This window comes from Pristiophorus japonicus, unplaced genomic scaffold (assembly GCF_044704955.1).
Source record: "Pristiophorus japonicus isolate sPriJap1 unplaced genomic scaffold, sPriJap1.hap1 HAP1_SCAFFOLD_565, whole genome shotgun sequence".
Classification (NCBI taxonomy): Eukaryota; Metazoa; Chordata; class Chondrichthyes; family Pristiophoridae; genus Pristiophorus; species Pristiophorus japonicus.
The window spans coordinates 155282-216229 of record NW_027254473.1 but is presented as its reverse complement, the minus strand read 5'-3'; the positions used below and the strand labels follow the sequence as shown (position 1 = coordinate 216229).

Genomic DNA, 60948 nt, shown 5'->3' with positions numbered 1-60948 from the left:
TCCGAAACTAGGATCCTAAATCTAATCAAAGGAAACGACGAAGGCATGGGGAATAAATTGGCTATGAGAGATTGGGAAGATTCATTAAAAGGCATGACGGTGGATAGGCAATGGCTAATGTTTAAGGAACGAATGCATGAATTGCAACAGTTATACATTCTTTTCTGGTGTAAAAACACAAAAGGAAAAATGGTCCAACCATGGCTTTCAAAATAAATTAAGGATAGTGTTAGATCCAAAGTTGCCAAAAAAAGGTAGCAAGCCTGAGGATTGGGAGCAGTTTAGAATTCAGCAAAAAAGGACCAAGAGATTGATTAAGAGGGGAAAAATAGAGTATGAGAGTAAACTTGCAAGGAACATAAAAACCGACTGCAAAAGTTTCTACAAGTACGTAAAAAGAAAAAGATTAGTGAAGACAAATGTAGGTCCTTTACAGACAGAAACGGGAGAATTTGTCATGGGGAACAAGGAAATGGCAGAACAATTAAATAAATACTTTTGTTCTGTCTTCACGGAAGAGGACACAAATAACATCCCAGAAATGCCAGGAAACCAAAGGTCTAGTAAGCAAGAGGAATTAAAGGAAATGATTATTAGTAAGAAAATAGTGCTGGAGAAACTAATGGGACTGAAGGCCGATAAATCCCCAGGGCCTGATGATCTGCAACCCAGAGTACTAAAAGAGGTAGCCATGGAAATAGTGGATGCATTGGTTGTCATCTTACAAATTTCTATATAGATTATGGAATAGTTCCTGCAGATTGGAGGGTGGCAATTGTAACCTCACTATTTAAAAAAGGAGGGAGAGAGAAAACAAGGAACTACAGACCGGTTAGCCTAACATCAGTAGGAGGGAAAATGCGAGAGTCTATTATAAAGGATGTGATAACAGCACATTTCGATAATATCATTGGGATTAAACAAAGTCAACATGGATTTATGAAAGGAAAGTAATGTTTGACAAATTGATTGGAGTTTTTTGAGGATGTAACTGATAGAATAGATAAGGGAGAACCAGTGGATGTAGTGTATTTGGATTTTCGGAAGGCCTTTGATAAAGTCCCACGTAAGAGGTTAGTATGCAAAATTAAAGCACATAGGATTGGAGGTAATGTATTGGCATGGATTGAAAATTGATTAACTGACAGGAAAGAGAGAGTAGGAATAAACGGGTCTTTTTCAGGCTGGCGGGCAGTGACTAGTGGGGTACCACAGGGATCAGGATTGATGTATGAGGAGAGATTGGGTTGACTAGGCCTGTATTCACTAGAGTTTAGAAGAAGGAGAGGGAATCTTATTGAAACGTATAGAATTCTGACTAGATGTGGGGAGGATGCTTCCTCCTAGCTGGGAAGTCTAGAACAAGGGGTCACAGTCTCAGGACACGGGGTAGGAAATTTAGGACCGAGATGAGGAGAAATGTTTTCACTCCGAGGATGGTGAACCTGTGGAATTCTCTACCACAGAAGACTATGGAGGCCAAGTTACTGAACATATTTAAGAGGGAGATAGATAGATTTCAAGACACAAAAGGCATTAAAGGGTATGGGGGGAAAGCAGAAATATGGTGTTGAGTTAGAGGGTCAGCCATGATCATATTGAATGGCGGAGCAGACTCGAAGGGCTGAATGGCCAACTACTGCTCCTATTTTCTATGTTTCTCGAAACATGTGCCCTTAAAGAAAAAGGGTGGGAGTAACAATTCTAGAGCCCCCTGGATGTAACTTACAGGGGAGGATTAAGAAAACAAGAGAAGCTTATGTCATATACCGACGGCTAAATACTGTAGAATCTTTGGAGGAATTTAGAAAGTTAAGAGGCTAAATTTAAAAAGATATTGGGAATGTTAAGAGAGAGCATGAAAAATTCTTGGCTAGTAAAATTAAGGAAAACCAAAAGATGTTCTATAAATATATTAAGAGCAAGAAGATAACCAAAGAAAGGGTAGGGCCTATTAGAGACCACGGGGGGAATCTTTGTGTGGAGGCGGAAGATGTTGGGAGGGTTCTTAATGAATACTTTGTGTCTGTTTTCACAAAGTAAAGGGGCAATGCAGCTACTGCTATCGAGGAGGAGTGTGATATTCTGGATGAAATAAACATAGTGAGAGAGGAAGTATTAAGGGGTTTAGCAGCTTTGAAAGTGGATAAGTCCCCAGGCCCAGATGAAATGCACCCCAGGCTGTTGAGCAAAATAAAAGAGGAAATAGCAGAGGCCTTGACCATCATTTTCCAATCCTCTTTGGATTTGGCATGGTGCCGGAGGACTGCTAATGTGGTACCCTTGTTTAAGGTATCACAGGGATCAGAACTGTCGTATGAGGCCAAGTAATTCATCCTCATCATAGGCAGTTCCTCGGAATCGAGGAAGACTTGCTTCCACTCCTGAAGTGAGTTCTTTGGTGGCTGAACAGTCCAATACCAGAGCCACAGTCCCCTGTCACAGGTGGGACAGACAGACGTTGAGGGGAGGGGAGGGTGGAACTGGTTTGCCACACGCTCCTTCCGGTGCCTGCGCTTGGTTTCTGCACGCTCTCGGCGTTGAGGCGCGAGGTGTTCAGCGGCCTCTCGGATGCACTTAGGGCGGTCTTGGGCCAAGGATTCCCAGGTGTCAGTGGGTATGTCGCACCTTATCAGGGAGGCTTTGAGGGTGTCCTTGTAACGTTTCCGCTGCCCACCTTTGGCTCGGTGCCATGAAGGAATTCCGAGTAGAGCGCTTGCTTTGGGAGTCTCGTGTCTGGCATGTGGACTATGTGGCCTGCCCAGCGGAGCTGATCAAGTGTGGTCAGTGCTTCAATGCTGGGGATGTTAGCCTGAATGAGGATGCTGGTGTTGGTGCGCCTGTCCTCCCAGGGGATTTGTAGGATCTTGTGGAGACATCATTGGTGATATTTACAGGCCTGTCAGCCTAACCTCAGTGGTGGGAAAATTATTGGAAACAATCCTGAAAGACAGGATAAATCTACATTTGGAAAGGCAAGGATTAATCAAGGACAGTCAACACGGGTTTGTTCAGGGAAGATCGTGTTTGACTAACCTGATTGAATTTTTTGAGGAGGTAACCAAGAGGGTCGATGAGGGTAGTGCATACGATGCAGTATATATGGACTTTAGCAAGGCTTTTGATTAGATCCCACATGGTAGACTGGTCATGAAGGTTAAAGCCCATGGGATCCAGGCCAAAGTGGGTAGTTGGATCCAAAATTGGCTCAGAGGTCGGAAGCAAAGGATAATGCTTGATGGATGTTTTAGTGACTGGAAGGATGTTTCCAGTGGGGTTCCGCAGGGCTCAGTACTGGGTCCCTTGCTTTTGGTGGTATATATCAATGATTTAGATTTGAATATCGGGGATGTGATTAAAACGTTTGCAGGTGACACGAAAATTGGCTGTGTGGTTTTTAATGAAGAGGAAAGTCATGGGCTGCAGGAGGATATTAATCTACTGGTCAGGTGGGCAGAGCAGTGGCAAATGGAACTTAATTTGGAAAAGTGTGAGGTAATGCACTTTTAGAAACATAGAAAATAGGTGCAGGAGTGGGCCATTCGGCCCTTCGAGCCTGCACCTCCATTCAATAACATCATGGCTGATCATTCACCTCATTACCCCTTTCCTGCTTTCTCTCCATACCCCTTGATCCCTTTAGCAGTAAGGGCCACATCTAACTCCCTTTTGAATATATCTAATGAACTGGCATCAACAACTCTCTGTGGTAGGGAATTCCACAGGTTAACAACTCTCTGAGTGAAGAAGTTTCTCCTCATCCCAGTCCTAAATGGCTTACCCCTTATCCTTAGGCTGTGTCCTCTGGTTCTGGACTTCCCCAACATCGGGAACATTCTTCCTGCATCTAACCTGTCCAGTCCCGTCAGAATTTTATATGTTTCTATGAGATCCCCTCTCATCCTTCTAAACTCCAGTGAATAAAGACCCAGTTGATCCAGTCTCTCCTCATATGTCAGTCCTGCCATCCCGGAAATCAGTCTGGTGAACCTTCGCTGCACTCCCTCAATAGCAAGAACGTCCTTCCTCAGATTAGGAGACCAAAACTGAACACAATATTCCAGGTGAGGCCTCACTAAGGCCCTGTACAACTGCAGTAAGACCTCCCTGCTCTTATACTCAAATCCCCTCGCTATGAAGGCCAACATACCATTTGCCTTCTTCACCACCTGCTGTACCTGCATGCCAACTTTCAATGGCTGATGTACCATGACACCCAGGTCTCATTGCACCTCCCCTTTTCCCAACCTGCTGCTATTCAGATAATATTCTGCCTTCGTGTTTTTGCCCCCAAAGTGGATAACCTCACATTTATCCACATTATACTGCACCTGCCATGCATTTGCCCACTCACCTAACCTGTCCAAGTCACCCTGCAGCCTCTTAGCGTCTTCCTCACAGCTCACACTGCCACCCAGCTTAGTGTCATCTGCAAACTTGGAGATATTACACTCAATTCCTTCATCTAAATCATTGATGTACAGTGTAAATAGCTGGGGTCCCAGCACGAAGCCCTGTGGCACCCCACTAGTCACTGCCTGCCATTCTAAAAAGGACCCGTTTATCGCGACTCTCTGCTTCCTGTCTGCCAACCAGTTCTCTATCCACGTCAGTACATTACCCCCAATACCATGTGCTTTAATGTTTATCTGTAGCCTTCAGGGCTGCTGACCGAGGGCCATGTGGCTCTTTGTCGGCCGGCGCGGACATGATGGGCTGAAATGGCCTCCTTCTGCGCTGTAAATTCTGTTTCTACGTTTGTATTTACCCCCCCGCACTATTCCGTACCTGCCCTGGGAGTGTTTGATAGGACAGTGTAGAGAGAGCTTTACTCTGTAACTAACCCCCTGTACCTGCCCTGGGAGTGTGTGATGGGACAGTGTAGAGGGAGCTTTACTCTGTATCTAACCCCGTGTACCTGCCCTGGGAGTGTTTGATGGGACAGTGTCGAGGGAGCTTTACTCTGTATCTAACCCTCTGTACCTGCCCTGGGAGTGTTTGATGGGACAGTGTCGAGGGAGCTTTACTCTGTATCTAACCCCCTGTACCTGCCCTGGGAGTGTTTGATGGGACAGTGTAGAGGGAGCTTTACTCTGTAACTAACCCCGTGCTGTACCTGCCCTGCGAGTGTTTGATTGGACGATGTGCAGGGTCCTGTGGCGATGAGTGTTTATGGGCTGTGACCCTCTCTGATGAGTGCAGTGTTGTGAAGGGTCTCTATGGAGACCCAGTGGAACAGAGGGAGAGGCTTCTGAGTGAGGTCAGACAATGAGGCTGGTCCAGGGAGCAGGGTCAGAGCCAGGCACCGGGAGGCGGACGGACTCTCCAACCTTTCCATAGCGCTGACCACTGGCTCTGGAGCGGGAGCCTGGCCCCTTGGTGAGCGTGTGAGTGATGGCCGTGAGTGTGTGTGAATGCTCATCAAATCAGGGAAACGTAGAGCACAAGAAGAGGCCATTCATCCCGTCCAGCCTGTACTGGCTCTTTAACAGAGCAGATATGTTGAATCTCACAACCCTGCCTTATAGAGGGAGCTTTACTCTGTATCCAGCCTCATGTCTGTAACCCTGTAAATTTCTCATCCTCCATATCCTCACCCACTCCCTCCCCGCCTGCTCCCTCACACCGGCTCCCACCGCCCGCTATTCCTCCTCCCGCTCTCCCTCCGCCCACTATCCCTCCCCTCCCGCTCTCCCTCCCCTCCCGCTATCCCTCCCCTCCCGCTATCCCTCCCCTCCCGCTCTCCCTCCCCTCCCGCTCTCCCTCCCCGCTCGCTCTCCCTCCCCTCCCGCTATCCCTCCCCTCCCGCTATTCCTCCTCCCGCTCTCCCTCCGCCCACTATCCCTCCCCTCCCGCTATCCCTCCCCTCCCGCTATCCCTCCCCTCCCGCTCTCCCTCCCCTCCCGCTATCCCTCCTCCCGCTCTCCCTCCCCTCCCGCTCTCCCTCCGCCCACTATCTCTCCCCTCCCGCTATCCCTCCCCTCCCGCTCTCCCTCCCCTCCCGCTCTCCCTCCGCCCGCTCTCCCTCCCCTCCCGCTCTCCCTCCGCTCACTCTCCCTCCCCTCCCGCTATCCCTCCCCTCCCGCTCTCCCTCCCCTCCCGCTCTCCCTCCCCGCTCGCTCTCCCTCCCCTCCCGCTCTCCCTCCGCCCACTATCTCTCCCCTCCCGCTATCCCTCCCCTCCCACTCTCCCTCCCCTCCCGCTCTCCCTCCGCCCGCTATCCCTCCGCCCACTATCCCTCCCCTCCCGCTCTCCCTCCCCTCCCGCTCTCCCTCCCCTCCCGCTCTCCCTCCCCTCCCGCTCTCCCTCCCCTCCCGCTCTCCCCCCCCTCCCACTCTCCCTCCCCTCCCGCTCTCCCTCCACCCGCTCTCCCTCCCCTCCCGCTCTCCCTCCCCTCCCGCTCTCCCCCCCCTCCCGCTATCCCTCCCCTCCCGCTCTCCCTCCACCCGCTCTCCCTCCCCTCCCGCTCTCCCTCCCCTCCCGCTCTCCCTCCACCCGCTCTCCCTCCCCTCCCACTATCCCTCCCCTCCCGCTCTCCCTCCGCCCACTATCCCTCCCCTCCCGCTCTCCCTCCCCTCCCGCTCTCCCTCCCCTCCCGCTCTCCCTCCCCTCCCGCTCTCCCTCCCCTCCCGCTCTCCCTATCCCTCCCCTCCCACTCTCCCTCCGCCCGCTCTCCCTCCCCTCCCGCTCTCCCTCCCCTCCCGCTCTCCCTCCCCTCCCGCTCTCCCTCCCCTCCCGCTATCCCTTCCCACCCGCTCTCCCTCCGTAAATCTGTGGAATTCTCTGCCCCAGAGAGCTGTGGAGGCCGGGACATTGAATATATTTAAGGTGGGGATAGACAGATTTTTGGGCGATAAGGGAGTGAAGGGTTATGGGGAGCGGGCGGGGAAGTGGAGCTGGGTCCATGATCGGATCAGCCCAGGGTGGTATTAAATGGTGGAGCAGGCTCGAGGGGCCGAATGGCCGACTCCTGCTCCTATTTCTTATGTTCTTATGTTCTAACCTCATTGGTGGGAAAGTTATTGGAGAAAATTCTGAAGGACAGGATAAATCTTCATTTTGAAGACACTGATTAATCACGGGCAATCAGCATGAGTATGTTAAGGGAAGGTTGTGTCTGACTAACTTGATTGAATTTTTTGAGGAGGTAACCAGAGGGTCGATGAGGGCAGTGTGTATGATGTAGTGTATATGGATTTTAACAAAGCTTTTGACAGACTGGTCACGAACATAAAAGCCCATGGGATCCAGGGCAAAATGGCAAGTTGGATTCAAAATTGGCTCAGAGACAGGAAGCAAAGAGTAATGGTTGATGGGTGTTTTTGGTACTGGAGCGGGGGGGGGGGGTTCCGCAGGGCTCAGTGCTGGGTCCCTTGCTTTTTGTGGTATATATCAACGATTTAGACTTGAAGGTCGAGGGTCTGGTTAAGAAGTTTGCAGATGATACAAAAATCGGCCGTGTGGCTGACAATGAAGAAGAAACCTGCGGACTGCAGGAACATACCGATGTACTGGTCAGGTGGGCAGAGCAGTGGCAAATGGAATTCAATCCGGAGACGTGTGAGGCAATGCATTTGGGGAGGGCTAACAAGGCAAGGGAATACATATTAAATGGTAGGACACTGAGAAGTGTAGAGGAACAGAGGGATCTTGGAGTGCAGGTCCACAGATCCCTGAAGCTAGCAGGCCAGGTGGATAAGAACATAAGAAATAGGAACAGGAATAGGCCATATGGCCCCTCGAGCCTGCTCCGCCATTTAATACGATCATGACTGATCCGATCATGGACTCAGGTCCACTTCCCTGCCCGCTCCCCATAACCCTTTAGCCCCTTATCATTTAAGAAACTCTCTATTTCTGTCTTAATATATTCAATGTCCCAGCTTTCACAGCTCTCTGAGGCAACGAATTCCACAGATCCACAACCCTCAGAGAAGAAATTCCTCCTCATCTCAAGTTTTAAATGGGCGGCTCCTTATTCTAAGATTATGTCCCCTAGTTCTAGTCTCCCCCATCAGTAGAAACATCCTCTCTGCATCCACCTTGTCAAGCCCCCTCATAATCTGATACGTTTCGATAAGATCACCTCTCATTCTTCTGAACTCCAATGTGTAGAGGCCCAACCTCCTCCACCTTTCCTCATAAGTCAACCCCCTCATCCCCGGGATCAATCGAGTGAACCTTCTCTGAACAGCCTCCAATGCAAGTATATCCTTCCTTAAATACGGAGACCAAAACTGCACGCAGTATTCCAGGTGTGGCCTCACCAATACCCTGTATAGTTGTAGCAGGACTTCCCTGATTTTATACTCTATCCCCCGTGTAATAAATGCCAACATTCCATTTGCCTTCCTGATCACTTGCTGTACCTGCATACTAACTTTTTGTGTTTCATGCACAAGGATCCCCCGAGCCTGGTAGATCCAATCATGGATTCAACTCCACTTCCCTGCCACTCCCCCCTTATCGGTTAAGAAACTGTCTACCTCTGTCTTAAATATATTCAATGTCCCAGCCTCCACAGCTCTCTGAGGCAGAGAATTCCACAGATTTACAACCCTCTGAGAAAATAAATTCCTCTTCATCTCAGTTTTAAATGGGCGGCCCCTTATTCTAAGATCATGACCCTAGTTCTAGTCTCCCCCATCAGTGGAAACATCCTCTCTGCATCCACCTTGTCGAGCCCCCTCATAATCTTACACTTTTCGATAAGATCACCTCTCAGTCTTCTGAATTCCAATGTGTAGAGGCCCAACCTACTCAACCTTTCCTCATAAGTCAACCCCCTCATCTCCGGAATCAACTGAATGAACCTTCTCTGAACTGCCTCCAAAGCAAGTATATCCTTTCGTAAATATGGAAACCAAAACTGCACGCAGTATTCCAGGTGTGGCCTCACCAATACCCTGCATAACTGTAGCAAGACTTCCCTGCTTTTATACTCCATCCCCTTTGCAATAAAGGCCAGCATTCCATTGAGCAACAAAATGAAAAAGAGCAGGAAAGCAGTCCCATTGGGGAGGTCATTGATGGAGCAGCTGAAGATGGCTGGGCCTAGGACACTGCCCTGAGGAACTCCTGCAGCGATGTCCGGGGCTGAAACGGTTGGCCTCCGAAAAACACAAACATCTTCCTTTGTGCTGGGTCTGACTCCAGCCAGTGGAGAGATTTCCCCCTGATCCCCATTGACTTCAGTTTTACCGGGCCTCCTTGATGCCACACTCAGTCAAATGCTGCCCTGATGTCCAGGGCAGTCACCCTCACCTCACCTCTGGAAATCAGTTTGTTTCTCCATGTTTTTAGACCAAGGCTGTGGTGAGGTCTGCAGCCAACTGGTCCTGGTGGAACCGAAGCTGGTCAGTTTATTGGTGAGTAAGTGCTGCGAGATAGCACTGTCGGCAACACCTTCCCTCACTTTGCTGATGATTAAGAGGAAGCTGATGGGGCAATTGGTTATATTGGATTTCACAGAATCATAGAAGTTTACAGCGCGGAAAGAGGCCATTCTGTCCCATCGTGTCCGCTCCGGCCGACCAAGACCTCTCCCGGCCTAATCCCACTTTCCCGCTCTCGCTCCCTCGCCCTGTAGCATACGGCACTTCAAGGTGCACTGCCTACTGTGCTGAGGGTTTCTGCCTCTACCCCCCTTTCAGGCCGTGAGTTCCAGACCCTGCCCCAGACCCCCACCACCCTCTGGGTGAAGACATTTCCCCTCAAATCCCCTCTAAACCTCCCCCCAATTACTTTCAATCCACGCCCCCTGGTTGTTGGCCCCTCTGCCCAGGGAAACAGGTCCGTCCTATCCACTCTATCCAGGCCCCTCATCATTTTATACACCTCAATCAGGTCTCCCCTCAGCCTCCTCTGTTCCAAAGAAAACAGACCCCAGCCTATCCAATCTTTCCTCGTCGCCAAAATTCTCCAGTCCTGGCAACATCCTGGTAATTGAGTAAATGCAAGACAAAGATAGACAGTTTCTTAACCGATAAAGGAATAAGGAGTTATGGGGAGCGGACAGGGAAGTGGACCCGAGTCCATGATCTTCTCCCTTTATCTCTCCTCGCGACCCTCTGGTGATCCAGAAACCTCACTTGTGACAGTGCCGCTCTGTTTCTTCCCACAGGTCCATGGAATTCCTGCCACTCTTTGCTTCCATTCTGTCCCTTGCTGCAACATATACAACAATACTCGGCCCCGCTCCAACACCACCCACGATTGGCCGCAGCACCGTTCCATCATCGATTGGCTCCCGCACTGTCCCGTCATCGATTGGCTCCGCTCCAATACCACCTGCGACTGGCTCCAGTACAGTCCCATCATCGATTGGTTCCCGCACTGTCCCGTCATCGATTGGCTCGCTCACTGTCCCGTCATCGATTGGCTCTGCTCCAACACCACCTTTGATTGGCTCCATTACAATCCCATTATCGATTGGCTCCCGCACCATCCCATCATCGATTGGCTCGCTCACTGTCCCGTCATCGATTGGCTCTGCTCCAACACCACCTTTGATTGGCTCCCGCACAGTACCGTCATTGATTGGCCCCGCTTCAACACCACCTGTGATTGGCTCCCACACAGTCCCATCGTCGATTGGCTCTGCTCCAATACCACCTGCGATTGGCTCCAGTACAGTCCCATCATCGATTGGCTCTGCTCCAACACCACCTGTGATTGGCTCCCGCAGAGTCCCGTCATCGTTTGGTTCCGCTCCAACACCACCCGTGATTGGCCGCAGCACCGTCCCTTCATCGATTGGCTCCTACGCCGTCCCGTCATCGATTGGCTCTGCACAAACACCACCTGTGATTGGCTCCAATACAGTCCCATCATCGATTGGCTCTGCTCCAACACCACCTGTGATTGGCTCCACTCCAGCAGCACTTGTGATTGGCCCCACTCCAACACCACCTGTGATTGGCCCCACTCGAACAGCACCTACGATTGGCTCCACTCGAAAACCACCTGTGATTGGCTCCCGCAGCGTCCCGTCATCGATTGGTTCCGCTCCAACACCACCCTTGATTGGCCGCAGCACCGTCCCTTCATCGATTGGCTCCTACGCTGTCCCGTCATCGATTGGCTCTGCACTAACACCACCTGTGATTGGCTCCAATACAGTCCCATCATCGATTGGCTCTGCTCCAACACCACCTGTGATTGGCTCCACTCCAGCAGCACTTGTGATTGGCCCCACTCCAACACCACCTGTGATTGGCCCCACTCGAACAGCACCTACGATTGGCTCCACTCGAAAAGCACCTGCGATTGGCTCCACTCGAAAAGCACCTGCGATTGGCTCCACTCGAACAGCACCTGCGATTGGCTCCACTCGAAAAGCACCTGCGATTGGCTCCACTCCAACAGCACCTACGATTGGCTCCACTCGAAAAGCACCTGCGATTGGCTCCACTCGAAAAGCACCTGCGATTGGCTCCACTCGAACAGCACCTGTGATTGGCTCCACTCAAACAGCACCTGCGATTGGCTCCAATACAGTCCCATCATCGATTGGCTCTGCTCCAACATCACCTGTGATTGGCTCCACTCCAGCAGCACTTGTGATTGGCCACACTCCAACACCACCTGTGATTGGCCCCACTCGAACAGCAGCTAGGATTGGCTCCACTCGAAAAGCACCTGCGATTGGTTCCACTCGAACAGCACCTGCGATTGGCTCCACTCGAACAGCACCTGTGGTTGGCTCCACTCGAACAGCACCTGTGATTGGCTCCACTCCAACAGCAGCTGCGATTGGCTCCAAGACAATGACATCATCAACAGGTCCAATTAGACTAGCCCTGTTGTTTGGCTCCAATACAATATCATCGACTGACCCCACCCAAACAGCATCACTGATTGGCTCCAGTATAATGACATCAACTGGCCTCGATGGAACAGCAAGATTGATTGGCTCCGGTATAATAACATCATCGACTGGCCTCACTAGAAAAGCACCAGCGATTGGCTCCAGTACAATGACATCAACGACGGACCCAATTAGAAAAGCACTGTTGATCGCCTTCAATTCAATTACATCATCAACTGACTATATAAGAACATCTGCGATTGGGTCCAGTACAATGACATCGTCAAATGACCTCACTAGAAAAGAACCAGCGATTGGCTCCAGTATAATGACATCATCAACGGACCCAATTAGAAAAGCACTGTTGATCGCCTTCAGTTCAATGACATCATCAACTGACCCTATAAGAACACCAGCGATTGGCTCCAGTACAATGACATCATCAAACGGCCTCACTAGAAAAGCATCAGCGATTGGCTCCAGTACAATGACATCATCAACGGACCCAATTAGAAAAGCAGTGCTGGTTGCCTCCAGTTCAATGACATCATCAACTGACCCTACGAGAATAACACCAGCGATTGGCTCAAGTACAATGACATCAATTGACTCTGATATAAAAATGCCAATGATTGGTCCAGCAATTGAGTCCAATCCAACAGCCCCATTATTTGGCTCATCGATTCACTTCAGTACAACGTCACCAGTGATTGGCCCGCCAACTGATTACAATACAACAGCCCTGCTGACTGGTTCATCAATTGGTACCATTACAACAGTCCCATCGATTGGCTCCAGTTCTACAGGCCCATCGATTGGCTCCAGTTCGACAGGCCCATTCATCGGCTCCAGTTTTACAGGCCCATTGATTGGCTACAGTTCTACAGGGCCATCGATTGGCTCCAGTTCTACAGGCCCATTCATTGGCTCCATTTCTACAGGCGCATTGATTGGCTCCAGTTCTACAGGTCCATCGATTGGCTCCAGTTCGACAGGCCCATTCATCGGCTCCAGTTTTACAGGCGCATCGATTGGCTCCAGTTCTACAGGCCCATCGATTGGCTCCAGTTCTACAGGCCCATCGATTGGCTCCAGTTCTACAGGCGCATCGATTGGCTTCAGTCCTACAGGCCCATCGATTGGCTCCAGTTCTACAGGCCCATCGATTGGCTCCAGTTCTACAGGCCCATCGATTGGCTCCAGTTCTACAGGCCCATCGATTGGCTCCAGTTCTACAGGCGCATCGATTGGCTCCAGTTCTACAGGCCCATCGATTGGCTCCAGTTCTACAGGGCCATCGATTGGCTCCAGGTCTACAAGCCCATCGATTGGCTCCAGTTCTACAGGCGCATCGATTGGCTCCAGTTCTACAGGCCCATCGATTGGCTCCAGTTCTACAGGGCCATCGATTGGCTCCAGTTCTACAGGCCCATCGATTGGCTCCAGTTCTACAGGTGCATCGATTGGCTCCAGTGCTACAGGCCCATTGATTGGCTCCAGTTCTACAGGGCCATCGATTGGCTCCAGTTCTACAGGCGCATCGATTGGCTCCAGTGCTACAGGCCCATCGATTGGCTCCAGTTCTACAAGCCCATCGATTGGCTCCAGTTCTACAGGCGCATCGATTGGCTCCAGTTCTACAGGCCCATCGATTGGCTCCAGTTCTACAGGCCCATCGATTGGCTCCAGTTCTACAGGCCCATCGATTGGCTCCAGTTCTACAGGCGCATCGATTGGCTCCAGTTCTACAGGCCCATCGATTGGCTCCAGTTCTACAGGCCCATCGATTGGCTCCAGTTCTACAGGCCCATCGATTGGCTCCAGTTCTACAGGCCCATCGATTGGCTCCAGTTCTACAGGCCCATCGATTGGCTCCAGTTCTACAGGCCCATCGATTGGCTCCAGTTCTACAGGCCCATCGATTGGCTCCAGTTCTACAGGCGCATCGATTGGCTCCAGTTCTACAGGCCCATTGATTGGCTCCAGTTCTACAGGCCCATCGATTGGCTCCAGTTCTACAGGCGCATCGATTGGCTCCAGTTCTGCACGCCCATCGATTGGCTCCAGTTCTGCACGCCCATTGATTGGCTCCAGTTCTGCACGCCCATTGATTGGCTCCAGTTCTACAGGCCCATTCATTGGCTCTAGTTCTACAGGCCCATCGATTGGCTCCAGTTCTACAGGCCCATCGATTGGCTCCAGTTCTACAGGCCCATCGATTGGCTCCAGTTCTACAGGCCCATCGATTGGCTCCAGTTTTACACGCCCATCGATTGGCTCCAGTTCTACAGGCCCATCGATTGGCTCCAGTTCTACAGGCGCATCGATTGGCTCCAGTTCTACAGGCCCATTCATTGGCTCTAGTTCTACAGGCCCATCGATTGGCTCCAGTTCTACAGGCCCATCGATTGGCTCCAGTTCTACAGGCGCATCGATTGGCTCCAGTTCTACAGGCCCATTCATTGGCTCCAGTTCGACAGGCCCATTCATTGGCTCCAGTTCTACAGGCCCATCGATTGGCTCCAGTTCTACAGGCCCTTTGGTTGGCTCCAGTTCTACAGGCCCATTGATTGGCTCCAGTTCTACAGGCCCATCGATTGGCTCCAGTTCTACAGGCCCATTGATTGGCTCCAGTTCTACAGGCCCATTGATTGGCTCCAGTTCTACAGACCCATCGATTGGCTCCAGTTCTACAGGCCCATCGATTGGCTCCAGTTCTACAGGCCCATTGGTTGGCTCCAGTTCTACAGGGCCATTCATTGGTTCATCAATTGGCTCCAGTTCTACAGGCCCATTGATTGGCTCCAGTTCTACAGGCCCATTCATTGGCTCCAGTTCGACAGGCCCATTGATTGGCTCCAGTTCGACAGGCCCATTGATTGGCTCCAGTTCGACAGGCCCATTGATTGGCTCCAGTTCTATAGGCCCATTGATTGCCTCTAGTTCTACAGGCCCATTGATTGGCTCCAGTTCTACAGGCCCATTGATTGGCTCCAGTTCTTCAGGCCCATTCATTGGCTCCACTACAACAGCCCCGGTGATTGGCTCATCGATTAACACTAATACAACAGCCCCAGTGATTGGTTCACCAATTAACACTAATACAACAGCCACAGTGATTGGTTCACTGATTAACACCAATGCAACAGCCCCAGTGATTGGTTCACCGATTAACACTAATACAACAGCCTCAGTGATTGGCTCATCGATTAACATTAATACAACAGTCCCACTGATTGGCTCATCGATAAAATCCAGTCCGATATCTGGGAGAGCCCTCTCCCTGTCCCTAATCTCCACACTGATGATCCACACCAATGTTGGACCTGTTTTCCAATGATTGCAGTAAAGGCTCCAGCTGGTTCGCTCTCCCTCTCGGGCATGATGCTAGGACTGACCTCTTCCAATATCTTGGGGCGACGAGAGCTGGAGCTCGGTCCGGTCACTGTAGTAAATCATGAACCAGGACCGATCCAGTTGGGGGTTTCACATCTCCAACTTCGGGGACTTGGTACTGAGAGTGCGATAGCTGTACACCCCACCCTGCTATGTTCTCCCTACCATAACTCTTCACCACGCCCTTGGCACGGTTAGCCCTCAGGGTTACCTTTCACCATTTCCCCCACACCATTACCCCACACTATCTCCCCCACACCATTACCCCTCCTACCATTTAACCCCCACACCATTAGCCCCAGTTCCCCCACACTGTTACCCCTTACTGTATGCCCCCACCCACTATTACCCCACCGTTTCATGACTTGCCGTATACCCTTCACTTTGCTCCCACTAACTATGCCGTGTGGTCTCAGGGCAGCTATGGGTTGAGGGTCAAGCTGGGGGGGGGTCGAGGGTCGAGCCTGGGGGGGGGGGTCGAGGGTCGAGCATGGGGGAGGGTGGTCGAGGGTCAGGCCGGGGGCGGGGGGTCGAGCCGGGGCCCGGGGGTCGAGCCGGGACCCAGTTGAAATCATTGATCTTTAGCATTTGTAATGTGTATTGAGGAGATATTTGTACAATAAAAGAATGCTTAAGGACTGTTTCAGTGGGAGAGCATTTGGGGAACAGCGATCATATCAAGTTTAGAATTATTATGGGAAAGGAGAAGGAACAATCCAGCATAATAATATTTAACTGCAGGGGGTATAACTTAAGTGAGTTTGAAAGGATCGGACCCGGGTGGATTGGAATCAAAGGTTGGGAGGTAAAACAGTGATTGAGCAATGGGGATATGATTCGGGTACAGAATAGACACATTCCCAGGAGGGGGAAAGAACATAATAGGAACAGGTGTAGGCCATTCGGCCCCTCGAGCCTGCTCCGCCATTTAATACGATCATGGCTGGCCCAATCATGGACTCAGCTCCACTTCCCCGCCCGCTCCCCATAACCCCTTATTCCCTTATCGTTTAAGAAACCGTCTATTTCTGTTTTATATTTTTCAATGTCCCAGCCTCCACAGCTCTCTGGGGTAGCGAATTCCACAGATTTACAACCCTCAGAGAAGAAATTCCTCCTCATCTCAGTTTTAAATGGGCGGCCCCTTATTCTAAGACCATGCCCTCCTAGTTCTAGTCTCCCCCATCAGTGGAAACATCCTCTCTGCATCCACCTTGTCGAGCCCCCTCATAATCTTATACGTTTCGATACGATCACCTCTCATTCTTCTGAATTCCAATGAGTAGAGGCCCAACCTCCTCAACTTTACCTCATAAGTCAACCCCCTCATCCCCGGAACAAACCGAATGAAGCTTCTCTGACCTGCCTCCAAAGCGAGGATATCCTTCCTTAAATAAAGGTGAAGCCCCACAGAATTGAGGGCAAATTGCTGAGCTGGTGAGTAAGTTAGCTGAGCGACAGGAGTCAGTGAATAGGGATATTGGGCAGGTACCCAAGTTGGCAGCTGAAAGTGGTGACCTCCAGGAATCGGTGTCGGGGCCTCATCTATTCACTGGATTTATTAACTTATAGGATGGGATAGAACGGCACATATCCAAGTTTGCCGATGACACACAGAAAGGCGACATTGTAAGAAGTGTGGATGGAAGCGTAGATTTACAAAGAGATATCGACTAATTCAACTGAATGAGCAAAACTGCAGAAAATGGCTTTCAATGGAGGCAAATGTGAGGTCTTCCACATTACCATAGGAACAGGAGGAATCCATTCAGCCCCTCGACCCTTTTACTTAGGAGCAGGAGGAGGCCATTCAGCACACTCAAGCATGTTATACAAGAACAGGAGGAGTCCATTCACTCCAATGCTAAAAAAACCAACCCAACCCAATGGATACAAGGGGGTACTTTCTAAATGGTGAAAACTAAAAACAGTGGAGGTCCAAAGACACTTGTAGGTACATATAAGAACATAAGAAATAGGAGCAGGAGTGGGCCATTCGGCCCCTCGAGCCTGCTCCGCCATTTAATACGAGCATGGCTGATTCGATCATGGACTCAGCTCCACTTCCCTACCCGCTCCCCATAACCCCTTATTTCCTTATCTCGGTATTAAATATATTCAATGACCCAGCCTCCACAGCTCTCTGGGGCAGAGAATTCCAGATTTACAACCCTCTGAGAAGAAATAATTCCTCCTCATCTCAGTTAACTGGGCAGCCCTTTAGTCTATGATCATGTCCTCTAGTTCTAGTCTCCCCCAGCAGTGGAAACATCCTCTCTGCATCCACCTTGTCAAGCCCCCTCAATCAGCCAGGGTTCCTGCTCCTGATGACTGCCCAGTGACCCGGGTACCAACTCTCCCCGGGGCACAGGTCCCTCCCCCACGGGGCACCGACTCTCCCCGGGGTATGGGTCTCCCCCACGGGGCACCGACTCTCCCCGGGGCACAGGTCCCTCCCCCACGGGGCACCGACTCTCCCCGGGGTATGGGTCTCCCCCACGGGGCACCGACTCTCCCCGGGGCACAGGTCCCTCCCCCACGGGGCACCGACTCTCCCCGGGGTATGGGTCTCCCCCACGGGGCACCGACTCTCCCCGGGGTACGGGTCTCCCTCCCCACGGGGCACCGACTCTCCCCGGGGTACGGTTCCTCCCCACGGGGCACCGACTCTCCCCGGGGTACGGGTCTCCCCCACAGGGCACCGACTCTCCCCGGGGTACGGGTCTCCCCCACGGGGCACTGACTCTCCCCGGGGTACGGTTCCTCCCCACAGGGCACCGACTCTCCCCGGAGCACAGGTCCCTCCCCCACGGGGTACCAACTCTCCCCGGGGTACGGGTCTCCCCCACGGGGCACTGACTCTCCCCGGGGTACGGTTCCTCCCCACAGGGCACCGACTCTCCCCGGAGCACAGGTCCCTCCCCCACGGGGCACCGACTCTCCCCGGGGTACGGTTCCTCCCCACGGGGCACCGACTCTCCCCGGGGTACGGGTCTCCCCCACAGGGCACCGACTCTCCCCGGGGTACGGGTCTCCCCCACGGGGCACTGACTCTCCCCGGGGTACGGTTCCTCCCCACAGGGCACCGACTCTCCCCGGAGCACAGGTCCCTCCCCCACGGGGTACCAACTCTCCCCGGGGCACAGGTCCCTCCCCCACGGGGCACCGACTCTCCCCGGGGTATGGGTCTCCCCCACGGGGCACCGACTCTCCCCGGGGTACGGGTCTCCCTCCCCACGGGGCACCGACTCTCCCCGGGGTACGGTTCCTCCCCACGGGGCACCGACTCTCCCCGGGGTACGGGTCTCCCCCACAGGGCACCGACTCTCCCCGGGGTACGGGTCTCCCCCACGGGGCACTGACTCTCCCCGGGGTACGGTTCCTCCCCACAGGGCACCGACTCTCCCCGGAGCACAGGTCCCTCCCCCACGGGGTACCAACTCTCCCCGGGGCACAGGTCCCTCCCCCACGGGGCACCGACTCTCCCCGGGGTACGGGTCTCCCCCACGGAGCACCGACTCTCCCCGGGGTACGGGTCTCCCCCACAGGGCACCGACTCTCCCCGGGGTACGGGTCTCCCCCACAGGGCACCGACTCTCCCCGGGGCACGGGCCCCCCCACGGGGCACCAACTCTCCCCGGGGTACGGGTCTCCCCCACGGGGCACCAACTCTCCCCGGGGTATGGGCCCCACCCCCCCACAGGGCACCGACTCTCCCCGGGGTACGGGTCTCCCCCACGGGGCACCGACTCTCCCCGGGGTATGGGCCCCACCCCCCCACAGGGCACCGACTCTCCCCGGGGTACGGGTCTCCCCCACGGGGCACCGACTCTCCCCGGGGTACGGGTCTCCCCCACGGGTGCACCGACTCTCCCCGGGGTACGGGTCTCCCCCACGGGTGCACCGACTCTCCCTGGGGTACGGGTCCCTCCCCCACGGGTGCACCGACTCTCCCCGGGGTACGACACCGTTATCAGCTAATCAGCTTATCATTATCAGCTAATTGAGCACAGTCCAGGGATGGGACCTGGGTCAATTCGCTGTGTTGCAGCCTCGGTACAATCGGTCCCACGGAACCATCTCCCCGACTACGGCCCCTTTGAGCAGCAGTGAAGAGCAGGGACTCAAAATTTGGAAAAAAACAGGCCTTTTTAATCACTTGTTTGCAACGGTTTCAAAACTTGATCATTGGGTTTGGTTTAAAAGTCCTGCACATTCAGGGTTTTCTGGCCGATTCCTGTTCCGACAAGCGGCGCTGTGCTGGGTCGTGGCCCTGGAACCATCCTCGTCCTCACTCAGTGAAGTTTTGTTACAACGTTCCATCGCCGGGGGAGGGGTCAGTCCGTCAGGCCAGCACTGTCCAGTGACTCTTCGTACAGGACCACTGCAGACGGATCTGTAACAGAGCGGGCAAGTGAACGTTAATAGCAGACACACGCTCTCGCCCACACCCCCCGCCCGCCCACCAAGCCAAACACACCAACGCTCACCTTGTTTGTGTCTCTCCCAAATCTGATCCCATTCTATAAAAACAAACACAACAGACATCAGCACACGGACAAATTCACTCAGATAGCAGCCTCCCCCCACTCAATCTATGGGACCCCCTCCCCTCACTCACTCAATCTATGGGACCCCCTCCCCTCACTCAATCTATGGGACCCCCTCCCCTCACTCAATCTATGGGACCCCCTCCCCTCACTCAATCTATGGGACCCCCTCCCCTCACTCAATCTATGGGACCCCCTCCCCTCACTCAATCTATGGGAGCCCCTCCCCTCACTCAATCTATGGGACCCCCTCCCCTCACTCACTCAATCTATGGGACCCCCTCCCCTCACTCAATCTATGGGACCCCCTCCCCTCACTCACTCAATCTATGGGACCCCCTCCCCTCACTCAATCTATGGGACCCCCTCCCCTCACTCAATCTATGGGACCCCCTCCCCTCACTCACTCAATCTATGGGACCCCCTCCCCTCACTCAATCTATGGGACCCCCACTCATTCAATCTATGGGAGCCCCTCCCCTCACTCAATCTATGGGAGCCCCTCCCCTCACTCAATCTATGGGAGCCCCTCCCCTCACTCAATCTATGGGAGCCCCTCCCCTCACTCAATCTATGGGAGCCCCTCCCCTCACTCAATCTATGGGACCCCCCCTCCCCTCCCCCTCACTCAATCAATGGGACCCCCCCTCCCCTCCCCCTCACTCAATCAATGGGACTCCCTCCCCTCACTCAATCTATGGGACTCCCTCCCCTCATTCAATCTATGGGACCCCTCCCCCTCACTCAATCTATGGGACCCCCCCTCCCCTCCCCCTCACTCAATCAATGGGACTCCCTCCCCTCACTCAATCTATGGGACCCCCTCCCCTCACTCAATCTATGGGAGCCCCTCCCCTCACTCAATCTATGGGAGCCCCTCCCCTCACTCAATCTATGGGAGCCCCTCCCCTCACTCAATCTATGGGAGCCCCTCCCCTCACTCAATCCATGGGAGCCCCTCCCCTCACTCAATCTATGGGAGCCCCTCCCCTCACTCAATCTATGGGAGCCCCTCCCCTCACTCAATCTATGGGAGCCCCTCCCCTCACTCAATCTATGGGAGCCCCTCCCCTCACTCAATCTATGGGAGCCCCTCCCCTCACTCAATCTATGGGAGCCCCTCCCCTCACTCAATCTATGGGACACCCCCTCCCCTCACTCAATCTATGGGACACCCCCTCCCCCTCACTCAATCTATGGGACCCCCCTCACTCACTCAATCTATGGGACCCCCTCACTCACTCAATCTATGGGACCCCCTCACTCACTCAATCTATGGGACCCCCTCACTCACTCAATCTATGGGACCCCCTCACTCACTCAATCTATGGGACCTCCTCACTCACTCACTCTATGGGACCCCTCCTCACTCAATCTATGAGAGTCCCTCCCCCTCCCCTCACTCAATCTATGGACCTCTCCCGCTCACTCAATCTATGGGACTCCCCTCCACTCACTCAATCTATGGGACCCCCTCCCCTCCTATCCCTCCCTCACTCTGTGGGACCTCTTCCCCTCCCTCACTCTGTGGGACCTCTTCCCCTCCCTCACTCTGTGGGACCTCTTCCCCTCCCTCACTCTGTGGGACCTCTTCCCCTCCCTCACTCTGTGGGACCTCTTCCCCTCCCTCACTCTGTGGGACCTCTTCCCCTCCCTCACTCTGTGGGACCTCTTCCCCTCCCTCACTCTGTGGGACCTCTTCCCCTCCCTCACTCTGTGGGACCTCTTCCCCTCCCTCACTCTGTGGGACCTCTTCCCCTCCCTCACTCTGTGGGACCTCTTCCCCTCCCTCACTCTGTGGGACCTCTTCCCCTCCCTCACTCTGTGGGACCTCTTCCCCTCCCTCACTCTGTGGGACCTCTTCCCCTCCCTCACTCTGTGGGACCTCTTCCCCTCCCTCACTCTGTGGGACCTCTTCCCCTCCCTCACTCTGTGGGACCTCTTCCCCTCCCTCACTCTGTGGGACCTCTTCCCCTCCCTCACTCTGTGGGACCTCTTCCCCTCCCTCACTCTGTGGGACCTCTTCCCCTCCCTCACTCTGTGGGACCTCTTCCACCCCCCCCCCACCATCCTCAAACTCTGGATTAGTTTGGGAATGCTGCATGGCGAGGAGAGCGTGTGGGGGACTGTAATCTGTACAAAAACTTTACTCTGTATCTAAATCCGTGCTGTACCTGCCCTAGGAGTGTTTGATGGGAGCTTTAATCTGTATCTAACCCAGGGGTCACTGGACAGTGAGCAAGAACATAAGAGCACAAGAATTGGGAGCAGGAACCATACGATTCTTCATGCCTGCTCCGCCATTCAAAGTTCACAGCTGATCTTCCACCTCAACTCCACTTTCCCACCCGATCCCTTCATTTCCTTAATATTCAAAATTTTTTCGATCTCTGTCTTGAATATACTCAACGACTGAACCTCCACAGCCCTCTGGGGCAGAGAATCCCAGAGACTCACCCCCCTCTGAAGAAATTCCTCCTCATCTCAAGTCCTAAATTGCCGATCCCTTATCCTGAGACTGTGACCCCTGGTTCTCGGCTCCCCAGCCCGGGGGAAACACTCTCCCTGCATCTACCCTGTTAATCCCCCTCAGAATCTTGTATATTTCAATGAGATCATCTCTCATTCTTCTGAACTCAAGAGTACAGGCCCAATCTACTCAATCTCTCCTCATCGCAGGAATCAATCTGGTGAACGTTCGTTGCACTGCCTCCAAGGCAAGTATAGCCTTCCTTAGATACGGAAACCAAAACTGTGCACAGTATTCCAGGTGTGGTCTCACCAGGGCCCTGTACAGTTGTAGCGAGGCTTCTCTGCTTTTATATTCTATCCCCCTTGCAATAAAGGCCAAGATACCATTGGCCTTCCTGATCACTTGCTGTACCTGCATACTAACCTTTTGTGTTTCACGCACAAGGATCCCCAGGTCCCACTGTACTGCAGCACTTTGCAATTTTTCTCCATTTAAATTATAATTTGCTTTTTTATTTTTCCTGCCAAAGTGTTAACCTCATACTTTCTCACATTACACTCCATCTGCCAAATTTTTGCCCACTCACTTATCCTGTCTATATCCCTTTGCAGATTTTGTGTGTCCTCCTCACAACTTGCTTTCCCTCCCATCTTTGCATCATCAGCAAACTTGGCTACATTACACTCGGTCCCTTCATCCAAGTCATTAATATAGATTGTAAATAGCTGGGGCCCCAGCACTGATCCCTGCAGCACCCTACTAGTTACAGCCTGCCGACCTGAAAATGACCTGCTTATCCCTACTCTGTTCGCTGTCTGTTAACCAATCCTCTAACCGTGCTAAAATATTACCTCCAATCCCATGAGGGAGTTAGATGTGGCCCTTACAGCTAAAGGGATCAAGGGGTATGGAGAGAAAGCAGGAAAGGGGTACTGAGGTGAATGATCAGCCATGATTATGTTGAATGGTGGTGCAGGCTTGAAGGGCCGAATGGCCTACTCCTGCACCTATTTTCTATGTTTCTATGTTAATCTTAATTTTGTGTAACAACCTTTTGTGTGGCACCTTATCGAATGCTTTTTGGAAATCCAAATATACTACATGCACTGGGTGCTCCTTATCGACCCTGCTAGTTACATCCTCAAAAATCTGTAATTTGTTAAACTCAATTTCCCTTTCATAAAACCAGGGTGACTGTCTATTCATTTTGTAAGTGCACTTCCTTAAGAATTGATTCCAGGATTTTCCCGACAACTGACGTCAGCTAACTGGCCTGTAGTTCCCCATTTTCTCTCTCCCTCCTTTCTTCGATAGCGGGATTACATTTGCTACCATCCACTGGGACTGTTCAAGAATCGAGGGAATTCTGGACAATCACAACCAATGCATCCACAACCTATGTACGCGACCACCTCTTTTAGAATTACGCTGGCTGATTTCCCCTCCCTCTAACTCAGGGCTCACTGGGCCTGATCAGGGGCAGGAACCCTGGCTGATTCCCCCTCCCTCTAACTCAGGGCTCACTGGGCCTGATCAGGGGCAGGAACCCTGGCTGATTCCCCCTCCCTCTAACTCAGGGCTCACTGGGCCTGATCAGGGGCAGGAACCCTGGCTGATTTCCCCTCCCTCTAACTCAGGGCTCACTGGGCCTGATCAGGGGCAGGAACCCTGGCTGATTCCCCCTCCCTCTAACTCAGGGCTCACTGGGCCTGATCAGGGGCAGGAACCCTGGCTGATTCCCCCTCCCTCTAACTCAGGGCTCACTGGGCCTGATCAGGGGCAGGAACCCTGGCTGATTCCCCCTCCCTCTAACTCAGGGCTCACTGGGCCTGATCAGGGGCAGGAACCCTGGCTGATTCCCCCTCCCTCTAACTCAGGGCTCACTGGGCCTGATCAGGGGCAGGAACCCTGGCTGATTCCCCCTCCCTCTAACTCAGGGCTCACTGGGCCTGATCAGGGGCAGGAACCCTGGCTGATTCCCCCTCCCTCTAACTCAGGGCTCACTGGGCCTGATCAGGGGCAGGAACCCTGGCTGATTCCCCCTCTCTCTAACTCAGGGCTCACTGGGCAGTGATCAGGGGCAGGAACCCTGGCTGATTCCCCCTCCCTCTAACCCAGGACTCACTGGGCAGTGATCAGGGGCAGGAACCCTGGCTGATTTCCCCTCTCTAACCCCAGGGGTCACTGGGCAGTGATCAGGGGCAGGAACCCTGGCTGATTTCCCCTGTGTCTCTAACCGGGGTCACTGGGCAGTGATCAGGAGCAGGAGCCCTGGCTGATTTCCCCTCTCTCTAACCGGGGTCACTGGGCAGTGATCAGGAGCAGGGACCCTGGCTGATTTCCCTTCTCTCTAACCCCAGAGTCACTGGGCAGTGATCAGGGGCAGGAACCCTGGCTGATTTCCCCTCTCTAACCCAGGGGTCACTGGGCAGTGATCAGGAGCAGGAACCCTGGCTGATTTCCCCTGTGTCTCTAACCGGGGTCACTGGGCAGTGATCAGGAGCAGGAGCCCTGGCTGATTTCCCCTCTCTCTAACCCAGGGGTCACTGGGCAGTGATCAGGAGCAGGAACCCTGGCTGATTTCCCCTCTCTAACCCAGGGGTCACTGGGCAGTGATCAGGAGCAGGAACCCTGGCTGATTTCCCCTCTCTCTAACCCAGGGGTCACTGGGCAGTGATCAGGAGCAGGAACCCTGGCTGATTTCCCCTCTCTCTAACCGGGGTCACTGGGCAGTGATCAGGAGCAGGGACCCTGGCTGATTTCCCTTCTCTCTAACCCCAGAGTCACTGGGCAGTGATCAGGGGCAGGAACCCTGGCTGATATCCCCTCTCTAACCCAGGGGTCACTGGGCAGTGATCAGGAGCAGGAACCCTGGCTGATTTCCCCTGTGTCTCTAACCGGGGTCACTGGGCAGTGATCAGGAGCAGGAGCCCTGGCTGATTTCCCCTCTCTCTAACCCAGGGGTCACTGGGCAGTGATCAGGAGCAGGAACCCTGGCTGATTCCCCCTCCCTCTAACCCAGGACTCACTGGGCAGTGATCAGGGGCAGGAACCCTGGCTGATTTCCCCTCTCTAACCCCAGGGGTCACTGGGCAGTGATCAGGGGCAGGAACCCTGGCTGATTTCCCCTGTGTCTCTAACCGGGGTCACTGGGCAGTGATCAGGAGCAGGAGCCCTGGCTGATTTCCCCTCTCTCTAACCGGGGTCACTGGGCAGTGATCAGGAGCAGGGACCCTGGCTGATTTCCCTTCTCTCTAACCCCAGAGTCACTGGGCAGTGATCAGGGGCAGGAACCCTGGCTGATTTCCCCTCTCTAACCCAGGGGTCACTGGGCAGTGATCAGGAGCAGGAACCCTGGCTGATTTCCCCTCTCTCTCTAACCCAGGGGTCACTGGGCAGTGATCAGGAGCAGGAACCCTGGCTGATTTCCCCTCTCTCTAACCCAGGGGTCACTGGGCAGTGATCAGGAGCAGGAACCCTGGCTGATTTCCCCTCTCTCTAACCCAGGGGTCACTGGGCAGTGATCAGGAGCAGGAACCCTGGCTGATTTCCCCTCTCTCTAACCCCAGGGTCACTGGGCAGTGATCAGGAGCAGGAACCCTGGCTGATTTCCCTTCTCTCTAACCCCAGGGTCACTGGGCAGTGATCAGGAGCAGGAACCCTGGCTGATTTCCCCTCTCTCTAACCCAGGGGTCACTGGGCAGTGATCAGGAGCAGGAACCCTGGCTGATTTCCCCTCTCTCTAACCCAGGGGTCACTGGGCAGTGATCAGGAGCAGGAACCCTGGCTGATTTCCCCTCTCTCTAACCCCAGGGTCACTGGGCAGTGATCAGGAGCAGGAACCCTGGCTGATTTCCCTTCTCTCTAACCCCAGGGTCACTGGGCAGTGATCAGGAGCAGGAACCCTGGCTGATTTCCCCTCTCTCTAACCCAGGGGTCACTGGGCAGTGATCAGGAGCAGGGACCCTGGCCGATAGCCCCCCCGCTCTCTAACCCCAGGGAATGTGCTCGGCCAGACCCTGATGGCCTGTTGGAACGTATCAGATTATGAGGGGGCTCGACAAGGTGGATGCAGAGAGGATGTTCCCACTGATGGGGGAGACTAGAACTAGGGGGCATGGTCTTAGAATAAGGGGCCGCCCATTTAAAACTGAGATGAGGAGGAATTTCTTCTCTCAGAGGGTTGTAAATCTGTGGAATTCTCTGCCCCAGAGAGCTGTGGAGGCTGGGACATTGAATATATTTAAGGTGGAGATAGACAGTTTATTAAACGATAAGGGAGTGAAGGGTTATGGGGAGTGGACTCGAGACCATGATCGGATCAGCCATGATGGTATTAAATGGCGGAGCAGGCTCGAGGGGCCGAATGGCGTACTCCTGCTCCTATTTCTTATGTTCTTCACCCGGGCTATAGTAGACCCCACCCTCCGCCCTAACCATCACTCGCCTGCCCGCCCCCTCTACCACCCTCCACTCCCCCCGCCCCTCTCGTACTGCCCCACCCCACCCCCCTCACGTACCTGTGGAGAAGTAGAGAACAACGGCCTGGAGATCGTGCGTGGAGGGGCCTGGCCATCGCTGGCAGCGGGAGCCGAGTCTGTGTACAGGGTGGCAGTCGGGGCCCCCGGGACCAGGGTCTGGGGGCCGAGCCTCGAGCCCGGTGCGCCGGTGGGGGTGTGCTCCGTCCCCGTCGGGTCCGGTGATGAAGGACAGCCCCCATTGGTTGTGGAAGATGGCGCCCAGGCCGTGGGCGGGACCCTCGCTCCCGCTGCTGCCGCCGCCGTTGCTGCTGCTATCGTCGCTGGCCGGCCCCCCAGCCTCGGGGGTCGGTGGTCCGCCACGGCTCAGGTTCTCCTTCACCTTGCTGGCGTAGCTGATTCGCGGCACGGTGCGCGCGCTGCTGCTGTCTACGGGGAAGGCGGCGGGTGGCTTGAACAGCGTCCAACGCTCCTCTTCCTCCCGCTCCTCCCCTGCCCCTCCCCCGCCACGACTCCCGCCCTCCCCCTCCTCCGGGGAGGCAGGAGACTCCCTCCCCCCCTCGCCCTCCTCCTGGGGCCTGCTCCCTCCCCCACCCGCCGCCCCTCCCGCGTACTCCCTCCCCCCAGGCCGGGGCTTCCACCTTCGGGGGCCGCCAGGGTAACCGTTTACCGGCCCCTCGCCGGGCAGGGGTCTGCGATCGAAACGCCGGCCAAACTCCCGGCCAAAGCCCCGCCGGAGGTGGCCGGCACTCCTGGGCTTACCGTCTGGCCCAGGGCTCCTCCACATGGGCCGGTAATAACCGCCCTCCCCTCCTCCCCCTGGTACCCTCCCCATGGGCCGGTAGTAACCGCCCTCTCCCCCTCCCCCCGGACCCCGCCCCATGGGCCGGTGGTACCCGTTGCCTCCTCCCCCTCCCCCGCCCCCCTCCAGCCCCCGCCGGTACTTGACGCCGTTGGCCGAGCCCAGGGCTCTGGGTTCCTCGGCCTCCCGGCTGGCCGAGCCGTCCATCTCCTCATCGGCACTGTAACCGTTGCACTCCCGGGCTCCTGCCGACAACAAAAGAACATCGGAATTAGGGGCGGGCAAGTCGGGCACCTGGCCGGGGGGGGGGGGCTCCTCGAGCCCTTCAATAAGGTCAGGCCAAACATAGACGTCAACTCCAACCTTCCCCGCCCCATCCGTCCATTCCCCAAGAGTCCAAAAATCTCTATCAGAAATAGGAGCAGGAGTCGGCCATTCGACCCTCGAGCCGAAAACTTAACCATGAACTCTATCCCTAGCCCTAAACTCTACTCCTAAACTCGATCCCTATCCCAAACCCCTATCCCTACTCCTAAACTCTACTCCTAAACGCCATCCTCTACCCCTAACCCCTATCCCTACTCCTAAACTCGATCCCTATCCCAAACCCCTATCCCTACCCCTAAACTCTACTCCTAAACGCCATCCTCTACCCCTAACCCCTATCCCTACTCCTAAACTCGATCCCTATCCCAAACCCCTATCCCTACCCCTAAACTCTACTCCTAAACGCCATCCTCTACCCCAACCCCTATCCCTACCCTTAAACTCTACTCCTAAACGCCATCCTCTACCCCTAACCCCTATACTCGATCCCTATCCCAAACCCCTATCCCTACCCCTAAACTCTACTCCTAAACGCCATCCTCTACCCCTAACCCCTATACTCGATCCCTATCCCAAACCCCTATCCCTAGCCCTAAACTCTACTCCTAAACGCCATCCTCTACCCCAAACCCCTATCCCTACCCCTAAACTCGATCCCTACCCCAAACCCCTATCCCTAGCCCTAAACTCTACTCCTAAACGCCATCCTCTACCCCTAACCCCTATCCCTACCCCTAAACTCGATCCCTATCCCAAACCCCTATCCCTACCCTTAAACTCTACTCCTAAACGCCATCCTCTACCCCTAACCCCTATACTCGATCCCTATCCCAAACCCCTATCCCTACCCCTAAACTCTACTCCTAAACGCCATCCTCTACCCCTAACCCCTATCCCTACCCCTAAACGCCATCCTCTACCCCTAACCCCTATCCCTACCCCTAAACTCGATCCCTATCCCAAACCCCTATCCCTACCCCTAAACTCTATCCCTATCCCAAACCCCTATCCCTAGCCCTAAACTCTACTCCTAAACGCCATCCTCTACCCCTAACCCCTATCCCTACCCCTAAACTCGATCCCTATCCCAAACCCCTATCCCTAGCCCTAAACTCTACTCCTAAACGCCATCCTCTACCCCTAACCCCTATCCCTACCCCTAAACTCGATCCCTATCCCAAACCCCTATCCCTACCCCTAAACTCTATCCTCTATCCCTAAAGTCTATATAAAGGGACTGGTTCCTTGAGCAATATGTAATGGAACCAACCAGGGGGCCTGTGTAACGAGACAGGATTAATAAACAATCTGCTAGTAAAGGATCCCCTCGGAATGAGTGATCATAGAACGATTGAATTTCAAATTCAGATGGAGGGTGAGAAAGTTGGATCTCTAACCAGCGTACTAAGCTTAAATAAAGGAGACTATGAAGGTATGAGGGCAGAGGTAGGTAAAGTGGACTGGGAAAATAGATTAAAGTGTAGAACGGCTGATGAACAGTGACGTACATTTAAGGAGGTATTTCATAACTCTCAAGAAAAATATATTCCAGTGAAGAGGAAAGGGTGTAAGAGAAAAGATAGCCATCCGTAACTAACTAAAGAAATAAAGGACGGTATCCAATTAAAAACAGGGGCATACAAAGTGGCCAAAACTAGTGAGAGGACAGAAGATTGGGAAGCTTTTAAAAGCCAGCAAAGAATGACTAAAAAAATGATTAAGAAAGGGAAGATAGACTATGAAAGTAAACTAGCACGAAATATAAAAACAGATAGCAAGAGTTTCTACAGGTATATAAAAAGGAAAAGAATGGCTAAATTAAATGTTGGTCCCTTAGAGGAAATTAGTGATGGGGAACATGGAGATGGCAGAAACTCATCAGTCTTTACAGTAGAGGACGCTAAAAATATCCCAACAGTGGATAGTCAAGGGGCTATAGGGGGGGGCGGGGAAGAGAGGAACTTAACCCAATCACTAAGGAGGTGGTACTCAGTAAGATAATGGGACTAAAGGCAGATAGATCCCCTGGACCTGATGACTTGCATCCTAGGGTCTGAAGAGAAGTAGCAGCAGGGATAGTGGATGCATTGGTTGTAATTTACCAAAATTCCCTGGATTCTGGGAAGGTCCCAGCGGATTGGAAAACCGCAAATGTAACACCACTATTTAAAACAGGAGGCAGACAAAAATCAGGAAATTATAAACCAGTTTCCATCTGTGTTTGGGAAAATGTTGGAGTCCATTATTAAAGAAGCAGTAGCAGGACATTTGGAAAAGCATAATTCGGTCAGGCAGAGTCAGCATGGATTTATGAAGGGAAATCATGTTTGACAAATTTGCTGGAATTCTTTGAGGATCTAACGAACAGGGTGGATAAAGGGGAACCAGTGGATGTGGTGTATTTGGATTTCCAGAAGGCATTTGACAAGGTGCCACGTAAAAAGGTTACCGCACAGGGTTGGGGGTAATATATTAGCATGGATAGAGGATTGGTTAACTAACAAAAAACAGAGAGTTGGGATAAATGGTTCATTCTCGGGTTGGCAATCAGTAACTAGTGGGGTGCCGCAGGGATCAGTGCTGGGACCCCAACTATTTATAATCTATATTAACGACTTGGAAGAAGGGACCGAGTGTAACGTAGCCAAGTTTGCTGACGATACAAAGATGGGAGGAAAAGCAATGTGAGAGAACACAAAAAATCTGCAAAAGGACATAGACAGGCTAAGTGAGTGGGCAAAAATTTGGCAGATGGAGTATAATGTTAGAAAATGTAAGGTCATGCAGTTTGGCAGAAAAATTCAAAGAGCAAGTTATTATTTAAATGGAGAAAGATTGCAAAGTGCCGCAGTACAGCGGGACCTGGGGGTTACTTGTACATGAAACATAAAAGGTTAGTCTGCAGGTACAGCAAGTGATCAGGAAGGCCAATGGTATCTTGGCCTTTATTGCAAAGGGGATGGAGTATAAAAGCAGGGAAGTCTTGCTCCAGTTATGCAGGGTATTGGTGAGGCCACACCTGGAGTACTGCGTGCAGTTTTGGTTTCCATATTTACGAAAGGATATACTTGCTTTGGAGGCAGTTCAGAGAAGGTTCACTCGGTTGATTCCGGAGGTGAGGGGGTTGACTAATGAGGAAAGGTTGAGTAGGTTGGGCCTCTAGTCAATGGAATTCAGAAGAATAAGGTGTGATCTTATCGAAACGTATCAGATTATGAGGGGGCTCGACAAGGTGGATGCAGAGAGGATGTTCCCACTGATGGGGGAGACTAGAACTGGGGGGCATGGTCTTAGAATAAGGGGCCGTCCATTTAAAACCGAGATGGAGAAATTTCTTCTCTCAGAGGGTTGTAAATCTGTGGAATTTGCTGCCCCAGAGAGCTGTGGAGGCTGGGACATTGAATAAATTTAAGACAGAGATAGACAGTTTCTTAACTGATAAGGGAATAAGGGGTTTATGGTGAGCGGGCGGAGAAGTGGACCCGAGTCCATGATCAGATCAGCCATGATCGTGTAAAATGGCGGAGCAGGCTCGAGGGGCCGTATGGCCTACTCCTATTTCTTATGTTCTTATCCCTACCCCTAAACCTGACCCTAACCTCTATCCCTACCCCTTATCCTATCCCCTTACCTTATTCCCAACCCTAATCTTGACCTTAAATTCTATCCCTACCCCGAAACCTATCCCTACCCCTTATCCTATCCCCTTACCTTATCCCCAACCCTAATCCTGACCTTAAATTCTATCCCTACCCCTAAACCTATCCTTTATCCTATCCCCTTACCTTATCCCCAACCCTAATCCTGACCTTAAATTCTATCCCTACCCCTAAACCTAACCTCTATCCCTAATCCTGACCCTAACTTCTCCTTAGGCCATCCCCCAGAGTCGAGAATGACTTGCTTCCACACTAATATAGGTGACTGATGAGTCCAATGCGGGATCTACAGTCTCTGTCACGGGTGGGGCAGACGGTGGCTGGAGAGACATCAGAAATAGGAACAGGAGTCGGCCATTCTGCCCCTCGAGCCTGCTCTGCCATTTAATATGATCATGGCTGATCCGATCATGGACTCAGCTCCACTTCCCCGCCCGCTCCCCATAACCCTTCACTCCCTTATCACTCAAAAATCTGTCTATCTCCACCTTAAATATATTCAATGTCCCAGCCTCCACAGCTCTCTGGGGCAGAGAATTCCAGATTTACAACCCTCAGAGAAGAAATTCCTCCTCATCTCAGTTTTAAATGGGCGGCCCCTTATTCTAAGACTGTGACCCCTGGTTCTAGACTCTCCAGCCCGGGGGAAGCATCCTCTCAGCATCTACTCTGTCAATCTCCCTAAGAAACTTGTATGTCTCAATGAGATCACCTCTCCTCCTAAACTCCAGAGAGTATAGGCCCAATCTACTCAATCTATCATAAGACAGCCCTCTCATCCCAAAAATCAATCTAGTGAACCTATGTTGCACCACCTCCAAGGCAAGTATATCCTTTCTTGGATAAGGAGAGACCACCAGCGACCTGGGTTACAGCAACCTCATCAGGACTTGTATATAGGGGGTATAGAAACATAGAAAATAGGTGCAGGAGTAGGCCATTCGGCCCTTCTAGCCTGCACCGCCATTCAATGAGTTCATGGTTGAACATTCAACTTCAGTACCCCATTCCTGCTTTCTCGCCATACCCCTTGATACCCCGTGTAGTAAGGACCTCACCTAACTCCTTTTTGAATATATTTAGTGAATTGGCCTCAACAACTTTCTGTGGTAGAGAATTCCACAGGTTCACCACTCTCTGGGTGAAGAAGTTCCTCCGCATCTCGGTCCTAAATGGCTTACCCCTTATCCTTAGACTGTGACCCCTGGTTCTGGACTTCACCAACATTGGGAACATTCTTCCTGCATCTAACCTGTCTAACCCCGTCAGAATTTTAAATGTTTCTATGAGGTCCCCTCTCATTCTTCTGAACTCCAGTGAATACAAGCCCAGTTGATCCAGTCTTTCTTGATAGGTCAGTCCCGCCATCCCGGGAATCAGTCTGGTGAACCTTCGCTGCACTCCCTCAATAGCAAGAATGTCCTTCCTCAGGTTAGGAGACCAAAACTGTACACAATACTCCAGGTGTGGCCTCACCAAGGTCCTGTACAACTGTAGCAACACCTCCCTGCCCCTGTACTCAAATCCCCTCGCTATGAAGGCCAACATGCCATTTGCTTTCTTAACCGCTTGCTGCACCTGCATGCCAACCTTCAATGACTGATGTACCATGACACCCAGGTGTCTTTGCACCTCCCCTTTTCCTAATCTGTCACCATTCAGATAATAGTCTGTCTCTCTGTTTTTACCACCAAAGTGGATAACCTCACATTTATCCACATTATACTTCATCTGCCATGCATTTGCCCACTCACCTAACCTATCCAAGTCGCTCTGCAGCCTCACAGCATCCTCCTCGCAGCTCACACTGCCACCCAACTTAGTGTCATCCGCAAATTTGGAGATACTACATTTAATCCCCTCATCTAAATCATTAATGTACAGTGTAAACAGCTGGGGCCCCAGCACAGAACCTTGCGGTACCCCACTAGTCACTGCCTGCCATTCTGAAAAGTACCCATTTACTCCTACTCTTTACTTCCTGTCTGACAACCAGTTCTCAATCCATGTCAGCACACTACCCCCAATCCCATGTGCTCTAACTTTGCACATTAATCTCTTGTGTGGGACCTTGTCGAACGCCTTCTGAAACTCCAAATATACCACATCAACTGGTTCTCCCTTATCCACTCTACTGGAAACATCCTCAAAAAATTCCAGAAGATTTGTCAAGCATGATTTCCCTTTCACAAATCCATGCTGACTTGGACCTATCATGTCACCTCTTTCCAAATGCACTGCAATGACATCCTTAATAATTGATTCCATCATTTTACCCACTACCGTTGTCAGGCTGACCGGTCTGTAATTCCCTGTTTTCTCTCTCCCTCCTTTTTTAAAAAGTGGGGTTACATTGGCTACCCTCCACTCCATAGGAACTGATCCAGAGTCAATGGAATGTTGGAAAATGACTGTCAACGCATCCACTATTTCCAAGGCCACCTCCTTAAGTACTCTGGGATGCAGTCCATCAGGCCCTGGGGATTTATCGGCCTTCAATCCCATCAATTTCCCCAACACAATTTCCCGGCTAATAAGGATTTCCCTCAGTTCCTCCTCCTTACTAGACCCTCCGACCCCTTTTATAACCGGAAGGTATGATTAAGAAGTTTACAGATGACACTAACATCGGCCGTGTGGTTGATGATAAAGAAGAAACCTGCGGACTGCAGGAAGATATCGATGAACTGGTCAGGGGGTGGGCAGAGCAGTGGCAAATGGAGTTTAATCCGGAGAAGTTTGAGGTAATGCATTTGGGGCTGTCTAACACGGCGAGGGAATACACATTAAATGGTAGGACACTGAGAAGTGTCGAGGAACACAGGGACCTTGGAGTGCAGGTCCACAGATCCCTGAAGGTAGCAGGCCAGTGGATAAGGTGGTTAAGAAGGCATACGGAATACTTGCCTTTATTAGCCGAGGCATAGAATACGAGAGCAGGGAGGTTATGCTTGAACTGTATAAAACACTGGTTAGACCACAGCTGGAGTACTGCGTGCAGTTCTGGTCACCACATTACAGGAAGGATGTGATTGCACTGGAGAGGGTACAGAGGAGATTTACCAGGATGTTGCTTGGCCTGGAGAATTTTAGCTATGAGGAAAGATTGCAAAGGCTGGAGTTGTTTTCTTTGGAACAGAGGAAGATTTATCAGAGGTATAAAATGATGAGGGGCCTGGATAGAGTTTCCCTGGGCAGAGGGGTCAACAACCAGGGGGCACAGATTGAAAGTAATTGGTAGTAGGTTTAGAGGGGATTTGAGGAGAACAATTTTAACCGAGAGGGTGGTGGGGGTCTGGGGCAGAACTCACTGCCTAAAAGGCTGGTAGAGGCAGAAACCCTCACCACTTTTAAAAAGTACTTTGATATGTGGTTAAAGTGCAGTTGGACTAAGACCTCGCTCTGTCAAGCCCGTGTGGTGGCTGGTGTGCAAAGGCCACCCCATGTTAAAAAAAACTCACGCACAGGCATCTTCCACCCTTCAGGATGTAGTTCGGGTCATTCATCGAAACACCTGTGAACTCATCCTTTTTTTGGCGTGGAAGCAAGTCATCTTCGTTTCAAGGGACCGCCTTTGATGATGAAAGTGCCGTAACCGACAGGGCAAGGGAGCGAGAGCTGGAAAGTAGGATTAGGCTGGGATAGCCCTTGGTCGGCCGGCAGGGAAACAATGGGCCGAATGGCCTCCTTCCATGCTGTAAATTTCTATGATTGATGACTTAAACCAACCTCACTCACTGCAGAAACCACATTCGGCCCACAGTCCCCGCTCCGCTCCCTCTCTCCCCATCCCCACCCATCGCTATCTCTGCGCGCTCACTCTTTCCCTCCCTCCTGCGCACTCTCTCTCTCTCACACCCACCCACACACTCGCGCTCTCTCTTTCCCTCTCCTACGCGCGCGCGCGAATACACACACACACTCTCTCTCTCACCCACCCACACACTCGCGCTCTCTCTTTCCTTCTCCTATGCGCCCACACACACACACACTCTCTCTCTCTCTCTCTCTCACACACTTACCCCCCCCCCCGGCATGCTTCCCCTCTCACACACACACACATGCTCATAGCAACATAGAAAAAATGTGCAGGAGCAGGCCATTCGAGCCTGCACCACCATTCACTATGATCATGGCTGATCATGCAACTTCAGTACCCCACTCCTGCTTTCTCTCCATACCCCCTGATCCCTTTCGTCGTAACGGCCACATCTAATATATCTAACCCTTTTGAATATATTTAGTGAATTGGCCTCAACAACTTTCTGTGGCAGAGAATTCCACAGGTTCACCACTCTCTGGGTGAAGAAGTTTCTCCTCATCTCGGTCCTAAATGGCTTACCCCTTATCCTTAGACTGTGTCCCCTGGTTCTGGACTTCCCCAACATCGGGAACTTTCTTCCTGCATCTAACCTGTCCAGTCCCGTCAGAATTTTATATGTTTCTATGAGGTCCCCTCTCATTCTTCTAAACTCCAGTGAATAAAGGCCCAGTCGATCCAGTCTCTCCTCATATGTCAGTCCTGCCATCCCGGGAATCAGTCTGGTGAACCTTCGCTGCACTCCCTCAATAGCAAGAATGTCCTTCCTCAGGTTAGGAGACCAAAACTGTACACAATATTCCAGGTGTGGCCTCACCAAGGCCCTGTACAACTGTAGCAACACCTCCCTGCCCCTGTACTCAAATCCCCTCGCTATGAAGGCCAACATGCCATTTGCTTTCTTAACCGCCTGCTGTACCTGCATGCCAACCTTCAATGACTGATGTACCATGACACCCAGGTCTCGTTGCACCTCCCCTTTTCCTAATCTGTCACCATTCAGATAATAGTCTGTCTCTCTGTTTTTACCACCAAAATGGATAACCTCACATTTATCCACATTATACTTCATCTGCCATGCATTTGCCCATTCACCTAACCTGTCCAAGTCACCCTGCAGCCTCCTAGCATCCTCCTCACAGCTCACACCGCCACCCAACTTAGTGTCATCAGCAAACTTGGAGATATTACACTCAATTCCTTCATCTAAATCATTAATGTATATTGTAAAGAGCTGGGGCCCCAGCACTGAGCCCTGCGGTACCCCACTAGTCACTGCCTGCCATTCTGAAAAGGACCCGTTTATCCCGACTCTCTGCTTCCTGTCTGCCGACCAGTTCTCAATCCACGTCAGCACATTACCCCCAATACCATGTGCTTTGATTTTGTACCAATCTCTTGTGTGGGACTTGCTCACTCCATCCCGCGCACACTCTCTCCCCCCACACGCCCGCTCTCCCTCACTCATCCCCACACCCTCCCTCCACCCCTCACTCACACTCTCTCTCCCTCACACACCCCCTCCATCCCTCACTCTGTCTCTCTCCCTCCCTCACACACTCTTCCCCCTCCCCCACCTCACACTCACTCCCTCCCACCCTCCCTCCCTCCCTCCACCCCTCACTCACACTCTCTCTCCCTCACACACCCCCTCCATCACTCACTCTGTCTCTCTCCCTCCCTCACACTCTTCCCCCTCCCCTCACTCTTCACCTCACTCACACACTCTCACTCCCTCCCCTCACACTCTTCCCCCTCCCCCACCCCTCACTCACTCACTCACTCACTCACTCACTCACTCACTCCCTCCCCCTCCCACACTCCCTCCCTCCCTCCCTCCCTCACACACTATATTTACCGGGCTCTCTCCTCATGTCTCTCTGTGTCTCAGTCTCGGGGCCGGGCTGCTCTGACTCGGTGTCCCGGACCGCGGCCTGTCTCTCGGTCTCCCTCAGGCCCCGGTCTCAGGCCCGGCCTCTCCCGCTCTCTGTGCCTCAGGCCCCGGTCTCTCGGTCTCCCTCAGGCCCCGGTCTCAGGCCCCGGTCTCTCGGTCTCCCTCAGGCCCCGGTCTCAGGCCCGGCCTCTCTCTCCCTCAGGCCCCGGTCTCAGGCCCGGTCTCTCGGTCTCCCTCAGGCCCCGGTCTCAGGCCCGGCCTCTCCCGCTCTCTGTGCCTCAGGCCCCGGTCTCAGTTTTTTAGGCCGCGGGTTTTTTTCGGGGTTTTTTTGGCGGCTTTTTTTTCCGGTTCCCCCGCGATCCCCCGAGCCGGAAGCGGAAGTGAGCGAGACCCTGCCGGGGGCCAGCAGGCCGGGAACCGGAAACTGCGTCATGGTCAAAAACCGGAAGCTCTGTCAAAGGCAGGGCGGAAGTTGCGCTCATTCACTGATCCTGCGGGCTGCAGGCCCCGCCCATTGTCCCCTCCCCCACAATCCCACCAATCAGGGCATCCCCGCCGCGTCTCACCCCCTGACCCCGCGACCCCCTGACCCCGCCACATCTCACCCCCTGACCCCGCCACGTCTCACCCCCTGACCCCGCCGCGTCTGACCCCCTGACCCCGCCACATCTCACCCCCTGACCCCGCCACATCTCACCCCCTGACCCCGCCACGTCTCACCCCCTGACCCCGCCACATCTCACCCCCTGACCCCATCGCGTCTCACCCCCTGACCCCGCCACATCTCACCCCCTGACCCCATCGCGTCTCACCCCCTGACCCCATCGCGTCTCACCCCCTGACCCCATCGCATCTCACCCCCTGACCCCATCGCGTCTCACCCCCTGACCCCATCGCGTCTCACCCCCTGACCCCATCGCATCTCACCCCCTGACCCCGCCACATCTCACCCCCTGACCCCATCGCGTCTCACTCCCTGACCCCCTGACCCCGCCGCGTCTTACCCCCTGACCTCGTCTCACTCCCTGACCCCCTGACCCCGCCACGTCTCACCCCCTGACCCCACGACAACTGACCCCACCACGTCAGCACCTGCTATTGCCGTTACTTTCTGAAGTTTGGGCCGCGTCATTGAATATTTCTGATCAGCGTTTGGAGAACCTCCAAGAACCAGGAGCCCCTCCGTGTGGACAAAGAGACGGAAAACCGAGTGAGGAATCCGGCGGAGGGGGGAAAACCCGGGGAGGGGGAAATCCAGGGAGGGGGGAACCCGGGGGAGGGGGGAACCCGGGGGAGGGGGAAATCCAGGGAGGGGGGAACCCGGGGGAGGGGGGAATGGGCCTCCTCCTGTTCCTGTGTAACAGGCTCGAGGGGCTGAATGGGCCCCCTCCTGTTCCTGTGTAACAGGCTCGAGGGGCTGAATGGGCCTCCTCCTGTTCCTGTGTAACAGGCTCGAGGGGCTGAATGGGCCTCCTCCTGTTCCTGTGTAACAGGCTCGAGGGGCTGAATGGGCCTCCTCCTGTTCCTGTGTAACAGGCTCGAGGGGCTGAATGGGCCTCCTCCTGTTCCTGTGTAACAGGCTCGAGGGGCTGAATGGGCCTCCTCCTGTTCCTGTGTAACAGACTCGAGGGGCTGAATGGGCCTCCTCCTGTCCCTGTGTAACAGGCTCGAGGGGCTGAATGGGCCTCCTCCTGTTCCTGTGTAACAGGCTCGAGGGGCTGAATGGGCCTCCTCCTGTTCCTGTGTAACAGACTCGAGGGGCTGAATGGCCTCCTCCTGTCCCTGTGTAACAGGCTCGAGGGGCTGAATGGGCCTCCTCCTGTTCCTGTGTAACAGACTCGAGGGGCTGAATGGGCCTCCTCCTGTTCCTGTGTAACAGGCTCGAGGGGCTGAATGGGCCTCCTCCTGTTCCTGTGTAACAGACTCGAGGGGCTGAATGGCCTCCTCCTGTCCCTGTGTAACAGGCTCGAGGGGCTGAATGGGCCTCCTCCTGTTCCTGTGTAACAGACTCGAGGGGCTGAATGGGCCTCCTCCTGTCCCTGTGTAACAGGCTCGAGGGGCTGAATGGCCTCCTCCTGTTCCTGTGTAACAGGCTCGAGGGGCTGAATGGCCTCCTCCTGTTCCTGTTCCTGTGTGAAACAGTGGCACGACCATCGTTTACATTTTGTTGCTGCCGCCTGCTCTCTACCTGATCATGCAGGTTGGGGTGAACCAGCGAGAGTCTGGTTTTAAGTGTCCTTTTCATGAGTAGCTCAGCTGGGGGCACCCCTGTGAGCGAGTGGGGTCTCGTGTGGTAACTGAGCAGTACTTGGGACAGGTGGGTTTGGAGTGAGCCTTCTGTGACTTGTTTAAGGCTCTGTTTGATGGTTTGTACTGCCCACTCTGCCTGCCCATTGGAGGCTGGTTTAAACGGGGCCGAGGTGACATGTTTGATCCCATTGCGGGTCATGAATTCTTTAAATTCGGCACTGGTGAAACATGGCCCGATGTCACTGACCAGTATGTCAGGCAGGCCGTGGGTGGCAAACATTGTCCTCAGGCTTTCAATGGTAACGGTGGCGGTGCTTCCCGACATTATTTCACATTCAATCTGATACGTCCTTACTCCACAGTATAAATGCCCATGCTTGAGAGAAGGTCAGTCTGTGACCTGTCCTTTATTCCTTCGCACTCAAGTGATGAAGGTGGGTGGAGCTTCCCCTTTTATACCTGAAGGCCCAGGTTAGGAGTGTCTCCCACCTAGTGGTCAGTGTTCTCACGGTGTACAACTTAGGTCAGTTTATACATGGGTTACAATGCTGGTCGAATACATGATATCACCTCCTCCCCAAAGTCTTATTGGGATCACAGGTTGAGTCTCTCTGGTGGTTTACGCTCCCTTGTAGAGCGCCTGAGTTGGGGCTCCGGTTGTTGGGCGCTGGCCTGAGTGTCTGCTGTTTGCGGTGCCTCAGGCCTGTCCGGACTGCCCACAGTGACTGGGCTCTCCTCCACTTGGTTCCGGTGTTCGGTCACCTGTGCCGTTCTTCTATGGGGTTGCTGAACCTCCTTTTTGTTTGATCCACGTGTTTGTGGCATATTTGTCCATTGGTAAGTTTAACTACCAGAATCCTATTCCCCTCTTTGGCAACCACAGTGCCTGCGAGCCATTTGGGCCCTGCAGCGTAGTTGAGGACAAAAACAGGATCATTTACATCAATACATCGCGCCCTCGCATTCCTGTCATGGTAGTGATATTGTGACTGGCGCCTGCTCTCGACAGTTTCTTTCATGGTGGGGTGTATAAGGGATAATCGGGTTTTGAGCGTCCTTTTCATTAGTAGCTCTGCGGGTGGAACCCCTGTGAGCGAGTGTGGTCGGGATCGATAGGCCAACAGGAGGCGTAATAAGCGGCTTTGTAGGGAACCCCCTTGGAATCTGAGCATCCCCTGTTTGATTATCTGCACTGCTCGTTCTGCCTGGCCGTTTGAGGCCGGCTTGAACGGTGCCGTTCTGACATGGTTAATTCCATTGCCTACCATGAAGTCCTGGAATTCAGTGCTTGTGAAGCACGGGCCATTGTCACTGACCAAAATGTCCGGTAGACCGTGGGCGGCGAACATTGCCCGTAGACTTTCTACCATGGCAGAGGATGTGCTTGAATTTAAAATGTCACACTCGATCCATTTGGAGTAGGCGTCGACTACAACCAAAAACATTTTCCCCATGAAAGGACCTGCGTAGTCCACATGGATGCGTGACCATGGCTTGGCGGGCCATGGCCAGGGGCTAAGGGGGCCTTCCCTGGGTGCATGGCCCAGCTTGGCACACGTGTTGCACCTGCGAACACAAAGTTCCAGATCTGCGTCTATCCCTGGCCACCAAACGTGTGACCTGGCAATTGCCTTCATCGTGACAATGCCTGGGTGCCCATTGTGGAGTTCTCTGATGAACACCTCTCTGCCCATCTGGGGCATGTCTACTCGGTTTCCCCATAGTAGGCAATCGGCCTGAATCGAGAGTTCATCCCTGCGCCTGTTTAAATTTCTCAGGGCATGCCCTGTACGTGGCTGCCCAGTCCCCATTCAGGACACATTTCTTGACTAGAGACAATAGCGGGTCTCTATTTGTCCAGACTTTAATCTGACGGGCTGTCACGGGTGAGCCTTCGCTTCCGAAAGCTTCAACAGCCATGACCATCTCAGCATCATGCTCGGTAGCCCCCTCAGTGGTGGCTAGTGGGAGCCTGCTGAGTGCATCGGCGCAGTTTTCGGTGCCCGATCTGTGCAGAATTGTGTAGTCATAGGCAGCTAACATGAGTGCCCACCTCTGTATGCGGGCCGATGCGTTTGCATTTATGGCCTTGTTGTCGGCCAAAAGGGACGTTAGGGGTTTGTGATCTGTCTCCAGCTCAAATTTCCTGCCAAACAGGTACTGGTGCATTTTCTTTACCGCGTATGCACATGCGAGCGCCTCCTTTTCTACCATCCCGTAGCCCCTTTCTGCCTGGGACAGACTCCTGGAGGCATAAGCTACCGGCTGTAACTGACCCTTGACATTGACATGCTGCAACACACACCCGACACCATAGGACGACGCATCGCACGTTAACACAAGTTTCTTACATGGGTCATATCGCGTTAACAGATTGTTGGAACATAACAAATTGCGTGCTCTATTAAAAGCCCTTTCCTGGCTGTCCCCCCAGACCCATTCGCGACCTTTGCGTAGGAGCACATGTAGCGGCTCTAGCAGCGTGCTCAATTTGGGAAGAAAGTTACCAAAATAGTTCAGGAGCCCCAGGAACGAACGCAGCTCCATCGTGTTACGGGGTCTGGGTGCTCTCTGGATCGCTTCCGTTTTGGATGCAGTAGGTCTGATCCCGTTTGCTGTTACCTTCATCCCCAGGAATTCTACCTCTGGAGCTAGGAAGACGCACTTCGCCTTTTTCAGTCGCAGCCCTACCCGGTCCAGTCTGCGTAGCACCTCCTCCAGGTTGTGGAGGTGTTCTTCAGTATCGTAACCCGTGATGAGGATGTCGTCCTGAAAAACCACCGTCCCTGGAATCGACTAGAGGAGGCTTTCCATATTTCGTTGGAAGATCGCGGCGGCCGAGTGAATCCCGAATGGACATCTGTTATACTCAAACAACCCCTTGTGTGTCGTGATGGTGGTCAGCTTCTTCGACTCACTCGCCAGCTCCTGGGTCATGTAAGCTGAGGTCAAGTCCAATTTTGAAAAAAGTTTGCCACCGGATAGCGTCGCAAAGAGGTCCTCCGCTCTCGGTAGTGGGTACTGGTCTTGGAGTGACACCCGATTGATGGTGGCCTTGTAATCGGCACATATCCTGTCCGACCCATCCGCCTTGAGCACCGGCATGATCGGGCTCGCCCAGTCACTGAATTCGACTGGCGAGATGATGCCTTCCCTCAGCAGGCGGTCCAATTCGCCTTCTATCTTTTCCCGCATCACGTACGGCACCGCTCTGGCCTTGTGGTGTCCTGGCCTGGCGTCCGGGTTTATGTGAATCACTACCTTGGCCCCCATGAAAGTGCCAATGCCGGGTTGAAATAATGAGTCAAATTTGTCCAGGACCTGTGAGCATGATACTCGCTCCACAGAGGAAATTGCATTGACATCGCCCCATTTCCAGTTCATGACAGCAAGCCAACTCCTCCCCAGTAGTGCGGGACCGTCCCCTGGGACAATCCAGGGTGGCAACCTGTTCTCCGAATCTTTGTGGGTCACGACTACCGTGGCGCTGCCTAGCACCGGAATGATCTGCTTTGTGTAAGTCCGTAGCTGTGCGTCAATCGGCAATAATTTTGGCCTCCTGGCCTTGGATGCCCACAACTTTTCGAACTGTTTGATACCCATCAGGGACTGGCTGGCCCCTGTGTCTAACTCCATTGATACTGGGATGCCATTGAGGAACACTTTCATCATTATCGGTGGTGTCCTGGTGTATGAACTGTATACGTGCTCCACATGAACTCGCTGAACTTCAGCTTCCAGCGATTTCCCCCAGTGTCCATTTCTGCAATTTCTGCAGGTATTTTGCTCATCTCTGCAAACTCCGGCTGAGTGTGTGCCTCCACGCCTCCAGCATGAGTTGCGGTTTGAAACAAAAGGTCCCTTGCCAGTCGATCGTCCCTGACTGCCCCTGTTATTGTCCTTGAGTGCACCATTAACAGGTGATGATGGCCCCATTACTGGCCGCATTGTCCCTTGCCATGGCGTGAATCGCTGTTCAGCTTGCCATTGTCTCTGTCGAACTCCCCCTCTGGGTTCGACTACATGTTGGGGCATGCCTGACTGCCCTTGTCTGCCTGGAGAACAGTGTGCTGCTTTAACAATGTTGAATCTCTGTCCCAACCATTCCTTAACACAGTACCTCTCGTCTGTTCTGCTAGTGGCCATGCTCGCGTGGTTTAAATCCCAGTTTCTTGTCGCCATTGATACGTCCTTACTATACAGTATAAATGCACACGAGGCCCATGCTTGAGAGAAGGTCAGTCTGTGACCTGTCCTTTATTCCTTAGCACTCAAGTGATGAAGGTGGGTGGAGCTTCCCCTTTTATACCTGAAGGTCCAGGTTAGGAGTGTCTCCCACCTAGTGGTCAGTGTTCTCACGGTGTACAACTTAGGTCAGTTTATACATGGGTTACAATGCTGGTTGAATACATGACACAATCCATTTTGAAAAAGCATCCACCACCACTAGGAACATTTTACCGAGAAACGGGCCCGCATAGTCGACATGGATCCTTGACCATGGTCTGGAGGGCCAGGACCACAAACTTAGTGGTGCCTCACTGGACGCGTTGCTCAACTGAGCACACACGCTGCATTGCCGTACACAGGACTCTAAGTCAGAGTCGATACCGGGCCACCAATTGTGGGATCTGGTTATCGCTTTCATCATTACTATACCCGGGTGTGTGCTATGAAGATCCGAGATGAACGTCTCCCTGCCCTTTTTTGGTAGCACTACGCGGTTACCCCACAACAGGCAGTCTGCCTGAATGGACAGCTCATCCTTTCGCTGCTGGAATGGCTTGATTGGTTCTTGCATTTTAACGGGGATGCTGGCCCGGCTCCCATGCAGTACACAGTTTGTTACTAGGGACAGCAGAGGATCTTGGCTGGTCCAAGTCCTAATCTGGCGGGCCGTGACAGGTGATTTATCATTTTCAAATGCTTCCATGACCATCAACAAGTCAGCGGGCTGCGCCACCATCAACAAGTTTGCAGGCTGCGCCATTTCCACCCCCATGGTGAGCAATGGTAGCCGACTGAGAGCATCCGCACAGTTCTCGGTGCCTGGCCTGTGGCGGATGCTATGGTTATACGCTGATAGTGCGAGTGCCCACCATTGTATGTGGGCTGAGGCATTAGTATTTATCCCCTTGTTTTCAGCGAACAGGGATGTGAGGGGCTTGTGATCGGTTTCCAGCTCAAATTTGAGGCCAAACAGGTACTGATGCATTTTCTTTACCCCGAACACACACGCTAATGCCTCTTTCTCAATCATGCTGCAGGCTCTCTCAGCCTTAGACAAGCTCCTGGAAGCATAGGCGACAGGTTGCAACTTCCCCGCAATGTTAGCTTGTTGTAATACACACCCGACTCAGTACGACGACACGTCACATGCTAGCACCAGTCTTTTACACTGGTTATACAATACAAGCAGCTTGTTGGAGCATAAAATGTTTCTGGCTTTCTCAAAAGCAATTACTTGTTTTTTTTTCCCCATACCCAGTTCTCATCTTTGCGCAATAACACACGGAGGGGCTCTAAAAGGGTGCTTAACCCTGGTAGGAAGTTACCAAAATAGGTGAGCAGTCCCAGGAACGACCGCAGCTCCGTGATGTTCTGTGGCCTGGGCGCGTTCCTGATAGCCTCTGTCTTGGCGTCTGTGGGCCGAATGCTGTCCGCCGCGATAATTCTCCCCAAAAACTCCACTTCTGTTGCCATTAAGACGCATTTCGACCTCTTCAGCCGCAGCCCTACGCGATCCAGTCACTGCAGGACCTCCTCCAGGTTTTGTAGGTGCGAGGCGGTGTCCCGACCCGTGACCAATATGTCGTCCTGAAAGACCATCGTGTGTGGTACCGACTTGAGTAGGCTCTCCATGTTTCTCTGGAAGATCACTGCAGCCGACCGAATTCCAAACGGGCATCTGTTGTAGATGGACAGTCCCTTGTGCATGTTGATGCAGGTGAGGCCCTTCGAAGACTCCTCCAGCTCCTGCATCATGTAGGCCAAAGTCAGGTCGAGCTTGGTGAACATCTTGCCTCCTGCCAGCGTCGCAAATAGGTCGTCTGCCTTAGGTAGCGGGTATTGGTCCTGTAGCGAGAAACGATTAAGTTACTTTATATTCGCCGCAAATCCTGACCGTGCCATCACTTTTGAGTACTGGAACAATCGGGCTGGCCCACTCGCTGAATTCCACTGGGGAGATGATGCCCTCGCGTTGCAGCCTGTCCAGCTCGATTTCCACTCTCTCCCTCATCATGTGAGGTACTGCTCGCGCCTTGTGGTGAGTGGGTCGTGTCTCTGGGACCAAGTGGATCCTCACCTTCGCCCCGGAAAAGTTTCCAATGCCTGGCTCAAAAAGGGAAAGAAATTTGTTAAGAACCTGAGTACATGAGGCCTCATCAACATGTGATAGCGCTCGGATGTCATCCCAGTTCCAGCGGATTTTGCCCAGCCAGCCCCTTCCAAGCAGTGTGGGGCCATCGCCCGGGACAATCCAGAGTGGCAGTTCGTGCACCATGCCCTCGTAGGTGACCTTGACCATGGAGCTGCCCAGGACAGTGATAAGCTCTTTGGTGTACGTTCTCAGTTTGTGTGGATGGGGCTCAGGGCTGGTCTGAATGCCTTGTTGCACCACAGTCTCTCAAACATCTTTTTACTCATGATGGATTGGCTAGCGCCAGTGTCCAGTTCCATGGCTACGGGTAGGCCATTCAATTTTACGTTAAGCATTATAGGTGGACATTTCGTCGAAAATGTGTTCACCCCGTGTACTTCAGCATCTGCCTCCTCTCTCTGAGGCTCGAAATTGCTTTGATCCACCATGGACCGATCTTCCTCTGCCACGTGGTGGTTAGCAGGTTTTGCAGAGCTTGCAGCTCGTTTGCAAACTCATTGGAGGTGCCCCATTGTTCCACAGCTCTTGCAAACATACCCTTTGAAGCGGCATGAATAGGCTGAATGGGAACCTCCACAACGCCAACAAGGTGTGAATTGCCCTGCATTCATCCATTGTTGGGGACTCTGAGTCATCTGGGTCACCTGAGGCCTGCTGGCAGTTGCAGACTCGTGGGTTCTGCCCTGTACATTTCTGCTCGCAAATACAGTTCCAGTTAATTTATGAACATTGCTAGCACTTGTGTGCTGAGAGATTTGTTTGGTGTTATCACTGGTGGACATAAACACCTGTGCTATCGCAATGGCCTTACTGAGGGTCGATGTCTCTACAGTCAAAAGTTTTCATAGGATGGTCTCGTGGCCAATGCCCAGCACAAAAAAGTCTCTGAGCATCCGCTCCAGGTAGCCACCAAACTCACATTGTCCTGCAAGTCGCCTTAGCTCAGCGATGTAGCTCGCCACTTCCTGACCTTCAGATCGCTGGCACGTGTAGAACCGATACCTCGCCATCAGCACGCTCTCCCTCGGGTTAAGATGCTCCCGAACCAGTGTACACAGCTCCTCATATGACTTATCTGTGGGTTTCACCGGAGCCAGAAGATTCTTCATGAGGCTGTAGGTCGGTGCCCTGCAGACTGTGAGGAGGACCGCTCTCCTTTTTGCAGCGCTTCCTTCTCCGTCCAGCTCGTTGGCTACAAAGTACTGGTCTAACCGTTCGACATAGGCATCCCAGTCCTCACCCTCCGAGAACTTCTCCAGGATGCCCACAGTTTGCTGCATCTTTGCGTTGGATTCGTATTCTCGTCGCCAGTTATTGTGTTCCTAACACAGCTGAGACTGCACACAGGGAGGTTAAAGTAACAGTGACCTCAGTCTTTATTAAGACGCTCCAGAGTGAGGAACTGGCCTTAGGGGCCGGCTTATATACAGTGCTCCCAGGGGATGCTGGGATCCCTTGGGACTTCAGGGGATGCGCTCCCTGGTGGTGGGTGGGAGCGAATTACAGGAACACTTGGGTTGGGCAGGAACTTGGAACATGGGAACATAAGAAATAGGAGCAGGAGTAGGCCATACAGCCCCTTGAGCCTGTTACACAGGAACAGGAGTAGGCCATACAGCCCCTCGAGTCTGTTACACAGGAACAGGAGGAGGCCCATACAGCCCCTCGAGTCTGTTACACAGGAACAGGAGTAGGCCATACAGCCCCTTGAGCCTGTTACACAGGAACAGGAGTAGGCCATTCAGCCCCTCGAGCCTGTTACACAGGAACAGGAGTAGGCCATTCAGCCCCTCGAGCCTGTTACACAGGAACAGGAGTAGGCCATACAGCCCCTCGAGCCTGTTACACAGGAACAGGAGGCCCATTCAGCCCCTCGAGCCTGTTACACAGGAACAGGAGGCCCATACAGCCCCTCGAGCCTGTTACACAGGAACAGGAGGCCCATTCGGCCCCTCGAGCCTGTTATACAGGAACAGGAGGCCCATTCAGCCCCTCGAGCCTGTTACACAGGAACAGGAGGCCCATACAGCCCCTCGAGCCTGTTACACAGGAACAGGAGGAGGCCATTCAGCCCCTCGAGCCTGTTACACAGGAACACGAGGAGGCCCATTCAGCCCCTCGAGTCTGTTACACAGGAACAGGAGGAGGCCATTCAGCCCCTCGAGTGTGTTACACAGGAACAGGAGGAGGCCATTCAGCCCCTCGAGCCTGTTACACAGGAACAGGAGGCCCATACAGCCCCTCGAGCCTGTTACACAGGAACAGGAGGAGGCCATTCAGCCCCTCGAGCCTGTTACACAGGAACAGGAGGCCCATACAGCCCCTCGAGCCTGTTACACAGGAACAGGAGGAGGCCATTCAGCCCCTCGAGCCTGTTACACAGGAACAGGAGGAGGCCATTCAGCCCCTCGAGTGTGTTACACAGGAACAGGAGGAGGCCCATTCAGCCCCTCGAGCCTGTTACACAGGAACAGGAGGAGGTCCATTCAGCCCCTCGAGTCTGTTACACAGGAACAGGAGTGGGCCATACAGCCCCTCGAGCCTACTCTGCCATTTAATACCATCATGGCTGATCCGATCATAGACTCAGCTCCACTTCCCCGTTCGCTCCCCATAACCCCTTATTCCCTTATCGGTTAAGAAACTGTCTACCTCTGCCTTAAATATATTCAATGTCCCAGCCTCCACAGCTCTCTGGGGCAGAGAATTCCACAGATTTACAACCCTCTGAGAGAAGAAATTCCTCCTCATCTCAGTTTTAAATGGGCGGCCCCTTATTCTAAGACCATGCCCCCTAGTTCTAGTCTCCCCCATCAGTGGGAACATCCTCTCTGCATCCACCTTGTCGAGCCCCCTCATAATCTGATACGTTTCCATAAGATCACCTCTCATTCTTCTGAACTCCAATGAGTAGAGGCCCAACCTCCTCAACCTTTCCTCATAAGTCAAGCCCCTCATCCCCGGAATCAACCGAGTGAACCTTCTCTGAACTGCCTCCAATGCAAGTATATCCTTTCATAAATACGGAAACCAAAACTGCACGCAGTACTCCAGGTGTGGCCTCACCAATACCCTGTATAACTGTAGCAAGACTTCCCTGCTTTTATACTCCATCCCCTTTGCAATAAAGACCAAGATACCTTTTGCCTTCCTGATCACTTGCTGTACCTGCATACTAACCTTTTGTGTTTCATGTACATGGGAACAGGAGGAGGCCATTCAGCCCCTCAAGCCTGTTATACAGGAACAGGAGGAGGCCCATTCAGCCCCTCGAGCCTGTTACACAGGAACAGGAGGAGACCCATTCAGCCCCTCGAGCCTGTTACACAGGAACAGGAGGAGACCCATTCAGCCCCTCGAGTCTGTTACACAGGAACAGGAGGAGGCCATTCAGCCCCTCAAGCCTGTTATACAGGAACAGGAGGAGGCCCATTCAGCCCCTCGAGCCTGTTACACAGGAACAGGAGGCCCATTCGGCCCCTCGAGCCTGTTACACAGGAACAGGAGGCCCATTCGGCCCCTCGAGCCTGTTACACAGGAACAGGAGGCCATTCAGCCCCTTGAGCCTGTTATACAGGAACAGGAGGAGGCCCATTCAGCCCCTCGAGCCTGTTACACAGGAACAGGAGGAGGCCCATTCAGCCCCTCGAGCCTGTTACACAGGAACAGGAGGAGGCCATTCAGCCCCTCGAGCCTGTTACACAGGAACAGGAGGCGGCCCATTCAGCCCCTCGAGTCTGTTACACAGGAACAGGAGGCCCATTCCGCCCCTCGAGCCTGTTACACAGGAACAGGAGGCCCATTTAGCCCCTCGAGCCTGTTACACAGGAACAGGAGGCCATTCAGCCCCTCGAGCCTGTTACACAGGAACAGGAGGAGGTCCATTCAGCCCCTCGAGCCTGTTACACAGGAACAGGAGGAGGCCCATTCAGCCCCTCGAGCCTGTTACACAGGAACAGGAGGAGGCCCATTCAGCCCCTCGAGCCTGTTACACAGGAACAGGAGGAGGCCCATTCAGCCCCTCGAGTCTGTTACACAGGAACAGGAGGAGGCCCATTCAGCCCCTCGAGCCTGTTACACAGGAACAGGAGGAGGCCCATTCAGCCCCTCGAGCCTGTTACACAGGAACAGGAGGAGGCCATTCAGCCCCTCGAACCTGTGCTTTGGGTAGTGGGTACTGGTCCTGTAACGAGAGTTGGTTGATCATTACCTTGTAGTCCCTGGAGATTCTGACCGTCCCATCGCTCTTCAACACCGGAACAATTGGACTGGCTCACTCGTTGAACTCGTGGCGATATGATCCCCTCTCGTTGGAATCTGTCCAGCTCGATCTCGACTTTCTCTCCTATCATGTATGAAACTGCCCGGGCCTTGTGATGAGCGGGTCGTGCATCAGGAACTAGATGGATCTGTACTGCCGGTGGAGTTGCCGATTCCTGGCTCGAATAACGACGGGAATTTGTTTAGCACTTGGGCGCATGAGGCGTCATTCTCCGAAGACAGTGCTTTGATGTCATCCCAGTTCCATCAGATCTGTCCTAGCCAGCTTCTGCCGAACAGTGTTGGGCCATCGCCTGGTACAATCCATAGTGGTAAATCATGCACAGCTCCATCGTACGATACCTTCACTGCCGCACTGCCAATGACTGGTTTGAGCCCTTTGGTGTAAGTGCGCAGCTTGGTGTGGATCTGACTTAGTTTTGGCCTTTGTGCTTTGTTGCCCCACAGTTTCTCAAAAGCCTTCTGGCTCATAATTGACTGACTCGCCCCCGTGTCCAATTCCATGGAAACAGGAATGCCGTTTAATTTGACTTTCAAAATTATCAGAGGGCTTTTGGTGGTGAAGGTGTGTACCCCATACACTTCTTCTTCAGCCTCGGGTTGAGTTGCCTCTCTCACTCGTTCAGCGTGATCCGCGACGGATCGATCATCTCCTGCCGACTCTGCCACGTAGTGAATCGCAGCACGTCTGCACATTCGCTGGAGGTGCCCCATTGTTCCACAGCCCTTGCACACGTAGTGCTTGAATCGACAGTGATGGGCTCGATGATTACCCCCACAGCGCCAACATGGTGCCAATGGATTAACATTCACATCCCATGGCAGACTCTGAGTCATCCTCTGCGGGCGTGTAGCCCTGCCAGGTACAGTTCTGCCTACTGAAGGCGTTATTTTATGCACAGTACTTGCCGGTGAGTTCTGATGCTGCATTGATATCTGTTTAGTGTTACCTTTCATGGACATAAAAGCCTGGGCTATCGCGATGGCCTTGCTCAGATCGAGGGATTCGGCAGATAGCAGTTTGCGAAGAATGACCTTGTGGCCGATTCCAAGCACGAAAAAGTCCCGCAACACTTCCCCCAAAAATCCAGCAAATACGCACAGTCCCGCAAGGCGTCTTAGGTCAGCGACGTAGCTCGCCACGTCCTGGCCTTCGGAGCGATGGTGTGTATAAAAGCGATACCTGGCCATCAAGATGCTCTCCTTCGGCTTGACATGTTCCCGAACCAGCATGCACAGCTCTCCATATGTCTTGTCAGTTGTTTCGTCGGTGCTAGCAGATTTTTGATGAGGCCATATATCGTGGACCCGCAAACGATGAGGAGAATCGCCCTGTACTTGGCCGCAGTTTCTGCCTTTTCCAGCTCGTTGGCCACGAAGTACTGGTCAAGACGCTCAACGAAGGCTTCCCAATCATCACCCTCAACAAATCTTTCAAGAATACCAATGGCAGCCATAACTGCGTGAAAGTTCGTGATCTGCTACTCGTCGCCAATTGTGACATTTAGAATAACTCCACAAGACTGCATATCTTAAGCTCAAACTGTTGTGATCTTGGTCTCTTTATTGTAACTCCAGAGTGAGGAAGCAGCATGATAGACTGCCTTTTATACCTGCTTACCCAGGGTGTGCAGGTGACCCTTGGGTCTCCCACAGGTGCGCCTCCTGGTGGCAAATCTTACACATTGGTAATGTTTACATACATAACAGATATTGCAGGGAATCGAATACGGCCAGGGTGATCTCCTGGGCTAGTGTCGATCGCCTGGATGGGTCGGAGAGGAATTTTCCCAGATATTTTTTCCCCAATTGGCCTGGGTTTTTAATCGGGTTTTTGCCTCTCCCAGGAGATCACATGGCTCCGGTTGGGGTGGAGTGTAGAATGTTTCAGTATAAGGGGTGTCGTAGTTGTGTGAGGTGGACTGGTTGGGCCGGGTGCTCTTTGGCTTTCCGTCATTGTTCATTGGTTTATAAGTGACCTTCAGAGCTGCTGACCGAGGGCAGTGTGGCTCTTTGTCGGCTGGCACGGACACGATGGGCCGAAATGGCCTCCTTCTGCGCTGTAAATTTCTATGTTTCCAGCAAAAATCCATTGACCTCAGTCTTGAAAGCTCCAATTGACCCCCAGCACCCACAGAAGAGAGTTCCAGATTCCCACTAGCCCTTTGTGTGAGGATTTGATTCCTGACATCACCCATAAATGGCCTGGCTCTAATTTTAAGGTTACGCCCCCCTTGCCACCAGAAGAAATAGCTTCTCTCGATCTCGTCGATCGAATCCTTTCATCATCCAAACACCCCAACAGTCACTGAAAGCAAACATGCCGGTGCAGCAAGCAGTGAGGAAGGCAAATGGTTTGTTGGCCTTCATTGCAAGAGGATTGAGTACAGGAGCGAGGATGTCTTACTCCAGTTTCCAGGGCCCTGGTGAGACCACACCTGGAGTATTGGGCAGTGTCGGTCTCCTTACCTAAGGAATGATATACTTGCCATAGAGGGAGTGCAGCGAAGGTTCACCAGACTGATTCCTGGGATGGCAGGACTGTTGTATGAGGAGAGATTGGGTCGACTGGGCCTGTATTCACTGGAGTTTAGAAGAATGAGAGGGGATCTCATTGAAAGGTGTAAAATTCTGACGGGGTTGGACAGATTGGATGTGAGGAGGGTGTTTCCCCGGGGCTGGGAAGTCTAGAACAAGGGGTCAGAGTCTCAGGATACGGGGCAGGAAATTTAGGACCGAGATGAGGAGAAATGTTTTCACTCAGAGGGTGGTGAACCTGTGGAATTCTCTACCACAGAGGGCTGTGGAGGCCAAGTCACTGAATATATTTAAGAGGGAGATAGATAGGTTTCTGGACACAAAAGGCATCAAGGGGTAGGGTGAGAAAGTGGGAATATGGTGTTGAGGTAGAGGGCCAGCCATGATCATATTGAATGGCGGTGCAGACTCGAAGGGCCAAATGGCCTACCCCTGCTCCTGTTTTCGATATTTCGATGTTTCTAACACTTCGATTAGTTCGCCCCTTAATCTTCGAGACTCGCGGGAATACGAGTCCAGTCTCTGCAAACTCCCCTCGTAACGGGCTGTGGGGAGAGAGGGGAACCAATTGGATCACCCTTTTCTAGGGGAGGAAGGGCAAACAGCTGCTAAGATTCTAGATTTGGGAAAGGACAACTTCAACGGGGTGGGGCAGGGACTGCCTGCAGTGAACTGGGCAAATCCGTCAGTGGGTAAAACCACAGACAACCAGGGGGAGACGTTCAAACAATAATTTAACGTGATGCTGAAACAGGTTACACGCTTCAAGCACAGGAACTCTACTTGTCAAAGAAAACAGCCACGGTGACTAAAGAGGGAAGGAGCGCATAAAACTAAACAAAATAGCATACAAAAATACAGTGGGCTAGACTTTCGGCACATCATCGCCCATTTAGCACTCATATAAGCGCTGAGGAAAAGAATGTTCGAAGACCAGGCCCTCAAATCGACCACCGAGCTCATGGTCTACAGGACTGTAGTGATACCCGCTCTCCTGTATGGCTCAGAGACATGGACCATGTACAGTAGACACCTCAAGTCGCTGGAGAAATACCACCAATGCTGTCTCCGCAAGATCCTGCAAATCCCCTGGGAGGACAGACGCACCAACATTAGCGTCCTCGACCAGGCCAACATCCCCAGCATCGAAGCACTGACCACACTCGACCAGCTCCGCTGGGCAGGGCCACATTGTTCGCATGCCCGACACGAGACTCCCAAAGCGAGCGCTCTACTCGGAACTCCTACACAGCAAACGAGCCAAAGGTGGGCAGAGGAAACGTTACAGGGACCACCCTCAAAGCCTCCCTGATAAAGTGCAACATCTCCACCGACACCTGGGAGTCCCTGGTCAAAGACTGCGTTAAGTGGAGGAAGTGCATCCGGGAGGGCGCTGAGCACCTCGAGTCTCGTTGCCAAGAGCATGCAGAAACCAAGCGCAGGCAGCGGAAGGAGCGTGCGGCAAACCAGTCCCACCCTCCCCTTCCCTCAACCACTGTCTGTCCCACCTGTGACAGGGACTGTAATTCCCGTATTGGACTGTTCAGTCACCTGAGAACTCACTGTTAGAGTGGAAGCAAGTCTTCCTCAATTCTGAGGGACTGCCTATGATGATGATGAGGGTATCACCCATATTTGCTAAAGAGTGGAAACTTGCGCCCAGTTATGGCCCAGATTATTGCCGGCCCAACTTTCGGCATTTCGCGCACAATTCGCCCAAATGATCACTTGCCGAAAAAGTCGCTGAAGAAAAGCTGCACTCACCTGACCCTAACTCGGCAACGTGGACACCGGTTTCTAACTCAAAGGATCTGTACTTAAAGGTTGCTTCGAGTGCTTGTGAGGACAATCAATTTGTGAGTGATTTTAAGGGCCTTTTTGACTCTTGCCAATCATCTAATCACATTTGTATCTGTTGAAGACAAAGTTATAGTGATTTATAGCGATGGGGCCTGTCATTTCTCAACCAGTATTGGTCACTAATCACATGCTGCAGCATAGAGATGGGAGAAGGTTTATTGAAGAGCATTATGTGCCCAATCAAAGAGGTGGCAGACTGCGAAGGAGGAGGCGTTACACCCAATGCATTTACAGGGATAAGCGATCATACCTGGATTCTCGGTGCCAGGTCTGTGGCAAATGACATAATCATAGGCAGATAATGTCAATGCCCATCTTTGGATGCGGGATGAAGCATTGGTATTGATACCTTCGCTCTCGGAAAACAATGAAATGAGCGGCTTGTGATTGGTCTCTAATTTGAACCTCAGACCGAACAGGTATAGATGCATCTTTTTAACACCGTACACTCACGCTAAAGCTTCTTTTTCTACCATACTGTAGGCTCTTTCTGCTTTAGTCAAACTTTTGGATGCATACGCAACAGGTTGAAGTTTCTCTGACTCATTGGCTTGTCGTAACACGCAACCAATTCCATATGACGATGCATCACAGGCCAAAACTAAATGTTTACATGGGTCATAATGTACCAGCAGATTGGTGGCTTTCTCGAAAGCTCTGTCTTGCGATGTGCCCCACACCCAGTCATCGCCTTTTCTCAATAGCATGTGCAGTGGTTCAAGTAAGGTGCTCAATTTAGGTAGGAAGTGACCAAAGTAGTTGAGTAGACCCAGGAACGATTGCAGCTCCATCATGTTCTGCAGCTTGGGTGCATTATTGATGGCTTTGGTTTTCATGTCAGTAGGTCTGATGCCATCAGCGGTGATTTTCCTCCCGAGGAATTCGACCTCCGGTGCTATGAAGATGCACTTCGGGCGTTTCAGTCTGAGTCCCACTCTGTCCAAACGCAGTAGAACCTCTTCCAGGTTGTTCAGATGTTCCTTGGAGTCACGACCCGTGATCAGGATGTCATCTTGGAATATGACGGTTCTGGGAACGGACTTCAGTAAACTTTCCATATTCCTCTAGAATATTGCTGCAGCCGAGCCAATTCCAAACGGGCCCCTGTGGTAAATAAACAGTCCTTTGTGCATGTTAATGCACCTAAGTCTCTTCGACATCTCCACCAACTCCTGCGTCATATAGGTCGACGTCAAGTCCAGTTTTGTGAACGACTTCCCTCCGGCTAGCGTCGCAAACAAGTCATCAGCCTTCGGTAACGTGTACTGATCCTGTTTTGAAACCCTGTTGATCGTAGCCTTGTAGTCTCCACAGATTCTGACTGTGCCATCACTTTTCAGCACAGGAACAATGGGGCTGGCCCATTCATTAAATTCGACAGGTGATATGATCCCTTCACTCTGGAGTCTGTCCAGTTCAATTTCGACCTTCTCCCTCATATACGGCACTGCCCGAGCTTTATGATAGACAGGTCTTGCATTAGATTCCACGTGGATCTGCACCTTTGCTCCGTGTATTTGCCGATACCTAGTTCGAATAGCGAGGGGAACTTGCTCAATACTTGGGCGTAGGTATCTTCCGACGATGACAATGCCTTTATGTCGTCCCAGTCACATCTGATTTTCTCCAACCAGCTCCTGCTGAGCAGCGTTGGGCCATTGCCTGGAACAATCCACACGGTAACTCGTGAACCACACCGTTATAGGACACATTAATTTGTGCACCGCCAATCACCTTTATCAGTTCTTTGGTGTATGTGCGCAGCTTGGCACTAACAGGGCTCAGCCTGGGCCTCACAGTCTTAGTATCCACAGCTTATTAAATGTCCTCTCGTTCATGATCGATTGACTTGCCCCTGTGTCCAGTTCCATCGATACCGGTATCCCATTAAACTTCACATTAATCAAAATTGGTTTACTCTTGGTTATGAAAGAGTACAGTCCGTACACTACCTCCTCTGACATCTCAGTTTGTGTATCCAGATCTGCGCTAGTCTGACTCTCATCCTCCACGTGGTGTGTTGCAGCACGCTTGCTCATCTGTGGACACTTGCGCTGGAGATGCCCCACTCTCAGACAGCCTTTGCAACTATATTGCTTAAATCGGCCCTGCTGGTGCCGGTGATTTCCCCCACAACGCCAACACTGAGAAGTCGGATACATTCCCGCTGCGAACTTTGGGCAGCCACAGGTTTCGAGAACGCAGCCAGAGAGGCCCCGCCATGGGCCGCTCTGCCAAATGCCGAATCAATCGCGTTTACCGTACTTGCCGAGGTTCAGTTCTTCACCGATATTTGCTTTAGATTCCTGTCCATTGTCATACATCATTGAGCGATCTGGATGGTCCTTTTTAAATCCAACTCCTCCACCGCCAGATGTTTGCACAGGATCACCTCGTGGTTGATACCGATAACAAAGACGTCCCACAGCATGTCTGCCAACACCGTCCCGAACTTGCATGGTCCCGCTAGACATCTCAGGTCAGCAACGAATTCCGCCGCGCTCTGGCCCTCCGATCGAACGTGTGTATACTGACATCAGTAGTGGGGGAAATATTGGAATCAATTATTAAAGATGAAATAGCAGCACATTTGGAAAGCAGTGACAGGATCGGACCAAGTCAGCATGGATTTATGAAAGGGAAATCATGCTTGACAAATCTTCTGAAACTTTTTGAGGATGTAACTAGTAGCGTGGACAAGGGAGAACCAGTGGATGTGGTGTATTTGGACTTTCAAAAGGCTTTTGACAAGGTCCCACACAAGAGATTGGTACAAAATTAAAGTACATGGTATTGGGGGTAATGTACTGACGTGGATAGAGAACTGGTTGGCAGACAGGAAGCAGAGAGTCGGGATAAACGGGTCCTTTTCAGAATGGCAGACAGTGACTAGTGGGGTGTCGCAGGGCTCAGTGCTGGGACCACAGCTATTTACACTGTACATCAATGATTTAGATGAAGGAATTGAGTGTAATATCTCCAAGTTTGCAGATGACACTAAGCTGGGTGGCGGTGTGAGCTGTGAGGAGGACGCTAAGAGGCTGCAGGGTGACTTGGACAGGTTAGGTGAGTGGGCAAATGCATGGCAGATGCAGTATAATGTGGATAAATGTGAGGTTATCCACTTTGGGGGCAAAAACACGAAGACAGAATATTATCTGAATGGCAGCAGATTAGGAAAAGGGGAGGTGCAACGAGACCTGGGTGTCATGGTACATCGGTCATTGAAAGTTGGCATGCAGGTACAGCAGGCGGTGAAGAAGGCAAATGATATGTTGGCCTTCATAGCTAGGGGATTTGAGTATAGGAGCAGGGAGGTCTTACTGCAGTTGTACAGGGCCTTGGTGAGGCCTGACCTTGAGTATTGTGTTCAGTTTTGGTCTCCTAGTCTGTGGAAGGACGTTCTTGCTATTGAGGGATTGCAGCGAAGGTTCACCAGACTGATTCCCGGGATGGCTGGGCTGTCATATGAGAAAAGACTGGATCGACTGGGCCTTTATTCACTGGCATTTAGAAGAATGAGAGGGGATCTCATAGAAACATATAAGATTCTGACGGGACTGGACAGGTTAGATGCGGGAAGAATGTTCAAAACCAGGGGTCACAGTCTAAGGATAAGGGGCAGGCCGTTTAGGACTGAGATGAGGAGAAACTTCTTCACTCAGAGAATTGTTAACCTGTGGAATTCCCTGCCACAGAGAGTTGTTGATGCCAGTTCATTGGATCTATTCAAGAGGGAGTTAGATATTGCCCTTATGGCAAAAGGGATAGAAACATAGAAACATAGAAAATAGGTGCAGGAGTTGGCCATTCGGCCCTTCTAGCCTGCAGCGCCATTCAATGAGTTCATGGCTGAACATGCAACTTCAGTACCCCATTCCTGCTTTCTCGCCATACCCCTTGATTCCCCGAGTAGTAAGGACTTCATCTAACTCCTTTTTGAATATATTTAGTGAATTGGCCTCAACAACTTTCTGTGGTAGAGAATTCCACAGGTTCACCACTCTCTGGGTGAAGAAGTTTCTCCTCATCTCGGTCCTAAATGGCTTACCCCTTATCCTTAGACTGTGTCCCCTGGTTCTGGACTTCCCCAACATCGGGAACATTCTTCCTGCATCTAACCTGTCTAAACCCATCAGAATTTTAAACGTTTCTATGAGGTCCCCTCTCATTCTTCTAAACTCCTGTAAATACAAGCCCAGTTGATCCAGTCTTTCTTGATAGGTCAGTCCCGCCATCCAGGGAATCAGTCTGGTGAACCTTCGCTGCACTCCCTCAATAGCAAGAATGTCCTTCCTCAGGTTAGGAGACCAAAACTGTACATAATACTCCAGGTGTGGCCTCACCAAGGCCCTGTACAACTGTAGCAACACCTCCCTGCCCTTGTACTCAAATCCCCTCGCTATGAAGGCCAACATGCCATTTGCTTTCTTAACCGCCTGCTGTACCTGCATGTCAACCTTCAATGACTGATGTACCATGACACCCAGGTCTCGTTGCACCTCCCCTTTTCCTAATTTGTCACCATTCAGATAATAGTCTGTCTCTCTGTTTTTACCAGCAAAGTGGATAACCTCACATTTATCCACATTATACTTCATCTGCCATGCATTTGCCCACTCACCTAACTTATCCAAGTCGCTCTGCAGCCTCATAGCATCCTCCTCGCAGCTCACACTGCCACCCAACTTAGTGTCATCCGCAAATTTGGAGATACTACATTTAATCCCCTCGTCTAAATCATTAATGTACAGTGTAAACAGCTGGGGCCCCAGCACAGAACCTTGCGGTACCCCACTAGTCACTGCCTGCCATTCTGAAAAGTCCCCATTTCCTCCTACTCTTTGCTTCCTGTCTGACAACCAGTTCTCAATCCACGTCAGCACACTACCCCCAATCCCACTTGCTTTAACTTTGCACATTAATCTCTTGTGTGGGACCTTGTCGAAAGCCTTCTGAAAGTCCAAATATACCACATCAACTGGTTCTCCCTTGTCCATTCTACTGGAAACATCCTCAAAAAATCCCAGAAGATTTGTCAAGCATGATTTCCCTTTCACAAATCCATGCTGACTTGGACCTATCATGTCACCTCTTTCCAAATGCACTGCTATGACATCCTGAATAATTGATTCCATAATTTTACCCACTACCGATGTCAGGCTGACCGGTCTATAATTCCCTGTTTTCTCTCTCCCTCCTTTTTTAAAAAGTGGGGTTACATTGGCTACCCTCCACTCCATAGGAACTGATCCAGAGTCAATGGAATGTTGGAAAATGACTGTCAATGCATCCACTATTTCCAAGGCCACCACCTTAAGTACTCTGGGATGCAGTCCATCAGGCCCTGGGGATTTATTGGCTTTCAATCCCATCAATTTCCCCAACACAATTTCCCAACTAATAAGGATTTCCCTCAGTTCCTCCTCCATACTAGACCCTCTGACCCCTTTTATATCCGGATCAAGGGGCATGGAGAGAAAGCAGGAAAGGGGTGCTGAGGGAATGATCAGCCATGATCTTATTGAATGGTGGTGCAGGCTTGAAGGGCCGAATGGCCTACTCCTGCACCTATTTTCGATGTTTCTATGTATCGCGAGATGATGTTGCCATCGTCTGGCTTGAGGTGCTCCCGTACCAATGTACACAACTCTTCGTACGTTTCTCTGTCAGATCACTAGGCATGAGTAGATTCTTTATCAGACCGTAGATCTTTGAACCGCACACAGTGAGGAACACGGCCCGGCACCGATCTGCATCGTCGACCCCCTTCATTTTGTTGGCCACGAAGTACGGGTTCAAATGGCTCACAAAGTCTGCCCAATCTTCTCCCTCCACGAATCGCTCTAAAAATCTAATCGTGCTCATTTTGCAAACAAAGGTTCTTGTATTCTCGTCGCCAAATGTTATGTATGCAATAAAGGTTCAAACTGAGTACTGTTTAACTAAGCAAGGTGCATCCTTGGTTTCTGCTTTATTTTGGCCTTAAGTGTCCAACTCACTTGGGGCTGGCCTTTTATATCAGAGCAGCACCATGTGCGTGTTGCTCAGTGGCCTCCAGCAATGACACCATCTGGTGGCTACAAACAGCATGTACACACATGACACTTCCTAACTGCTTGCTGCACCGGCATGTTTGCTGTCAATGACTGGTGTACAAGGTCACCCAGGTCCCTCTGTACATCGACACTTCCCAAGCCATCACCATTTAAATAATACTTTGTCCTTATGTTTTTCCTGCCAAAGTGGATAACTTCACATTTATCCACGTTATACTGCATCTGCCATATGTTTGCCCACTCTTTCAACCTATCTAATATGCTAATACGGTTTGTATCCACAATGGAGGCATGGTTATAACATCTGCGTTCAGAGAAAATATGTAATGAGATCGTATTTAGGAACTAATGCTTGACACCAAACATCTCG

General features: G+C 52.4%; 2 protein-coding genes across 2 annotated transcripts; one reads left to right on the top strand and one right to left on the bottom strand.

Moving 5' to 3' along the window:
* The first annotated feature begins 10127 nt into the window (after window positions 1–10127).
* On the top strand, window positions 10128–15149 carry LOC139254649 (serine-rich adhesin for platelets-like). Its single transcript, XM_070873771.1, has one exon. It carries the CDS (start codon window positions 10128–10130, stop codon window positions 15147–15149), a length of 5022 nt encoding a protein of 1673 aa, XP_070729872.1.
* A 4186-nt stretch (window positions 15150–19335) lies between these two features.
* Window positions 19336–37630, bottom strand: LOC139254648 (uncharacterized). Its single transcript, XM_070873769.1, has 4 exons — window positions 37173–37630; window positions 26749–27753; window positions 19696–19728; window positions 19336–19601 (listed from the first exon to the last, which is right to left on the bottom strand). Exons 1-4 carry the CDS (start codon window positions 37186–37188, stop codon window positions 19543–19545), a joined length of 1113 nt encoding a protein of 370 aa, XP_070729870.1. The 5' UTR covers window positions 37189–37630; the 3' UTR covers window positions 19336–19542.
* Between the last annotated feature and the right edge of the window lie 23318 nt (window positions 37631–60948).

Excerpts from the sequence above, each read along its gene's own strand:
- LOC139254649 (XM_070873771.1), top strand. The coding sequence starts at position 10,128 with ATGGAATTCCTGCCACTCTTTGCTTCCATTCTGTCCCTTGCTGCAACA.
- LOC139254648 (XM_070873769.1), bottom strand. Across the intron at positions 19,729-26,748 it reads TGTTCTCTACTTCTCCACAG|AATGGGATCAGATTTGGGAG; the intron begins GTACGTGAGGGG and ends TTGTTTTTATAG. Across the intron at positions 19,602-19,695 it reads TTGGGAGAGACACAAACAAG|ATCCGTCTGCAGTGGTCCTG; the intron begins GTGAGCGTTGGT and ends GCTCTGTTACAG.